This window comes from Paralichthys olivaceus, chromosome 8 (genome assembly GCF_024713975.1).
Source record: "Paralichthys olivaceus isolate ysfri-2021 chromosome 8, ASM2471397v2, whole genome shotgun sequence".
NCBI classification, from domain to species: domain Eukaryota; kingdom Metazoa; phylum Chordata; class Actinopteri; order Pleuronectiformes; family Paralichthyidae; genus Paralichthys; species Paralichthys olivaceus.
This window is the reverse complement of record NC_091100.1, coordinates 20,541,659-20,594,319: the sequence shown is the minus strand read 5'-3', so window position 1 is coordinate 20,594,319 and position 52,661 is coordinate 20,541,659. Positions and strand designations below refer to the sequence as shown.

Sequence of the window (52,661 nt, the reverse complement as noted above, 5' to 3'; positions counted from 1 at the left end):
TTATTTTAGATGCTCTCAGGATTTTCTTAAGAAACGTATTAGTATTTCATGACATTTTAAATTATTCATTACTTTACCGGCAAACGTACACATGACACTTTCATTGCTCAATGTGGGGCAGAGTGCCAGCCAACAGAGTTATTTAAGGTTAAAGGAAGTCTCTCCTAATTTGTCTTTCACTGGATGTTAAAAAAAGAATGTTATTGATTTTTGGTTTTTGATTTTCTTTTCTATCGTTTATTTTTTGTGTACCGAAAAGTTGCTATAGTGTCCATTTGAGCTGAGTGGAGCACCACAGAAAATAGCAGACCAGCCATTTCTCCATTGACAGCTGTGGCATATCATGAAATGTATGTATGTATTTTCAGACAGTAGAAACACATGGATATTTTCCCCCTATGATTACATTCTTTATAAACGTTTTATTATTTAATACAGCAGCACATTCAGCATGTAAAATATGTACAATTATCATAGTGAGATCTCTCTCAATGCAGCATTGTAATAATGTTATGTTATTATTGTATTGTTCCCCTGAGGGTTGGTATGAATTTGCCCACAGCCCTCAGTAGAAGTAAGTACTTAAGTAAATGTACTTTGTTATAGTCCACCACTGATGGTGCAAACGTGGTGTACTATTTTATAATACATATTTTATGATAAAATGTTCAGATTACAACCAGGTTCTTTACAAACACACGCTCAACACATTCCATTGAAGCTGCAGCCAAACACACGCTTTTGTTACACTATGGCGCAGCGTGATTGGCTGGGGCAGCTGTCATTCACTTGACTCTGCTCTCTGATTGGCTGTGTCTTCTTTCCGTTATCCAGGAATGCTCCGTGCCTATCTCTCTCTCTCTCTCTCTCTCTCTCTCTCTCTCTCTCTCTCTCTCTCTCTCTCTCTCTCTCTCTCTCTCTCTCTCTCTCTCTCTCTCTCCCTCGCTCTCTCCCTCTCCCCCACTCTCTCCCTCTGTCCCTCGGTCTGATCTCTTACTGATGGTCTGTCCCTCCACATTTCCATGGTAACTGTCCTGTCTGAGGTGTGAACAGGGACAATGGAGCTGGACGAGAAGAAGCCTGACGGTAAATACGGTAAGACGACTCCTCATGTCTCCGCGTTCGTCCCCGATCTTTGATTTGAAGCAATGGAAACAATGACTGCAATGGATGGATGGGTGTGGACCTCATGGCTCCTGTGCAGATCCGGAGGCATCCTCAGCCACCACAGGCGACTTGTTTTTCACAGGAGGCCACACCTAGTATCTCAGAAAACGTCTATTAAACTAATATTATTACATTCAACAGTAACCATTGAATTGAGGCATGTTGTTAAAGGGAAGCTGTATTTGACTAGTTTGCCTCATTTTAACAGCCTGTATTTTAAACTATAAAGCTCAGAAAAGTGGATTGTCAATTATCCTACTGAAATATGTGGGTTTAAAGTATATATTATACTACGTATACTATGCACTGCAGAAAAACAACAAATAACACAGAGGAGGAGGAGGAAAACAGATGCACTGATGCTATCTTTTATTTTACCATTATTTCCTGTGGGCTCAAAAACTGTTCTGTGTTTAATAATTGGACATATGGCTGTTTCCTTCACAGACACACAGACACAAACAGAGAGGCACATGCACTTCACATATTTGAACTGCTTTTGTTCATATATTATGGAGCAGCCATTCTCCGTCCCAGCAAAACACATGACTCACCGACGATTGTAATGTGTATCACACACATGCACATTTCCACCACCAGCACCAAGATCTTATCTCTGGGCTGGGTTGTGGTCCATATCCATTGCTTAGTCATGAAGTCTGTAACCAGTGTTATTTTAGGCTTTAATTCTCCCTGTCAGTGTTGTTACATGCAAAGACAGCCATAGGCAGTCTCAATGAGATGCTAGCCACAGTCCTCACACTGGTGTGTCATTACGAATACAACATTAATTCTGGCTGACTGTGGAGTTATTCCCTCTTTCACAATGTGAGATGCTCCCTTCAGCCCACACCCACAATGTTAAGAACATATCCTCTTCAGTCCACCCATAGAGCTCCCACTGAGGACCGTTTCCTTGTTGCTTTCCTGTTACCATTTAAACAGCACTTGTCCCATTACTTCCCCTCCCCCATTACAGCTAAAAGGTCAAAAAACATAGCCCCTTTAAACTGGAGTCACCAATAGGAACACGGAATAGAGATTCCAGCTCACCAGTAGTCTTAAACAGTAGTTTTTTATCAGCAGACTCTGACCTGTGAGCCGAGAGTTTTCCTACAACTGTTGCTGCTTCATTTCCCTCTGTCTCGGCCCATGTGCATGCAGGCAGGCAGGCTGCAGCCTGCACTGTCTGAACTGTGTTCAGCCTTGCCTGCTCTGCCCACCCAGTAGACACAGTCAGAAGGCTTCCAGTCAATATTAAGCTGGCAATCGCTCAGATGCATTACTACACACAATCCACAAGTGCACGAACAAAGACACCACTGCTAAGTGTTTCACAATGACCGCTTGTCATCTGGATCGTGGCTGTTGCTTTGGGAGAATAAGACACAACTGTTGCTGTTTCATCAAAGCAGAGAATGTGATCTGAGCTAGTGGTTCTCAGTTTCTATATATTTAGCTCTTCAGACGAGACTTTAATATCAGCCCTGTTTGTCTTTTAACAGTATCTACGCCAATGACCTCATTAGTAGCAGTCAAGCAGGAGTTGTTGAAGCAGCTGGCAGCCACTTGATACAGAAGGAGACCAGTAGCTTATACAATATTTTCGGAGATTCTAGCGATACCATATTCATTGTTTTTATCTACATTTCCTATATAGAAAGTTAGACTTTTCAGGAATAAGAGCACAGGAGACTTAATGTGCTCCATGCATGGAAAACTTGTGCACGCACGCAGGCCCACACACACACACACACACACACACACACGCACACACACGCACAACCATAGTGGCCACTAACCCATTAAGGTAGTCGGGGAAGGGCTCATCTGATAACCCCTCTGGGCCCATTAGGGAATCACATCAGCCATGACATCATCACTCCCTGTAACACACAACATACACACACACACATTTGTACTTCTGCTTTTGTGAGGAGACTCATTGACTTAATGCGCAATGCCTTACATTTTCCATCACAACTAAATGTCTAAACCCAACCCCTACCTGAAACCTACTGTGTAACCATGAGTCAACACCCAAGTCTAAAAAACAAATCTGGCTATGCAAGGCCCCTGTAGGGTGTAGGTAGGGTGTGTAAACCCAGGGAGCCCAGGTTACCCAATTGCGGGAAAAAGCCTAAAACGTGAACACCTTTTTAAAGATGCTCCTTAGTTCTTTATGTACTGTAGCAAACTGATGTCACTAAAGCACTAAAACATAAATTTTGCACAAACACAATCATGAACAGGACATTTGTTAGCCTGTACGCAGAAACAACAGATCTGCTTGAATGCTTCTCAGCACAGTCAAAGATTGTTTCATGGCACAAAACGGTAAAAAGAGAAATGAGTACGTGAGAGAACTGTGTCTCTCACGTACACAGATGGTCCTACAAATCAAAGGCTGGTGGAAAAATCACTTTCACTGTTCCTGTCAGTGTCAAGACAAATAAAATGTACTCACACGAAGTGATGGCAGAGAGGGGGAGTAAGGACAAGCACTTAACAATTGTTTATGGGTTTCGTTTTTCAGCATAGATTTGAGAGTTGAGTGCAACTTTCCAGATTCCCACTCACAAGCTATAGACGGTGAGGTGGGGCCGCCCACCTTTGATTTGAGAGTGTTATATAAAGAACATAAATGTCATGACGTAGAGCCATCCCACACGGTTGACGTAAGCAACTAGGTGGCTTTATGAGCCTAGTTCAACACATAAATATAGATTTTTTTCATAAATAAAATCCGTATTATGGTCGTATTATTTAGTTTATAGCTTAAAAAATCACATAAATGTGCTGTATCTCTTTAAACAAATAGGATAAAGCTTTTTAATTAGTGAGCCTAAGACAGCAAATCTTGTTCCCCCTACTGCAGCTTTATTATATCGAGTGATATTTAGCTCCTCATACTCTCAGCAAGAAAGCCAATACGTACATTTCTCAATTCGATGTTTATATCAGCGTCACATTTTCAGTATCTGACAGGCGGCAGGTTTAAGAATCTGGTTGGAAGTGCCACTGCTCATGTATGTGGTCAGTAGTTGGTATTTCATGCATGCTGTTGGTCTATCACACGGCAGTGGAGGTGGGCTGAGCAGAGAACTTGTAGGACGATCTTATCTCTGATGTACAGTTCAGCTTGTGTCCGCCAACAAACAAAATGCATTATAATCAAATGCTTGTTTTAGCAATGAATGAAACCAATTCAAGAAAACTCTGTTTGGGAGGTAAGAGAAATTAAGTTTGGATTTGAAGGACTTTTTCGGAGACATCTTGTCCAAGTGCAGTGTTTTGTAGTGTGTGTTTTTTGTTTACAGTGGCCATGTCAAGATGAGTTGGGTTAAGTTAACATAAGATACAAGAATCCCTTATTAGTCTTCAGTGCTGTGTTGGTGGTGTGAGCTATGTTTTGGTCACATGACAAGAGTGAGGCGAGAGTGCAGCTGCTCTACATGCTGCAAACTGCAAAACTGCAGAAACAAGGAAACATACAACACAATTTAGTCAAGTGTATGTGTGTCAACATTTCTGAATTTTGGCTGCAGGATTTTCTCAGGCACCATAAGTCTCTGTTGCATTTGAGCTCCACCCTATCAATACTGCAATTCCCCTGACACACAACGGGCCACGACAGGGACCAATGAGAGGGGGAGTTACTGACCGAGCAGCAGAGTACACTGAAAGAAGGAAGTGAGGAGTTAGAGGTTGGAGGAAGAAGACATTATACAGGAAGGAAGGAGACATAACAACGAGGCACACTGAGAGAGGAATCTATAAAAGTGTCCATGAGACAGAATGGCTAGATACAATAGACAAGGTACTGTAACAGATTTCTTATTAGCAGGAAAATACAGTGACACCTTTCATCCGTGTTTGAAATGTGTGAAGCTCTACATCCTGTGTGTGTGTGTGTGAGTGATGGTTGATGGGCGTAGTGTGTGAGGTAGTGAATATATAGGCAGCAACAACAAACAAGAGAACTTGGCTTTAACTGTAGCATTTAAATAACCGTTTCCTGCTACATCATCATGTGAGCTGTCGTGACGTCTGTAACAGGCAGTTACTGAAATGTGACAGGATGTGTAGTCTGGGTTATTTTACTGGAGCTGGTTAGTTGAGGAGATTATGTTATTGTTTCACTGTTTAAAATTTACTTCTATTAATTGTAATTCAGAAGCCAGTAAATGCGACGCTCCTTGTTGACTCATACATTTAGGTCATGATGATCTCACCTCAGGCAGAGCAGCCACCCTCAGTTGATGTTTCCTCCTCTGCTGCTTCTGAGGTGTTTCCATGGCTGCTAGTGATGTCGACAGGGAGTTCACCATCGCTGGGGAGCAATTTTGTCAGTTGCCATGCAGTTAGGCGAAAAAATCCTTTTGTGCAGGAGATTGTCTTGTCTTTGTCAATACGGGGCCCTACACTTATGTATTGTACTCATGTGTGTCTCAAATACACACAGTATCTGTGTACTCTAGTGCATTCAACATAAGAAATATTTACCTACAATTGTGTTTTCTCCCATGTCTATTTGTTTAATTTTCACACACAAAAAGCACTGCAGTAATTTGCACCAGACTGGGTGGAGGAATGGGCCAGGGAAGAAGTCATTCGTTTTTGGAGCAGATCCAGAATTTGTTCAAATAATACCATTCAATACAATACAGTACAACTTTATTAATCCAGAAAGCAATTTGGTTCAGGAAAATTAAAAGAATAAACAAGATAGAGCATGCACGAACAAACACCCACTAAAGTGATAACACAATAAAACACCTTAAAAGAGTTTAGATACAAGTGCAATGTCTTTAAAAATACTAAATGTCTTTTAAAATTAGATAAGATAAACCTTTGTTATAATAAATACATAAATGACTTAAATTGTTCAGATAGGCATTATCAAGATCCATCTTGATAAAAAAATATTAAAATATCATATGAAAAAATATGTTTGTGATGTTCAGAGTTTGGTGTGTAGGATATTTGGCCTCACCACAGGTTGTGTGTCTGTGTATTGGAGTCGGTCAAACATGTGCACAAACTAATTGACTTACTGACAGTGTTGATTTTATTGAAGCAATTAGGTTGTGCAGCTCATTTAATTTAACGACATTTAGTAGAGCTCATTCCTCCAAAGTCAAACATCCTACACACATCTGTCTAGCTCTTACTATAGAAACATAAAGGGAAAATGGAAGTAGCCTGATAATCTGAACCATCTTGCTGTTGATGACAGTGTTAACCCCTAACCACTGCACCACTGTGCAATTCTAGTCCCTCAAGTGACGCCATAGGATTTTTCTCAACTAGCCTTAATGTTGCATGTGCTCTGTTCATGTTCTGTTCATCTGTTCATGCTCTGTTCAAGAGAGACGTTTATATTAATATCTATAATTGGAGTTTATGGAAATCAAGATTAACAAGTCTGTCGTTTCGTTTCATCCCAAGGTGAGTCCAGGAAGTTTGATCCAAACTTCAAGGGACCGATCCACAACAGGTGAGACATTTGTTTTAATCTCTTCATCATTATTTTCTCTCTCCAGTATAAGACGTGAGTAACAGTGTTGTGCCTCTTCTCTGCTCAGGGGCTGCACAGATGTCCTCTGCTGCATCCTCTTCATCCTCGCCCTGTTGGGCTACTTTGCTGTGGGTATCCTCGGTAAGACGGAGCCTTTATTACTTTAATATTATTTCTCCACTGTGGTGAAAAGCACAGAATCCAGGTTTTTATAATTGTATTCAGAATTTATCATTGTACAATTAAAAGAGCAGTCACTATTAAACTGTGGAACACAACTTGAATACAACAAGGTTTATTCACCAATCATTTTGCCTGTCTTGTCAACAAGGTTGTTTCCAGTTTCTTTATTTGCTGTCCACTTTTATGTACACTGTTTACTTTTATTAGAGTCATAATTCCCAAGATAAACAGAAGAGAAAATGAATATTGTATATGCAGCATAAATCAATTAGGAGTAAATCATTAAAGCACTGTGGTCTGCAGATTGATATGTGTGTGTAACAGAAATTGTTTACATATTTAAGACATAATGCTTTGCTATGAGCTTTCCAAGAAACCAAATGTTATTCCATGTCCTGTGCTGGACTTCGATTTAAATCTTATTTATTGGTAGCAGAAAAAATATTTATATCTACAAATTTGCTTATTCGTCAATAAGAAAGAATATATATTGTCATTTAATTCAATGTTCACATTTGTTCTGTGTGATTTTTCCTCTTCTTTGTGCAGCCTGGTCTCAGGGTGACCCCAGGAAAGTGATCTATCCCACAGACAGCAGGGGGCAGTTTTGTGGACAAGCTGGGACCCCTCTGGAGTGAGTTACATGGCAACATGAATTGAACATTTAGACCCCATTCAGACCTGGTATCCACATCCATCCTGAGTGATTTAATCATGGAAGTTCAGGTCTGAATGCACCCAAATGCGCCCTGAATGCATCTTTATATCTGATCACTCATCCACATTTAGAGGCGGTCTGGGATGCATGTGTCTACATTCTTTTCGCTGTGTAAACACAAATGTATCCTGGGTAACATATGAAAGACCACCTACTCAGCTGACGTCCTCTAACGCGCTACAGTTTAAACATATTTTTACACTTCTACATCAACACTGATCACCACATAATGATTGATACTTTTCTTAAATTGGTGAAATCTTTTTTCATAGCAGAGGTGCGCATTCATTCATTCAGTCCCTCCTGACTCTGCTCGCTCTCTCGCTGGCGCTGACACACACACAACATGACACATACGCGACAGACAAATTAACATAATTTGGTCTCCACAAACACAAAGGATTTACGTCATTATTTGCATACTGGTGATACATTCAGGACACATTTTAGTACAGATTAACTTTACGCTGTCACTTGTGATGGGATCTTTCTGTACTGATTTTAATCCCAGGTCTGAACAAGACCTTATTTCTGATGTTGGTGCAGTAACAGCTTTGTTTCCCTGTTCTTAAACAACAGGAAGAAGCCTCTTCTGTTCTACTTCAACATATTGAAATGTGCCAGTCCTCTGGTGCTGCTGGAGTTCCAGTGTCCCACCACACAGGTCAGAAACAAGAAGCTAATCTTTTTATATTCTGTGCAACTGTCGTCCTGTTTCTAACAGTCATGCAAACTGTCATGACTGTGTGTTGTTATTTGTGTCCAGTTATGTGTGGAGAGCTGTCCTGACAGGCATCTCACCTTGGTGAAAGCCAAGTTAGGCAGCAACGAAGACCATGAATACTACAAACAATTCTGCAAGGAAGGAGTCAACTTTGCTAAATTGGTAAATAATTTGAGTATTCACATTTTTCACATACGATATGACAAAAATATACAAAATTACATGAAAGGCTGTTTTACATTCTACAGAGTCCTCCTGAGATCCTGAGGGATGGCTTGTGTCCAGCCCTGTTGATGCCCAGTAAAGCTTGTAAGTGAGAATTTTCTCTGTGCTTATTCTTCACCCACACATCAAGCTGCTGTGTTCGCAGGTTTCTATTGAAGAAGAACAAATTGAACTTTGTAAACCATGATCATCTCCTCCTCCCTCCACAGTCACCCGTCGCTGCCTTCCTGCTCTGGGAACAATGAAAGGTGGGGTGGTGGTGGTGGGCAATGAAACCTCTTTTGATTCTGGACAAGGCGTCAATATCAATGCCACTGATGTGCTGGAGGCATCAAAGTGAGTATTTTTAACTGTGTGGCAACATATAAAGTATATTCACACGAAAATGTTACAATTTTAGATTCTCAGAATCCTGAAGGGCATAAATGGTTTCTGAAATTAAACAGCACATAATCGTTAGATGTGTGCATGTAGCTTGATGAAATGAGAGAGCATTAGTTGAAAGAAACTAATTAATGACTGTTTTGATCAAGGATCATTCTATCAGACTAATGGTCCGACTAAAAAGCTGTTTAAAGACACCATTCTGTACTCTGAAATCTAAAGGCGGGCATTCATAATCACAGAAATGCATTTAGTTGGTCAAAAAGAGTAGTTCGAGCTCTAGAGTAAAGCTGTTTGCAGGGTTTCCATGAAGTCTTAAGTCTAAAATGTAATAATCTGAATGTTTTACCTTAATATGTGTCAAATATGTTAGAAATGAATGATTCACTCTTAAAAATGTGTTGTATTTTTGAGAGATGATTTTTGGCTGCATGCATAGTTTGTAAGGTTTCCATGTGTTACGATAATGACAAACACACTGTAAAAAAACTACTAACAAGACCAACCTGGAATTAAGACAACATGGAACAACAAACACCCTGGTCAGATGTATCTCAGTTCACTCAGCTTGGTTGTGGGAAAGCATATGGGTAATTAATGTCTGCCTGTAGTTTGAGAGATAACGTTATGTATTTTAGTGTTTTCTCCATCATATCTTTCATACTTGATATATAAACTATCTCCAAAAGTCTTATATAACTTGTTGAGACCTGTGATATCCCTGTGTTCAGATTGGTGGATAAACTGGTTCTTCCTGAACATTCTTGTCCCACATCATACTGTACTGTCAGCTGACAGATAACACATAACATTGTCCTGATAACTCACTGCTCTGATTTGCCATGATATTTAAAAGTCTTTGTGCTCTTAGTTACGCTCCACACAGCTTGTTACAGCTCGTACCTCCTTAGTCCTGCTTTGTTAGTAGCAGCCTGCAGGGTCTTGATGTCAGTGTTTTCTCACTGGGGAATACTCCCTGAATGGTATTCATCAAGATGACGAGTATGTCTGCATGACAATGTTCAAAGGTGTAGATTAAAAGTATGTATCACCAAGTGAAATTACATTTGTGATATGACCAGTCTAATAATAAATTATGAATAATAATAATAATAACCCTATATTGTATAGCACTTTTCATTACAAGTTACAAAGTGCTTTGCATCAAACATTGTGAAACTCTCAAACAAGTAAATGAAAGCCATAGACATCATATTTTTAGAAAGATGTGGGTTAAGAAGAGAGATAAAAGAGTCTGCTGGTCTAATCTCTTCTGGCACATTGATCCAAAGTGTAGGGGCCCGCCCAGCAAATATAACATCATCACTTTTTTTTAATTAATATTTTTTGAAGGGAATGAATTGTAAAACTATATCCCTTATTCAAGCAAATGAAAAGTTTCAAATGAAAGTCATTTTTACTAGACTGCACTGAAGACAGGATTTGTCTCCTCAAAGTACATTTAACATTAATTATTTCAGATGGACAAAATTATCCTTAATTTTCTTAGTTTAAAGTTATAATTTTGTGACACTGACAAAGTAGAAGCTGGGTGTCAGACAAGGAGCTCACTCTGTTAGCATTAGTTTGCTTTTTAAAATGTTTTTGCTGCTGTTACAGTGATGCAACACCAGCATTTATGTGATTAACTATATATGCGCTAGCTTTAGTAGTTTTCTGATAAATGTACCTAACAATGTTTTCACTTAATCTAGCTAGTCATACAGTCCTTTATACATTTCTGCTGATATTACACATACACACTAATTATTATTTAGTATTATTTGTGTTATTTGTGTTTGTGTGTTCAGTTAAAGGCCTGTTTTTGTCTGATGATCTGTTCCAACATGTTTACAGTTTAGGGCTCCACACATGGCTGCAAAGTTAGTTTTGGACACTGATGGTTGTTTTTTTATCTTTATTTCCCTTTTTTTTTTTACAGGAAGTCGAATATGGTGGTTGAAGCTCGCCAAGTGGCCATGAGGATCTTTGAAGACTACACTCAGTCTTGGCACTGGATATTGCTGTAAGTCTGCTCTCTTGCTTATTACAGTTACAGAACAAGTTGTAATATAACATCACAGTCATGGCTGAAATATTTTCAAAAATATTTGTGAAAAAGCATCTCAATGTGTGAGACTGACCTTTATACACAATCCACTAAATATGCATGATTTACCCGGGCTAAAAGGGTTAGAGGTTTTCTGCTACGCTCATCGGCAGCAAATCCTAGAGAAAACACTGGACTGTTGAAACTTGCAGCTCAGAGATTGTCTTAACTACAGTAACATGTGAAAACATCTGATGTGTGCACCCTCTCCAGTGGTCTGGTGATAGCCATGGTCGTCAGCTTGATTTTCATCGTCCTGCTGAGATTCTTGGCTGGTGTCATGGTCTGGATCATGATTGTTTTGGTTATTCTTGTCATTGGATATGGTAAGTCTTCAGTCTGTGAAAATAATAAAGTTTCTATTTAAGATTGCTCTGTGTTTACTGTTATTAAAACAAACCACTAAATAGTTTAACAATGTTTTCAGGAATTTTCCACTGTTACATGGAATTTGCCAGTCTAAAGGGAGAGCCTGGTGCTGACGTCACCATCCGTGACCTGGGCCTGCAGACAGACTTCTCAGTTTACCTGCAGATCCGACAGACTTGGCTGGCCTTCAGTAAGAACAAACATGCTTCCACTACGTAATAAAACTCTTTATTAACTGCTTACAAATCCTTTTAATGTGTTTAATTCTGTGTTTTGCAGTGATCATCTTGGCTATTGTGGAATTCATCATCATCCTGCTACTCATCTTCCTCAGGAAGAGAATCCTGATCGCCATCGCTCTCATCAAAGAGGCCAGCAGGTCAGTTGGTCATTTATTCAAGTTTTGCATGTGCGGCATCTTTCTCTTCTGTTTACTCAGATTAGGTGAAAAAATGACAGGACCAGCTTACTCATTTCAATGCTTCACCAATCTATATTCGTATTGTTTAGTATCACAGCTCTCATCAGTCTTGCATCCTGCCACAGAGGGGAGCTAGTTCCAGCAGCTGGTGGGTGAACACAGTAAATCACTTAACAGCTAAAGAACCAGATATGTCCCTCCACAGACAATGGAGAGCAAAACAGAGCTAAAAAAAGAGAGAGAATATTCAGAAGCTGGCCAGAAACACAACTTCAAAAAAATGATGCTTTGTGTTCTTTCATACAGGACACAGAAGTCATGTACCCCCACTGTCATCAGCTGACAGCCAGCTAATTGTAGTCCAATCCATCACATACCAATCAGTCAATTCCTTGCTTTGGACTCACTCTTGTATAACTGCATTGCTCTTCCCATTTATCTTAGCAAGCTGCGTTGCTTATCCAGGGAGCATTTTACAAGTGGAGCCATCGGTGCCAAGCCTAACTTTATTTCCATTTGTTGCAATAAATGGTTTAATTATGATGAGAAGGTTCCAGTCTGAAATTTAAATGTTGCTCAGTGACTGCTGGATTTGTAAACAGGCAGCTATTTAACACATTTAACATTAAAAATGTTTAATCTCAATGTTTAAAGATTGTTCTGCTGACGCCAAACAACACTTTGATTTGTGTTCTTACATTGGAGAACCTCACCTTCACTGTGAGAGAGAGAGCTAAGCTTCACTTCTTCATTACTATAACACTTGGACCGTTGTTTTCTTTTTCAGAGCTGTTGGGCATGTGATGTCATCGCTGTTCTACCCACTGCTGACCTTTACCCTCCTGGCCGTGGTGATCGCCTACTGGGCCATCACTGCTGTGTATCCATTCAGTTTTCAGAAGATGATTTAAAGATGCTCAAAATAGTTTTATTCTCTAATTTCCCTTTATGCATGCTGCAAGTGTCAGGTATCATTATAAAAAGGAGCAGCTCAGTGATTGAATTGAATGCACTGAATCAGGGATGTCCTCCCCTTGTTGTCTCCTTAACAACTCTTGACAGTTTCTTGTCCACCTCCAATGAGCAGGTGTACAAAGTGTTCAACAACACTGAGTGTGAGTACTCACGAGAGACCTGTGACCCCAAGGTATGTCTCTTTTTTATGTACTTAATAGTAGGAGTGCCAGAGTTTTATATTTGCTTGTATAACATTAGTCATACTTGTAGTCTTACAATATTTATGTATTTTATGGTGAATAAAAGGGATATTGCAGAAATGTATATGCACAATGATGACAACTCAAATAAAAAAAGAATTCAATTAATAAGATGGCACTCGTACATACATTTACATGTTCATCTGTCTGCAGCTACACCCCAAACATATTTAAGAAAAACAACAATAGCATAACTCTTTAGGTTTGAATGATCCATATATTTAATCCAGTAATTCCATCATTTCAAATATTCTAGTTCTTGGTTTTCTGAATATATAGTTTATTCTTTCCAGTCCTTGAATGCCTTTTACATTTGTCTTCCAGTTGTTAAATGAACAGTTGTCCTCATTATCTGCTTAATAGCTGCAGTTCTCAGTGTCCTGTATCTGTCTATTTCTTGTGTGAGTTCAGATGGAGATAAACAATACTACATTTTGCTTCAGGTGCTTGTTTATTATTGTTTACTAGTATTTTCATGGTAGAGGTTATGATTATTTGTGAGTAGGTTTTTATTAATGGGCAGATTTATGGTGTTGCAGCTCCTCCAGAAATCTTGAAAGTAAATTTACATTGTATTTTTGTTGTGATAAAGACCCTTGTGCCTGTCTTCCAATAATCCTGTGGTGCGCTCCTTCTCTCTTTCTCCAGACATTCAACATCTCCAACGTCTCGGCCCAGTGTCCAGATGCAGAGTGTCTGTTTGCCTTCTACGGTGGAGAGACCCTCTACCACAAATACCTTATCCTGTTCCAGTTCTATAACGTCTTCCTGTTCTTCTGGTGCGCCAACTTTGTGACGGCCCTGGGCCAGGTCACACTGTCTGGGGCCTTTGCCTCATACTACTGGGCCTTCAAGAAGCCTGACGATATTCCTGCCTTCCCCATCTTCTCCTCACTAGGACGCGCCCTCAGGTTTGAAGATGGATTTGTACATACATGTACAAACTAGAATGGCACTTAGAGAAAGATCTGTAATTTTGCTTAAACGGTGAAAAGATAAATAATCATACATGTACAGTAGAATATATGTAGTTGAGCATTTAGCCAGTGACTTTCTTATAATATGAAAATAGCAAGTGCTATTACATGAAGGGAGCGATCTGTGTTGCTATGTGGTTTAGTAATTGTTAGTCAGGTTGTTTCAAGGTGACATTCTATGGCCTGCCCTGTATCACAGAGAAAGAGTGTTTGATGCCACTAAACCTCTGTCCCTGTTTCATCCTCATGTATAGATACCACACAGGCTCCCTGGCTTTTGGCTCTCTGATCCTGTCTGTGGTTCAGGTCATCAGGGTCCTTCTGGAGTATCTGGACCAAAAGTTGAAAGGTCAGATGATTTTACATCACAAGGCTGACTTGTACATGGCTGTTGACTTACATATCCCTATCATTATCCAACATTCAATAGATTCAAGAGATCTTAATTGTTACTGTACAGGAATGCTTATTCAGGTAACACACTCTACTTAGAGACATTAAAGTAAAGGATTAAGTGGGAAATAGAAGTTATATATCAGAATAAGAAAATGGTGATAAATCTTAATAGAAGGGAAATTGCGGAGATGTTTTTTTATTGATAATAATACATATTGCCTATATTCATCAGTAAATATTTTTTTTCATCATTTCGATTTTCTTGTTAATCCCATTATTCTTAAATTGTGCTATCTGATGCTTGCAAATATAAAACCATTACTTGGATTAATGCAGGTTTCTTTCATGCATGGATTGTAAAATACCAGGACACACTCTTTATGTAACAATGACTATTACTATTATTGTTGGTGTCAATTGCAGCTTTTTTAAACGTATATACTTATATGTGACTTCTGATGTATTTATAGTAACAGAGAAACAACAGGTTATCAAAGGTGCATGTAACCTGGTTTTTCACAAGTAGGACCTGATAGATCGTCTGTTATTCTGAAGTTGTAAACACATTCCTGCTTTCTGTCATAATGTCTCTTATCCTTCAGGTGCTCAGAACAAATGTGCTAAATTCCTGTTGAGCTGCATGAAGTGCTGCTTCTGGTGTCTGGAGAAATGCATCAAGTTCCTCAACAGAAACGCTTACATCATGGTGAGTTCTAATCTCTGGATACAGCTGCAGGAAAGATGCTGCATCTGGATAGATTTTGATTTTTGGAATTTGTTTTGAAAGATCGCCATCTATGGAAAAAGTTTCTGTCCTTCAGCTCGAGATGCCTTTTTCCTTCTCATGAGGAACATCATCAGGTGGGATTACGTTACGTGTACATCTGTGCACTATTGAAGCTATTCTTAGCCTGGTTCATTTGATGTAATCTCATATTCTGTGCTTGTTTCATCTCAGAGTCGCTGTTCTCGACAAAGTGACTGACTTCCTACTGTTTCTTGGGAAGCTCCTCATTGTTGGCATTGTTGGTAAGGGACTGTGTGTTTTTTAGACCAAAGGTATTTATTTCTAAACAAGTGGAGAGAGATAGCTGTCTGGCTTTCTACATCTCATTATTATTTTCTCTGTGCAGGGATCTTCTCTTTCTTCTTCTTCTCTGGGAGAATCAAAGCAGTAGAGGACGCTGCTCCATCTCTGAACTACTACTGGGTGCCAATACTGGTAAAAAAAAACCTGTTTATTATATATTTTTGTCTTTGTTTGTGTCTTATACGTGTGTTGAACCAATTTTCCGTCCTGAGATGTTCGTATTCTTTGTTTTTTGAATTTGAATCTGTCACATATTCCAAAACGCCATCAACACATCCACTAGCTCACTGTGAATCCTGTGGAGCATCTCCTGCTGTGTTCTCACATGGGCTCAATCGGGCTCAATCGAGCATTATCTGGAGTTTTTACTCGGGACCTGGCAGGAGAAACAGTGAGAGTCCAGAGCCTCTCTCTCAGACATTTGTGTTCTCACATACAGCCCCTCTAGGAGTTCCGTGCATGTCTGAAAGCATTTTATGATTTAAACATACAGCTCATGTCTTGATTGTGTTTGATTTCTTTCACCCAGACAGTGGTAGTGGGATCCTATCTCATCGCCCATGGTTTCTTCAGTGTGTACGCCATGTGTGTGGACACACTCTTCCTCTGCTTCTGTGAGTAACTTTACATTCAGTTGATAGCAAAAACTCTTGCAGATCTTTCTACTCTTCATGATTTCAAACACTGGAACAACTGTCTCAAACTGAGCTGCTGGTTCTGCTTCTTCTTCCTGCCATGTTTCTGACTCGTCTTCTCTTTGTCTCGTTTCCCCCTGTTAATTTCACTTTACTTTTATTTCTACACATTCCCTTTATTCCATGTTTTCATTTCCCCCCCTAATTTCCATTAACCCAATCAAACACACTACAAATGCATCCCCACACGCTGAAAAGGTGAGGACCTGGAAAGAAACGATGGCTCATCTGAGAGGCCTTACTTCATGTCCCCCGAGCTGCATGAGATCCTCTCCAAAACAAAGAGGCTAGAGGAAGATCACGATGGCGTTGAGCAGGCAGATGCCACGAAGCCTGCAGATGAGGTGAAACTGGAGGAGGAGACGCCTCTTCAGCAACTGAAGGATGGAGAGATCCAACTGAAACAGCAGACAGTGCTGAAGCAGGACAACGAAGAGGAGCAACCGCTGCAGTCCAAGACTGACGAAGAGGAGCCGAGAGAGGAGAAAAGCGAAGAACTGACGGTTGATCAACCAGAAGAGGCTGAGAAGAAAGAAGTCGTGGAGGTGAAGGAAGAAGCAGAAAAGCAGGAGGTAAAACCGGAAGACAAGACGGAGGAGGTGACCCCACCAGCTGTGGAGGCTGAGAAAGAGGAGACTGGTGGAAAGGAAGAGGAAAAGGTGGAATCTAAGGAGGAAAATGCTCCCTCTGCACCACAGGAATAGAAGTCAGCAGTAATGTAAGAGAGGCTTGGTAAACCTCAAAAAGAATGAAAGAGCTCTATTCAACTTTGTGACATGGACCTGATAAATGTGCGGCATACACCGAGCTAAAATGTCAAATGTCCTTGCTGTGTGAGCAGGTTGACGCCCGGCCGGAGGAGGTTTGTGTTGGTCGTGTGAAAGCAGGTGAAAAAAGCCCAGTGCATCTCTGTAGCTTGAAAAAAAAAAACGCTCTGTTGTGTTGGTTTTAGAACAGTGTTGGTTTTTATATAGTGAAGATCTGTAGAACATTGTGAGTGCTGAACCTGTGCCTGATTACTGTCACTGATGTCTGTCGTCCTAACCCTGTTATAATGAATGCAATACAGAGCCACACGAGTACAGTCACAACACACACATCTCCACTGTTTACAATAATACCAGCTGACGCCAAAACCTTACAGACATATTTGATATACTGTATGAATATTGGATCTTTTTTTTCTTATAGAACTTGTGTATATACACAGTAGCGTATGCCTATGATGTATTTTTTTGGCTTCAGTCTTGTAAAGATCCTCGCCAAGACGGGATCCCATGTATTGTATTGCCACCTACTTGCCTTGGTATTTCTTGGACTGGCGTTAAGTGCTGTGGCTGCGTTACCATGATGACGCAGCTGTCACAACCTCTCAGACTCCGTGGAACCCAGCGCCCCCTGTTGTTTACTGACCATAACTACCTGGCTCTGTCCCTGTCCTCTGCCTCTCTCTCTTTCTCTCTCTTTAAGTGCTGCATGGTGTTGACTTGACCTCCCGAATGCTCTTAACTAACATCTTAAGTCTCTGGATGCTTTTGTACCTTTTTCTCTTGATTGTCACCTTGTGAAAGATGTAAGTTGATTTTCCACTGAAATGAATGATGACATTCCATATTTATTGGCTGTGAATCTTGATTAAAGGTGATTGTATTATTATCATAGTGGTTCTGTTATGGTGTGTGTGTGTCAAGGTGAGTTGGTGTTTGGAAGCAGTTGAGTTCAGACCTGGCATTAACACATTTTAGTGTCAGGTGTGAACGGAGGAACTTAACATTGTCCACTTTGGATCTCTCAGGACATATGTCAATAGCAGGTCTGAACAGGGCCTATGTGTCCAACATAATCAGACAGGGCTGACTTTGTCTTAATGGGGCACTACAAGAATCGTGATATCAGAAGTACAACTGTGTAAAACAGTTTCTGAGTGTTATAAATAAACTTTATCTTATCTTTGTAACAGAAATAATCTAAGCCTCTGGGAACCACTAACTTGGAGCTTTATTTCATTTTATTTAAAGACTAACTTAAAACCACATGATTAGTTGTTTTTTCCTTAACTGCTTGAAGACAAAGCTGATTTTTATATAGACAATACATATGTGCAAGCATGGGTAAATGGTAGTCTTTGCATGCTATTGGGAAAATGTTCCTCATCTTCCTCTGTCCGCATGTCACAGTGGAGGACATGGAGCGCAATGATGGATCAACAGAGAGGCCATATTTCATGTCGCAGAACCTGCTCACCATCCTGAAGAAGTCCAACGAAGAGTACAAGACTGTAGATTAAGTCACAGCTGTGTGTGTGTGTGTGTGTGTGTGTGGTGTCTGACTGAAAAGACGAATGATAGGAGGAAGTGCCATTTTCTGTGCTACATAAAGGTACAGACGTTTTGCTGTCAAATGAGATTGATTTTTTAATTCTGTAAATTTCTGTTCCTTTGTTGTTCTTGCGAAGCTTTGAACCCATTGTCTCCTTGTACCTGAGAAACAATTGTGATTTTATCACAGAAGGAATTTGGGAGTTTGCGTTTCAGATGATAACTGTCAAAATAAGTTTGCCTATAAAAAGGTTTCGGTATTTTTTGTTTCTTTTTGTGTGTGTATTCTAGATTATATATGTTTCAGTGACGTCTCCAGTTTGTTGCTGATTCAACCTGCTGATGCCAGAGTAAAGTTTTGCTTTATCAGTTTTACTAAGCATATTGCACTGTACAAAATTAACTCACCAAGGCACAGTTGCTAAACAGCCGGCAATTTAAATCTTAGTATCATGCCGAAAGAGATTATAGATGACGCAAGGTGATTTATAGTTCTTATTTTTAAAGCTTGCGTTCTATTTTGTTCATTATCTCCACTGAACATAAACATATCCATGGTTATCATGCAAATGTTACATTGATAAATGTTTTGCACTGCCTCTCGTATTGTTGTCATCTAATAAAAGTCTGTGTTGCCATGCCAGTGTTCAAAGAAAAGGAGTTCATTGCTTCTAAGTTAAAACTCACAGTATAATAAGTCATGCAGTTTGTTTTGAACATCATGCCTAACCCTAACCCTGGGAGAAATCATTTGATAATACTGGAAAATAACATTGGAATAGAATTTAAAAAAGAAAAGGTTGTGTGCATGAAGTAGAGTTTGAAATATAAGAGCATTTAGAACACTTTATGCCTCCGCTCCAGGGACAGCAGTGCCCAGAGGCATTTTATTAAATTCCTACTTCTGGTCAGGCCTTTATGTTTTTATATTGTTAGTATGAATATAATATTTTACAGTGAAGTAGCATGCCTGGTTTGACATTAAATTATATGATATAAAAAGTTTAGTGCTGAGATTAAATTATAAAAAAAAGTATAAACATAGTCCTACGATAATGTTTTCTATTTATCACACACAGTAAAAACATAGTCAGTGAATGAAAAGTGATTAAAGCCAGTGTGGGGACAGTAAATGAGATTAAAGGTCCAGTTTTTATTTTTCATGAATGGCTCCACTTTCCAACGCTGAGCCTCTCTTGTGTGTTGACAGGTTGCTAGGCAACACTGTGTCCAGGTCAGGCTAACGCTGGACATGCTGGTGTAGTGAGGGAATGAGCAGCAAGAGACATCATGTCTTTCAGCGGGGACACTCTGAAACCTCCGCTGCATGAGCAGATAGCGGAGATGCAGCGTAAAATACAACTGCTGGGTGAGTTTGTGTTTCTAAGTCTGAGCGTCGATCTTAGCTGATGCTAAAGCGCGTGCCAGCTAGCAGCCGTGGTTAGCTTGATTCAGCCATATGATGAACACGTGACTGTGTGGGGAGCCACTGTAAACATGTAGCTAAACCAGAGAGACTGAGATCAGAGCTGGAAATGAATAACAATGAGAAGTCCATGTCTGTGTGCTGCTGGAGTAATGACTCACTGTGTCCACTAGAGCGCGACAGAAGCGCTTTCTATGAGAGCTCTCAGTCCAGCATGAAGGAGAACTCGGAGAACATCCGGGTGCTGAGGCAGGACAACAAGAGGCTGTACAGGAAGCTGGCAGAAGTTCACACAGTGAGTGGACTGACTCAGGTTCATCTGTCAGCGCTGATTTATCTGCGTTGTCCTCTTTGATCACAATCAAACCCCCATAAAGATGATACCTCACGTGGCAGTAACACTTCGGTGGTTTACTTCCTGCAGGGAGATGATCATGTCATTAAAGAGGCCTTTCACAACAGAGGCATGGAGAAGAGCGCCTACCGCAACATGTCAGGCAAGGTGAGAGGAAGCCCGGGGTGCTCACACATCCTGCCAAACCTGTTACAGCCATTGGAAGTGTGTGGATTGTGTTTCATCCCCTTCTGTAAGTCGCCCTAGTGAACTTCAGTGTGTGTTTTATTTGAGATGAAGCTCACTGTCGGTCAGAAGCTGTGCAGAATGAAAGCTATGCTCTCTCCTACTGAGAGTGCATACAATATTATAACAAAGCTTGAAATAACTTGCCACTTACAGTTTACCTTATATTGTGATTTCCTTCATTTTGAAAATGTTATAGAGTTTATAGAAGTCATTTTTTTGTCCAAGTTTGAAGTTCAGGGACAGTGCACTGCAGTGTTTTTAGAGCACCTGCCACATTCAAGTATTCAAGAAATTCAAGTAACACAAACATGTTTAGAATTCAACGAAAGAGGTCATGGTCAAGACGTCATTGTACACTCAATCATGAACCCTGCGTCATTGTAGAAGAATAGAAATGGGGTGAAATGTGTCAGTATTGGGCCCACCATTACATTTTAGCTTTGTTCCAACACAATTTAAAATCCATTATATCCTCAGACAAGATCTCTCTTCCTCTCCCTGTCTGTTTCCCTGCCTCTGTCTGCTCACTAACACTTTTCTCTTTACTGCCTCTCCTCAGGCCGCTGTGACAACAGTAGATCAGAGGGTGTTAACTAAGAAGAAGCGTCTCAATGCCCTCAAACACACCACCCAGACCTACCAGCAGCGCCTTGAAGAGCTGAGGGTGGATCACCAGAGACTGAAACCTGAGGGCAGCCGTGGAGCTCAGTCCTCTGACGCTCGCACCCGGAAGAAAGAGGAAGATGCCATGGTACCTAGCCCTCAATCTCATGTGGAGATTCTTATTCTAATATTATTTCTTCCTGGTGACAGATGAGTCCAATCAGAGATAATTAAAAATGTTGTGTGTGTGTCTTCAGAACCTGCGGGCACTCGAGAACAATCTGGAGAAGACAAAGTTTAAGTGCAAGGAGGCTGAGAACATCACGACTAACTATCTGAAACTCAAAGGTCACCTGCAGGTTTGCCAAACATTCACATTTTGAGCTTTAAAATAATGTTTTGCACCTCAAACTCACACTTACCTGCTGGAAATGTTGCTGTAGTTTTGTTGACACCACTTTGTGGCTCAGGAGGGAGATATGGTTGTACACTAATCAGAAGGCCGGCACCTCCACTCTGCACTCTAAAGTGTCCTTGGGCGAGATAATGAACCCCAAATTGCCCCTTGATCACAAAGTCAACAGTGTCAGAGGCACTGTGTATAGAATCACTTTATGAATGTGTGCGTGAATGCAACTTGTAACACTTTGATTAGTTGGACATTTACCAGTGTTTTCCCCAGTGATTTGTGTCTGTTACCTATTGGAGAGATTATTTTGCAGTTTATGAAGCCATTTTAACTGTAGGCGCAATATGTTAATTGTACAAATATGGTAACAGTGCATTAACTGTCAGAGGATGAGAGTGACAGTGTTTACCACACAGTCTGCTAATGAACTCATTCAGGTATTATTCACAGAAGCCAGTGGTTGCTTGGTGTTGTGCTGCAGTGCTCTGCACGGTAATGGCCTGTGCTATGTGTCTGTGATATCGTGAGAGAAGTGAGACTTTCACAGTGGAACAGTGCGTCTTGGCCCAAACTCACTTTACAGAAACTTGTTTCTTGGATACTTTCACTCCTGCTCCATATTCACACTTCAATGTCTCATGTGCATTTTCAATTTTAACCATGTGGCTTTCAGTTTAATATGTATATAGATAAGGCTTTATTTCCTAGATCATGTAACAATAAGCCAGTAATGGAGCAAACTGGAGCATTTGACTTTCCTCATATAATGGCCTCCTCTCGTTCCCTTTTCGCATATTCCCTGTCTAAATGTTCTGTCCCTCACTTCTGTCCCCACTCTCACCAACTCAGGATGAGAGTCTGACTTTCCAGGGCCAGCTGGACAGTCTGGAGGCAGAAATCCTGAAGCACAGGAAGGAGCTTCACAGCCTGCAGGTCATGAACAACGACACCCAGCTCTCTAAAGAAGCTGCTAAGGTGACCTGTGACCCCCTCACAGAGGGACCACTCCCTCACCACTACTGTCATAACACATAACACATGAAGTTATATGAGTGTGGTTGCTACAAGGGCTTTTTCAGTTTTTATTGCCTCCACCAAGGAGGAGGCTTTCATTGCTGTTGGTTTGCGAGGCAGCAGGATTATTGACTTACTCAAAATCTGACGGAAATTTTGTTGAGGGATGGGATGTGACCCCATAAAGAAATTTGGAGTAGATCCGGATGAATATCCTCTCTTTAACATGGCGAGATAGGGCGTATAGGTGTGTGCTCTCCAAGCACCCTTCCATTCACCTGTGACCTTTTTATTTTGTTCAAAACAACTTAAGACTTCACATGTAGTTCACATCACTACACATTCTGCAAACCCCAAAACGACGACTTCTCTGTCTCCTCCTTTCTTCACTGTCAGTGCACAGCTCAAGCTCATGGTGGGTGAAGGTGCAGTGTTTGTTCACGCAGCCTCCTACATCCTCATCACTAATGCACTGCTGTCCCAACGTGTTTGTTTCCTTTTCTCCTTCCCTTCCTTTTCTGTGCTAGGCTGAGTTACAGCAGCTGGAGGAACTGCTCTACAAGGAGCGCAAAGAGAGAGAGTGTATTATCGCCGGCTACAGGAAAAAAGTTGAGGAGCGCAAAGCCCAGGCTGAAAAAGTCGATAGAAGGGTAAGATACACACGGTGGAACATACTGTACAGAAATATTATTCTAGTGTCTGTTTTTATTTAGATTTTGTTCCCTTCTTCCCTCTTTTGATCAAAGACTTTATCACTGACCATGTAATTAAACATGTAACACTCTATCTCTGCTAAAAAATATGATTTGCTTCATAACAGAGACATTGTTGTTGGTGAAGATGAGTAATTTACATTTACACTGGTGGTAAACTTTGCTCCCTGCACACCCAGAGAACAACTATGCAGCCAGATGAACTGAGCAGTGAGGCCCCGCGCAGCACCACCAGGATGGCAGGTGATGAAGAGGAGAAGGTCATGTCCACTTTTGAGGAGGCCTTCCAACGCATCAAGGAGGCCACTGGAGTCACAGACATACGGGTGTGGACGTGAACAGAAAAAGAATCATTATTTCTGCTCTGAAATAATTCATAACTTCATACTGGTTTTCTCTGTGTGTAGGAGATAGTGGAGCGCTTTACCTCGCAAAAGGAGACACAGCAACATCTGGAGAACCTGATGGGAGAGAATAAGAAAGTCCTGCAGCAGCTGAAGGAGCAAACGGAGCTGCTGAACCAACAGTTTCAGGATATGAAATATTCGGGAGAGGCTAAACTCTCCGGGTGAGACAACGAAACAGTGATAGAGGAGACAAAGGTGTTAGTGTATGTGGCTGTGTGATGCATAATGTCTCCATCTGCTGCTTTCATAGTGACCAACAGATGCTGGAGGAGTGCGAGCAGCGGCTGCAGGCTCAGCAGCAGAGGTGCCGGGCAGCTAAAGAGAGACTGGATTGGCTTGTTAAAACGCTCAGCACCATTCGAGCCGGAGTGGAGCACCTGACAGACAAACTTCAACACATCACACTGGTGAATATGATCTTAATAAAACATGAGGGCACAGAGAGACTTTCAGGGATGTGCTCTCTTTTCTCTTTAACACTGGAAAGATGAGCTGTCCTGTCACGGTCACACATACACAGATGTGTCGGTGGAGAACCTTCGCCTCTCGTTCATTTGCTTCCTGTAGCGAGGCAAATCACAGCATGGAGTTCAGCTGTGGTGAACCTCAACCCGTGATGTTCGCTTTGCTGTCATGTGTGACCATGCCCACACAGAGGAAAAAGGAAATGACTACATTCATTTCTTGACTAGACTTCTCCCCCTGGGTTGTGCCTTGACGTTTCAGATCCAGGATCCCGGCTTCAGCCGCATTCTGGATTGTTGAGGCAGCTGCTTATGTGATAATTGCAACTAGCTTGTTGAGATATACGTTGTGTCTGTCCACATATTCTACTATTACTGACCATAGACCATACACTGCTCTATCTTTACAACTGTCATTGATGTTCTGCCTTCCATGTCCTCTCTCTCTCTCTCCCTTCATCTCTATCAGACATTTCCCTTTGTATAAATGCTTGAAACATTTAGACACCTCTCCATTTGTCTTAGACACTTGATTTTCTCATAAATGTTATAAAAAAATGTGTGGGTGTTCTCTGTTACACTCAACGTCTATTGCACTTGTGGACATCCTGGGAGAGGGATCCCTCACTTGTGACTCTCTTTGAGGATTCTTGAATGTTTTCCCTGATAAAAGTGTTTTTTTTAATAGTTTTTTTTCACTCTAGTCAAGAGTTTAAGACAAAGGATATTACACCTTGGACAGATTGTTCTGCCCTCTGAAGAATTTGGATGTATTGACTCCCATATGTTGACGTTATGATACGTGTGATTTTACGTATTTTCTCTTTCCGGTGACAATCAAACTTATGTTGGTTCTTTCGTTTCTCTCCAGGGCGAGGACCAAGTGGCGGAGGTGTCCCCAGACTCGGATGAGTATGTGTTGTTGCTGATGACCCAGTGCGATCGGAAGCTGATGGTACTCCAGGACGAACTCCAAGGAAAAGATCTCGCTGGTATTATGAAGGAGATGGAGGAAGAGGAGGTGAGACAACAAACTGTCAGGCTGTTTAATGTCCAGCTTCTCAGAGTGGTTGGTTCACTTTTCACAGGTAGTTGTTGAAAACACAGATTCAATAACAGGTGTGCAGGAAATACACGGGCAGGTCCACAGATGAATCACACTGAACATACTGTTCTCATTAACACACACTGTTGGCACACATTACACATAGCGCTGAACTGAAAGCCCATGTGATCAACATGTCACCTGTCACTAATACATGGCTTTACAACCAATGATACTGAAACCTTTGAGAATGCTAGTTGGTGTAAAACATTTATTTAGTAAAGGACCTGATGTTAGAGGGAGGGGTTCTCTGGGAGGACGTTGAAAAGAATGATTAAATTAATAAACGTCTAAATATTGTCTGTTATAGGAATGTTGGTTCTCTAAGGTCTGAATGTGACGGCATGAGGCTGTTTAATCAATTCCTCAGTCAGCTCCATCACACCTATGTCAAACTGCTGCTACTATAACTACAGCAGCTTGGAGGATGTTCATCTCCTGGTGGACAAGTGACAAATTTTGAAAAACTGCATTAAGTCAAATCTGGGTTATTTTTAAATGGTTTATTCATCCAGCCTTTTCTGTCTCTTAATGAAGTAGAGATTTATTTTGACCAATTAAATAATTAGAATGACGCTCAGAGCAAATAGCTTCACCAAAGCCTAACAGTCAAAATTCAAACGGCCCCAGGTTGCACACACTCATAGGTGTTAGTCCCCTAAATGTTCCTGGTGTTAAAGAAAATGGAAAAGATAGTGACCCTAAAGAAAGCCCACGCAGTGCAACATATGAACACAGCATGGCTGAGCATGTATGCAGACATGCTGCTGTTCTTTCACATCTTATCTGAATGGAAAGGCAACCTGAAGTGTTTGTTCTTGATTGCTAACACTCGGCAGCACCTTCACTGTTTGAGAACAGGGGATATCAGCGTGTACCATAGGAAAACATGCAACAGTCCCCTGACATTGACTGTTTTAATCTCAGGTCCGTTTTTAAGAAGGTGTAATCTTTAGAACTGACGCAAACTCTGAGCTGATAATTTGAAAATCACTCCAGCTCTGTTTGCTTGACTGCTACTGTTGAGCTGCAGGTTTGAACGTTAGATCTAGAAAAGTTTGGCCCGTTGGTCGTCTTAGCTTTTACATGATGAGAACACAGTAACCAAAATCACACCAGCACTCATGCTAATACTGGTTGAATGCAATTAGGGCCATGTAAATTAACTTGCATTGATAACCGAGAGATAGATAATGATGAGATGAGAATATGATAAATCTGAAATTAAGTCCTTAAAGGTCTAAAGATAAATCTATTTGCAAAAAAAATTAATTTTTGCACCATGTGTCTGTGTGTTGCTCTGAGCAGTTCCACGTCAGGATTGAGGGGAAACTACCAGATTACAACACGCGAGTCAAGCTCCCTGAGGACCAAATACTGGACCTCTTCAATGATGGTGAGTCAAGAACCATAGACAAACACACACACACACGCGTACACACCCACACACACACACAAACTTTTCGCTTTTTAAAAAACAGTCGCTGTTTGTGTCTCAGAGGAGGAGAGTGAAGAGGACGACACTGACATCATCTCACGTGAGGCGCTGAAGCGTCAGTCTCAGCTGATCATCGACGCCAAGTCCAAGAAGAAGCCCTGGAAGAAGAAGGGAAAGTTCTGATCCAACAGCACAACCTCGAGACTCAAGAAAAACAAAACCAAAAGAACATTAAAGTGAATAAAGAGCTAGAGTTGAGAAAATGTCCAATTACTATTTGAATCATTTAATGTTCCAGTCGTTTGTTGCAACAAGGATTCTTGCATTTCAAATAAATTTTGAAAACACAAATTTATTTTTAGGCTTCTTTGAAAGATGAGCCCAATTTAACAGCTTTTAGACATTAGATTTTTATAGAATGAGCCATTGAAGCTGGCTACTTGCTGTATAAGTGGATTTATTGTGACAACAGTAATGTTCTCTGTCAGGTGTCACTGTTGTACCAACACCATCACGCCACCTTTTTTTTTTTTTTTTCCAAGGCTCAGATTTCCACCCTGCAGCCTCACAGAAGTAAAACCAATCACAGTACGCTTCCACTTATTTTGAATAACTCCTGTTTTAGGTGACCTGTGCCAAAAGGTTTTCTCTCTTATTGTCTTGATTGAAACCTTCCCATTGTGAGCTTAGGTTTTATTTTCATACATGATGCCCCGTGGTCCTCAGTGTGCAGAAAACCAACACCTGTGACGAATGCAGCCTTTGTTCATGGGTGAATCACTGCAAAACTAAAGACGCTCGTGCTTTGTTTTGTTGCAAGACATGACACAAAGCTGCTGAACTCTCCTGTGTGTGTGACGCACACGTGCAGTGTCAACACCTGAACTATGTCTGCCATGTCAGGAATGGGTTCTGCCTCTCTGCACCAATGCTCTGTGGTTGTTAAGATGATCGTCCTGTTCTGAGACTGAGCTACTGGCATAACATATCGTCATACCTGCAAATTAGAGGTTAAGCACTGTGGTGTTCTCTCTCCCTCTAATTGTGACATCACACAGATTGTATTGTCAGGAGCAGCTGTGGGTGTAGCTTCATAAGCAGCTGGATTCAGGTCAGATTCCTAAATGGATTTTTCCATGTGATACACAATTGGGTCTTTACTTTCCACTTCACCATCTACATTTAACACGTTTAACCTGTAAAAGGTCCAGGTTCATAGTAACCACCTGGATTTGACCTATATGAGGTTTTGAGTATCATCAAGGACAGAGATTTGTGATTTGTGTTTATGGTATGATACACACACACTCTGATGCTGACCCCCCGAACCCACCAGTCTCCCATTACCCATCAGGTCTTTTCCCACCATCAAACATCCTACTATTTTATTCTTGATTTAAATTCTGTGAGTGTCTATTTTTATTCTATTCATTTCTAATTGTCATTTCCCCTCAAACAAATAAATCTATGAGCTGTTAATGTATTTGCATATATTTTACTTCTACAGGCTCATTTTACTGTATTATTACACTCATCTTTATTCCTCTTTGTTGTTTCACTTATGTCTGCTTGTATATATGCCTGAACTATTGAACTCTCTTTGTCATGTGTATTTTTAACCCAAATTATCACACCATGTGCTCTGATTTGTAGCCGCGGACATATTTTCTGTCACGTTTGAGACGAAAGACGACGCAAATGCAGAGACAGAATCAGGCTCAAAGTCTTGTTCTTTGATATAAAAAGTACAATTACACACATTACATAACATACACTGAGCACAAAGGTAACAAAACGGAGGCAGAGACACATGAGGAGGGGTGAAGATTAAACAGAATACAAATCTTTGCACTTCTTTTCTTTTTCCAGGCTCAGGTGAAAAATGTCTTTATTTGCAGACAAAGTATGAGGCTAAGATACTTAAAACAAAATGGGGTCCAAAGAAATCAAGACCAAAATAATCAATATCTGCAGAAATGTGAGGGGAACTAAAAGCACAGGCACACAGCAGACATGGAAGGAGAGAAACAGGATGAACAAGACAAAGACAAAAGGAAGCACAGAGACTTACACAGAAGGAGACAGGGATGATTGAACACAAAAACACAGTAGGAATAGGAACAGATGAGAAAACAGGACAAAGGGAAGAAATGGAGTATAATTTGTAAATAAAACAGGAAAGAGAGAACTCAGGGACAACAACTAAACACAAGGAAACCAAGGTAAAAGTATGAATCTCAAAGCTGAGTGACAAATAGTGAAGGGTTTTAGCTGAAGCGTGTGCAAAATGTCAGAAGGAAGCATGTTTGTCTCTGTAGAAGGAACTGATTTTCAGATTCCAAGGTGCGACTCTGTAACTGTTTCAATGTTTGCTCTCTTCCTGGTAGAGATGATGAGATCGTTATAATCAACATCTCTGGCTCCAGTGAAGAACATGAGTTTAGTTTTGTCGGCACTGAGAACTACAGCTTCTAATTATTAAGTGCAACTTGTAAATCAGAGAGGCGGTGTCGAAGGGATTTGACACAGCATGTGCAGTACAGAACAAACTGTCATCAGCATTCAAATATTGAATACATTAACATCACTGCTCACCAAGAGAGTGAATGTTTTCACCTCTGTCCTTTAGTTTGATGGTTTGTTTATTCATAAGCAATATTGTGCAAAAACTACTGGACGTGTTTCCAGGAACACTTGGTGGAAGGATGTGTCATGAGTCAGGGAAGAACCAAATTCAAATTTGGAGCAGATCCAGGAATGCTGTTTCTTTTTTCATTGATTTCTCAGAGAATAATTCATGGATCTAGATTCAAATTAAATCAGACATGTCTAGGGGACTGATATGAGTGTTTGCAATTTTGTGCAGATCAACAAAAAAATCCAGATCCAGTGTTAAATGTTTAGTATTTTACAAGGAGACTGTTTACTGGTATTTTAGTGTTAATTAAAGAACCTCCATAATGGCAGACACTGTCTGACCTACATACACACTGGTGCCTATACATTGAAGTAAACAAACCTGTAATTGGTGTTTTTTTTAAGCTCATCGACCAATCAGAGAGAGGGGGCGGAGCTGCGCTTCCTGGTGCTGAGTTTGAATGAGAGCCAGCAGCGTGACTGCGTGTTTGTCATCTGCGGCCAACAGTGAGTCAGTCCAACGTGTCTGTGTGATCCCTGCGATCACATCGTCCAACTGTCATGGCGTCATGCGATCAGCTGGTCAGGGGCTGTTCATCCCAACACATAACACAGGTAAGAAACATTTAGCACCAGCTGACCACCAACACACTGAGCATCAACCAGTCACTCACGTTCACATCAGTATGAAGTGTAACATGGATGATCCTGGGTGATCATGCTTTTAATCCACGTGTGTTAGAGAATGAAGCAGCAGGTTGATTCTAATGAGGAGGAGGAGGAGGAGGAGGGCAGCCACCTGGAACAATGGAAGTTCAATACAACAGAGTTGAGATAATTGTCTATGCCTGAGTACTTCTAATCAACGAGGACATTCCAACACACATGCATTCACGCGCACACACTGCCCTGCGCTGCGTTAACACACATGCCCACAGAGGAGCATCATCATCATCATCATCATCATCATCCACCCACAAACTAAGCACAGGCAGCTCTCAGTGTTAAATGTTTCAGACTCGATCCTTCAGTTTCACTTTAGTCTCTGCATCAATAACTGTGTAGTGTTGTGGACGAATCCAGCTCTGACTGTGCTCTTCATCAGGATTCAACATGCTGCTTCAACTGAGGAACCATTACAGTTAAGTGACTGTTCTATGTGCTTTCTGACTTTGTACAAAGTGTAGTTTCCATAGTAAAATATACAGATATATAGTTCTATTTTTATTATTTTTATTGTGTTTAATTTGCTGTGCTGCTGTGATATAAGAATTATCCTCCTCAATAAAGGGTTATCTTATTATTCTCAGGATTGATTTGAAAGTAGTGGTTCTCTAAAGACTTATGTGCTTCGTATAGCTAATTGGATAGTATGGAATATACTGTATTATAAGAAATATTTTTTAATCACTTTCTGGTCACGTTCTATATATATATATATATATATATATATATATATATATATAGTATGTATGTATATCAGCTCAAGAGACAAGTTGTGAATTCATGACAGATTTGGTCTTTATGTTGATTGTATGTTTAGCTTTACTTGACCTTTTCTTTATGAAGGGTCACTGTATTAAAATCACTTAACTCATTGTGGGTTTCTGCTGCTGCTGCCGTTAATAAATTGAATTAGTCTGAGGCATTAACCTTATTTCTGTGCTACAATGGTAAATGTGATCATGAGATTTCAATTCTTATTGAACGACCACTGACCCTGTTTTTAGAGCTGGTATTTTGTCTCATGGACTTCACACGGCTGGAAACAGGAGATTTCGACTAGTGTGATGTTTGAGAGGATTGCAGTAAAATGATGGTATGAGGAAACTGTACTCACGCTCTCCTCCGTGGCACAGATGAGACGGCAGGTGTGGGAGAGATCTGACGAAGTGCGTGGGCCCGTGGTGTGACACAGAGCCGGGGAGATGAGGATCATTCTTCCGGTGTTTGGAGGCGGCGATGGAGGAGAGCCTCGCAGCCTCCGCAGCAAAATGGGGGGGATGAGCAGGATGAGGAAGCTGCTGTGGCTCAGGACGAATCCCTGCGTGGACGTGCACATGGACTCTGAGCCTGGTGTGTGGCTGAGGAGCTTCCAGTTGATAGACACTGATGCACAGTATGAGGTGAGTTATTATTTACTGCAACAGCTTCGACTGTCATTTTATTGTATTTACAGCTTAATCTCAATATTGTGACTAAGCTCAGGAGTCATGAAGTTTTTTTATAAATCCAAATATTGTGCATGGAAAAGAAGTCACTACACACAACTCCACTGTAAACACTCAAATGTGTTCTAACATATATAAGCTGCTCATTGTGGGAACATGGATATATTAATATATCTTAGGTAATCACCACATTATGATTATATTATTGACTCTTATATGACATTAAACATCATAAGGACATTTGATTAGTACATTTTAAAACTTAAATTATGATTAACAGATTTATTTTCTCACTTAACTTAACATTTGGTCTATATTATTTGGGGGAAATAGTGAAAAATGAATATTGATAATGACAAACAATCCAAAACCCACACGATATTGTTCCTATTTGATTTTCTGCGTCCATCAGTGAAGTCTCAGAATGTGGGCCTACCACCATGGGAAAGGAGACAAACGCCTTTTTAGTGGGTTTTCCCACATTTAAAAAGGCAATTGACTCTTTTCCTATTGCCATTAGGGGATTTTCCTTTCTGTTTTTTTGTCACCAGTGCCTCATGTTCGATGCCATCATTGTCGACCCGAGCTGATAAAAACCCTTGTTCACTGCAGAGTCATTTGACCTGGGAGTGAATGCTGATTGAATCCATTCACACTGCAGACAAAAGCCAAATGTGAGCAAGTGTTAGTGGGTTTTAGGCATGGTGGGTGTTCCACTACCTCTTAAATGAACTCTTACCACGTTCTGTGCAATTTACTAGTCATGAGGCTGATTTGACTGCTGATGCATCAGTATCACATCGATCTGTATCTGTGACAGAACAGCTGCGTCACATGTTCCGTGTCGGAGGAACTTCCACTATCGCTCCCACTCAGCTGAGCAGTTTTTTCACTCGAGATGTCATCGATAACAGCGACTGTTAAGTGACACCAGGAAGGAATCAGAACAGACTCTCCAGGAAATTTGCAGCGTTTATTGTATTTCCATGATTCAAAAAACCTTTTTGGCCATTTGATGTTTTGGGGTAATAACTCCAACCATCACGTATCGACATCGTCTAAAATGACTAATCCACGGGGTTTAGTCCTGCTCTTGTTTGTGCCCTGCCTGCCACCACATCACCCATTCATGTGTCTAATCAGAAGTAATTGAGGTCTCTGCTGCATGGCACTCTCTCTCGGCTCTTTTGTTCAGCCTCCGAGAGACTGGGTGGTACGGGCATACGTGGGAGAGTGATGGTGGATGTTCAGTTCAGAGAGAGACAGAAACTCATTAGAGGAACAAAAAGCTCATTCTTCTCCTGGAGCTAACACGTCCCATCTGCTCTGCTTCTCAGTGTTACGATAATATTTAGCTTCTCGTCATTTAAACTCTGAGTCTGTTTGGGAAATGTGTTTTCATCTCTAGAATTGAATCATTTTCCCAGATTTCTGCTTTCTTGGAGTCAAAAGTTGAGCTGACTTATTTCGGAGCGCAGGCAGCAGACCTGTTTTGTGTGGTATGTGGTATGAGCAGGCACAAACGCCCATGAGGCAAAAACCGTCCCGACTGGATTTTTGTTCAAGGAAGAGGCACTGAAACAAATATTCCTCGCATGTGGATGTTGGCCTTAAGTCAGCTTCCAGTTGCACGAGTCTTTTCTTTGGTATCTAACATTTGATCTCTTCCTGTAAAATTACCGTTGGTGCTCTAATAGAGCTGAAAATAAACATCACCTGTTAGAATGTGGAGTTTGTATAAAGGTTGCCGAGCCTGTTCTTCATCCAGAGAGAGATGGATGAAGAAATGTCATCCATCTCTCTGAGAAATTCATTTCTAAGTTCATCTCCTTAAAATCTATATCATCTCTGCAATGTTTTAATATCATGAGAAAAGATACTGTTTATACAACTAGAAGAAGTTTTAGAGAGTGCATACCTCTGCCTCTTCATCACCATATTGTATATACACATATGGAGAACAGATACATCTGATTTATTATTCAGATCTGCACCAAATGTCACCTGTTCATAGATATCACCACTCCACAGATGGCTGATTTTTTTTTTCTTGAGGGATTCACAAAAAATGTGGAAAAACACATTATATTTATGTGAAAACATTACTGGATCCACCCTATTTTGAAAAGGTTGTTCCTTCATCTTTACCAGATCCTTCCACCAAGTTTCAATGATATGGTATATTTTGTGTAATCCTGCTTACTAACAAACAACAGAAAGGGCTCAGTCTTTACTTTTCTTTAAATAGTTATTTTCAATAAAATGTATCCATCTGTGTCTGTACCGCTTATCCTTTGAGGGTTGCGGAATCCCAGCTGACATTGTGAAAGAGGTGGGGTACACCCTGGACAGTTTGCCAGTGTATCAAAGGATCAGCATACAGAGACAAACAACCATTCATGCTCTCATTCACACCTACGAACAATTTAAAGTCTCCCATTAACCTCACCCCAACCTGCATGTGTGAGAGGAAGTTGGAGCACCCAGAGAAAATCCACACAGACATGGAGAGAACATGCAAACTCCACACAGACAAACTCCAGCTGAACCGGGATTCAAACAGAACCTTGCTGTGAGGGGACTGCGTTAACTACAGCACGTCTTCACTTTGTATTTCAGTCATTCACAACTCACAATGTCATAAAAAATATTATAACATGTATGTATGCATATATGTGTGTATGCATATGGACAAATAAGTATTTACCCGCATCCTGATTTCTTCTATTTTTGCTTATTTGTCACATTTAAACATTTCTAATTCATCCAATCAATATAATTTTAATACAAGATTTAATACAAGGTAAAGGCAACATGAGTCAAAACAAAATGGAGCTTTTAAATCTTTATTCCTTGTATCGAAGGTAAAGATTAATTTAAAACAGTAACTGGTTGTGCCAACCTTGGGGGCAACAACTGCAGTTATATATTTGTGAGTACTTTTACTTCACTGTGGGGGAATTCAGTCCCATTGATCTTCTAGCATGAACATCCAGTTTATGGTCTTGTCACAGCGTCTCAATTCCGTCAACTCCAAAAGCTTAATTGTATCTCTTTTAAGCCATCAGATTGCTCAGTGCTTCCCATCATCCTCCTACTTACCCCACTCTGCTAGAGCTTGAGGTCACACTTTGATGGACGGACATTCTTTTTTTTCACAAGAGCTGAATTAATGGTTCCATCAATGATGACAAGTCGTGGACCATCACACTACCACTACTATATTTGACTGCTGGCAGGGACAGACTGGGATAAAAGATACTGCCCTCGACTTTCTCCCCCAGACAAACATCAGTACCCCTCCCTCCATTATCTGGCACTGAGAGATGTGATCATATCCTCATGTTGGAGGAGGGAGGTGAAGATGAAGACGTGGGCGGCATTGATGATGAGCAAGCTACAAAGTAGTCACACGTGTCTACTCAATGTGCAGACACTCACAGTAAAGTGTAGACAGCAGCACTATACACAGCACAATGAACTTGGAAACAAAATTACAGATTTCAGAATGTCAACTAAGCGAGATGAGGTCTGACCTCATCATGTTTATCTTGTCTGAGTTGTGCCCTCACCCTGGGTCTCCCTAGCGATGTTGTTGACCTTGCTGCTGCAGCTGCTGGATGTGCTGGCATGAAAGATGTAATTCACCTTCATATATGTTGCAGCATCAGCTTGACGTGATCACTTCAAGGTGACCATAATTACTTGAAAGGCAGAACTTTTTACAGCTTTTACTGAAGCACCACAATTCAGATTTGCTTTCACAGGACATCACACAGAATGAGAAGCACTACATGACAGCACGTAGAGGTGTGGTAGTGCTGCCACAGTTATGATCGATAACTGTTACATCAATTAATGTTATTGATTATTAAGTTAACATAGACTTTTAAGTTTGGAAAACCTGATCGAATATAGTAACCTTTGTCTAGTTTATAAGATATTACACAACACTGCTCCACCTCCACTGAAGACGTTTGTTGTGCAAAGAGCAGGCACTCAGGTTACCATGCAGAGGAATCACGAGAGTATCCTTCCCGCTGGAAGAAGTGCTTTTAGTCTAGTGACTGCATCTAAAGAATTGAATATGTTGCCATTGAAAATAAGAGAAGTAAATACTTATCGTTATTTTAGTGGTCGGCTGAAGAAATGGCTTACTGATGATCAGCCATGTGCGACAGTCTACTACTGACTTTCTACTGGCTGCAGTTTGTCTTTGTTAGATTTTAAAATGAGCCACACGCGAACACTGCTCCAGAGGAACTGATCTGAGGACATTTAGGTTTAAAACATGTCGGGGCTCCTGGACACCACACGACCAGTATGAAGGAATTTTATGTTTTTATTCTGTTGTTTTTTTACAAGTGGTCACCATTTACTATTTGATTTGGCTGCAATGCTGTTTACCCCTGAAACTCTGAAAGAGTTTTGTGGACTCAGACACTTCACCCACCCCTCCATCTGCACAGTGGTGGGTAGATAATGAGTTGTTTTTTTATTTTGGGGTGAACTATCCCTTTAATGAGCATAGTCACTGTCAGATAAATAGAGAAATGAAATGAAATCAATTGAAACAGTTGAATAATCTTATCAGCAGTGACATTACCAATTATTTTCCAGTTATACCCTCTGTATATATATTACCTATGCATAATTAAAACGATAATTCCCATTGGCTCATACTGTTATCCCCGCCCACACCTGGCTGGTCTTCCCCGCCCCGCCACATACCGCCTCCCCTCCCTCGTCAGCTCGTCCAGCTGCCGGACACGAGTCCAGACAGGAGGAGCGAGGGACGGAGGAGCGTGTGGGGAGGTGTGAGGGATGGAGGAGTGTGCGGTGAGGTGTGTGAGGACGGAGCCCACCTCCTGACCACGGTCTGCCCTGCACATCTGTCCGTGTCACACAGCTGCGGGACCGCACACACGTCGCTCACGAGCTAAACATGGGGAAATGGCACTTATCTATGGTAGGCTTCTTTATATTCTCCTTTATGCGGCTCTGTCCTCAACCAGAAACCTCGTCACAAGAGGTTAACGTCTGTTTTATTTCCCAGTTCCAGTCTCTGAACATTATGATGGTGTGATGGTGTGTGACAGTCAGCCCACTGGTTCGAGGCTGGAGTTTCTGTCATGTGATTTCAGGTGTTTTCACACAGGCTCATTCTTTTGTTAGATCTGGGTCAAAGAACACTTGTCTGCACGGTCGCATTGTTTCCTATGGCAGTCCAGCGCTAGAGCCTCATTCCTGGGCTGTGACTACTTGCTGGATGTGCGGTGACAAGCAGATATTATGACCAGCAGCGTGTTGCATTTTGACAACAACTCGTGTTTCTCTGGCTCCCGGGACATTCACTGACACTGTCCATGTATTATTATTATTAGTCTCACCTTGATTGAAACTTCCTGCAGCCTGATCCAACAGTGCTACAATAAATCCTACCCCATGATGGTTAGAATTTAAAGTTTTGATTCAAATATTTGTATAAGTTATTTAGCCTACTGATATGAATTAGATGTACAAAATAAAACACACCATTCAAGACTTACATTTAAATGTTACTCATTTCTTATATAATTTATTCTGTTTTATTGTCACTTGTCTCTTTAATCTTAGTAATTTCTGCAGATGCACAGTACAGGCTTAACTTGTTAATAATAATCATAATAATTTTATATTTTTATATTAAAAAATTGTCCTCTTCAGTTAGATGTCCTGCAGGATTTGCATTTATTCTCTTGTGTCTTGTGTGTATCGTCCAATCACTTGTCACGTGGTGTTTCGGTATGAATCAATCTCGCAGTTCTTGCTCATAACTGAATATAAGTGCTCATAATCAATTGAATGAATATGAAAGAAACAACTGGAGGTATTTGTTTCTCATTGTTTGCTGCTAAATAATAAGTGAAAAATGATCAATATGAATATGACTGTAAGATATGAAATACTAAAGATTATGTTTTGAAAATGGCAGGGGTGTGGTCCATTAATGGACAATTTTTTTTGTTATAGTTGTTTACAAAATTTCAGTTGTTCGACAAATCATCATCTACAGAGACATGCAATGACACGATCAGTGTGTCAGCTCGACAGAGCTGGTAAACCAACCAGATGTGCCTGCCGGTTTCTAGTTGTTAGACCAGCTTGTAACAACAAAGCTCAGATTTGGCCTAAATAAAGATTCACTGTAAACAGCAGCATCAGGCTTCAGTGTTGTATCAGAGGTTTCCCACGTACATTTATGCTTCCCCTTATGAACCCAACTCCCTGAAGGCAGCTAAAACATACACACACCACTGTGGTACTGTAGTGATGATTGTTAAGTGAAAGCAGTTGCTGTTGTAGAGCCGAAGCTCTAATAAACATCGTGACGTTATAGTTTTCCAAAAGGATGAATGCTACATGGTAAACTGTGATACATTTCCAGATGATTAACCATTTCAAAAATTCTGTGGTGATTTGGTTGTTTTTTCCCAGCATCAACAATGGTTCAGAAAACACTGCTGATTCAACCTGTTTATTTCCTCCTTCTGTTGGGTTTCCCGTGTAACTATGTGACACCATTGTCTGTGTTTGTCTGAAGTTCAGGAAGTGGTAGAACACTAGTCTTTAGTCAGTCAGGGGAACTGAAAACACAGATTTTTAATTTACTGTTTACCATCTAATAATATTTTCCAGAGGTAGGAAAAACATGATCAGATCTACCAAAGACACTAACACATAGAGGGGACATGTATTGCTGTACAAAGATGGAAGTGAATTAAGATTTTTTAAAAACTGGATCATGGTTCAATAAATTCTCCCTGTGTTTGATCACATAAACACATAAAGCAGTGAATGACTCTTTGTCAACTCATGGGTCCAGGTGACACGTCTACGTCAGAAACTGGGACACAAGCAGAAGCTGAGAATGACGTTAATTGATGCTGAGTTTGACCCTTTTAAAATGAAATTTCTCATTTTGAAGGCTTATTGCATTTGTCATGAGGTCTTTGTTGCTGATATTCAAGATTGTGGCAGTTAAGTAGATAATTCAGGGAGCTCTGTGGCTGTTTACAAAGATATAGTTGTAGTTATTAAGTACAGGGAAAAAACATACTGAGTTTAGCCTTCGCATATCTGCACAAAAGTACACTTCTACAGGTTTCCCCTATAAAGTTAAGGGACATTCTGTTTTTCCTTTAAGTATTTGTGACAAGCTCTTAAGTGTGTGATGAAGTTGTCTGTTTTACTTACATTATCATAAAAAAAAGAGAAGAAAATAGGCAATATCAAGTATTTGCATGTGACGTTTGCCAGATCTTGATGACCTTGCATTCTCCCCTGCAGGACCCGGTGCAGGAGTGGGGGGAGGAGGAGGAGGACGGGGCCTTGTTTGGCATCACGCTCCGCAGGGAGCCCGTCCTGCCGAATTCCGACACGGGGGAGCTGGCCACGGCTTTCGCCCAGTATCACACGGTGAAGGTGCGACGGCTGAAGGCCGCCACCCTGGAGCGTCTGGTTACCCACCTGCTGGACCCTGACAACCAGGAGCCCGACTTCACCCGTGTCTTCCTCTCCACCTACAGGGCCTTCACCTCCACCAGCACCCTCATCGAGCTGCTGTTTCAGAGGTGAGAAACTGTCCACACGGAGGCGCTATACAGAAAAAAAACCACGTGGGAGCAGTCAGCTGCTCAGAAAGCCCACACATTACGCCATTGTTTACATTTGACTCTGACAGATCTGCTTAGTTTATCTCAAATGAGAAGAGAGAGAAACATTACTAACCCTAATATTCATTCTATAAGCCAAATATGTTAGCTAAACTTGGAAACACTGGATGCAACACTGCATAAACACTGGAAACAGGGAAACTGATATCCTGGCTCTTTAATAACATGACAAAATCCACTTATAAACACATTATAGGTGTAAGTAAGGAACAAAGAATTAAGTTTTATGGAGGATTTTAGTATCTTCAAACAGAACCAGCTAACTGTTACCAGAAGTTTAGTCTTTATTCTTAGTCAAGCTAACCAGTTTGTGGTATAGCTACATATTTATTGTACAAACAAGTGGTGTCAGATTTCTTGTCTATATCTTGATAAAACCGCAAAAAAGTGAAGTTAAGTTTTTTTTACAGTTTGTGCTCAGGAAAATCTTTACAGAAGGCTTACCCATATGAAATTATGATAAATATTAAAAAGGAAAAAGGTAATAAAACAGTAAAATTGTTTTTACAATTTGACTGATTTAAATTAAGTACTTGAGATTGTAATCTGGTCTATTTCCAATCCACTAACATGGAGGAGATACAAAATAAAAAAAATAATCAAATGGTCTGATGATGCCAAGCTTGGCAAAACTGAAAATCACAAAAGTAGAAACTTTTGTAAATAATATATTTTTTTAATCTTTATATTAATCTGTCTCAAGAACATGAAGGACTCACCAGAAACACAGACGACACAACAAGGAATTCATTGAAAAAATTACAAGAATCATCACAGCATGTTCTCAGTCTGTGTTCTCTGCCGCAGACATGCCTGCTCTGGTGTGTGTTACTGTTTTAACAAGGTTCAGACATAAGTAGAGCACATATATGCAAAACCAAGTTCTACATGCCACATGGACACATCAATCCCCAAAGACAGAAATGTAACACCCTCCTTTACGTTGCCTCGGCTGTTCTCAAAGTGAGTCTCTATTGGCGCTCTGCAAGTCTGACAGGTATTATTGTCATGAGCTAAACAAAGCACCCTGGGAGATTTGTTCCATTCCTCAGTGGCCATGGATACGCCCACCACACCCTGCAGAGAAGTTTTTAAATCTCTGTCATTAAAGATTTGATTTTATTGAGAACTTACCTGCAGGAATGTCCCGTCTGAAACTAATACATGTTGGAGTTAGACATATTAAGACTCCTCTGTCATTAATCCAGCTGTGGAGTTTATTTCCCACAGAACTCAGTTCTTTGTCAGTTCTTTAAAGCTCATCTTTGCTCATTGTGCTGCTAATTGCTTCTCATTTGAAACTGTCCATCTGTTCTGTAGAGTTGTTGTATTATGTGTGAAACAGTCGCCCTCATATCTGTGGTGCTGGTGACATCAGGTTTCCTGTGAGGTCAGCCTATGCACAACTTGGGAAGTCTGTTTTTCATCCTTTGACTTGCAGGATTTTGTACAGGAAATCTTTTTTGAAACCACCTGTACTGTAACTTGATAGGTGCTATTTAATTAAATTCAAACACGCTCAATTATTTGCTCCGATTGTGCACATTGCAAAAAGACAGAGAAGTGAAAAGAATATTTGGTCTATACGTGAACATGTTGCAGAGGAGAATATTTAGTCACCCATCTTTAGGTTTTACACACTGGTCTGTGGATGCAGTGCTCCCTGTGTGTGCACCCAATGAACCCGATTAGCTTTCAAAGTGTTTTCTCTGAACCCGTCCCGGCATGTCAGGTCCCGATGGTCCCGTCAGGCTCAGGTCAAGTGTCCACGGATGCTCAGCTGAGGGTTCACTTGCAGTTCTTTGTTTCCAATGATGCACTGCTCCAGCTCTGATAAATCTGTGCACCTTCCTTTCCTGTCCTCTTCCCCCTCTCGCTTCTGAGTTTGAAATTATAAATTTTTAATTCAGATCGGAGATCAAACTATTTTTTAACTTCAGTTATTCAACTTTCTCCGGATACAGCTTTTACTGAACATGTAACTACTGCACATTCCATGTATATTTTTTGTGGTATTTAATGTGCACTGCTAATGCTTTTGTTACGCTTTGAGTCCAGTGTGTTGCCGTCTTTAGATTTTCGTTCAATCATTCCTGAATTCTTAAATGTTCTTTTCAGTGTCTGTGATTTCTCTGTGTGCACACGGCACTGCAGTCTCATGCCATTTTTTTTACGGACATTGGCAGTTTACCTAAAAATTCATGCTCTTTCAACATACGAGGACTTGGCACTCATCAGTATAAGATCACAGATGCAAACAATTCTGCAGTTTAAGAATGCGTCATGAATCTGACGTCTTCTTAGAAACTTCTCAAGAACAAATGTAAGAAAACTCTAAAGAACATATTGGTGAATGAGGCCCTGATGACTGTGTTTTCCTTTCCCACAGAGACGACTCAATCGCCAACCTGGATAACACTGTCTGCCCTCGCAGGTGAGATTCATCTAGTTTTGCCTTCAATCCAAATTGAGTTTGCATAGTTTTGTCTGGTAAAAGCTTCAGCTTATTTATTTTACCTCCTATAAACCTATAAATATGTTTATGAAAGCATCAACTGGTGTGTTGACATTTAGGTCTTCTGATTTTTGTCACCTTTATCCAGCACCTAGTGTGGATCAAGTTTTTAGTGCAGGCTTTTGTATACTTTCTGTGGAATCAACTAACGTCCCCTTCCTCCCTTCAGTACCTTACCCCCAGTGATTCGGCTGTGGCTGATGGACTACAGTGAAGACTTCCATGAACCCCCCCAGTACCCGGCCCTCAGGCTGATTTGTGCACACTTGCACCATCGCATCTGCTTCAGACGTCTTGCTAAGACTGCTGAGACCCTGCTCAAGAGGCTACAGGAACAAGGTACATAGGTGCAGTTACGTATTATCTGTTTATGTCCTGCCACCACAGTGCATGTCCTGCTGGTGATGGTGGTGGCTGTGCATGTGTACTGTAGATACATGATGTGTGGAATATGTATAAGAGAGAGTATGGAGAGAAAAAACTTGAGCTGAACAGTTGACTGCCCTCGGCTGTAAACAAGGATCAGGGCTGTACATAAACATAAACATATATAATAAATATATATAATAAACATTTAGGTTGATAGTTTTATAGCACAGGCACCAAAGTTTAAGCACGAGTTTTTAGTTAAACTTTGTCTTTATTGCAGGAACAATATAACTGTATAAACATGTTAATATATTTAAATTTGCAGTTCACCAACCTTTAAATCATACATATATATACCGACAAATTTTACAAAAGTCTATTTGTCTTTGAGAACCATCTAATCGGCTTTACACTTTGCATGTGTATTTTAAATTGCCCAAGAAAGTGCAGTGCTGAGTTTGGAACGCTTTGGGAACTCAATACAATACATATTTTAAAAGGTTTAATAAAACAGGCGACCAGAGCTCTGTAGCAGGCAATGTGCCTTTAGAGTTAAGAGTCATATCTTCTTCTACATTCCTCTTATAAACTACAGCAGCTGCTAGACATTTTGATGATTTGATTATTTTTATTTCACATATCAACTGAGACACAGACACAAACAGTCTGACCTGTTACTGGTGCAGATCTTCGTCATGGCAACAACATTGACAGATTCACTTCCTGTTTTACAAGTTGTCTTTAATGTTTATTTGGTTGCTGTGTTTTATATCAGGCGGAATCTCAGAGCTTTGAATAAGAAAATCTGTAAACTTGGGTCAGAAGTTTGTGTCATTTGATAAAAACCAATTAACATAAAATTGTCACTGCAGATAAACAAGTTAGGATGAACGCAGAGTTTTCTAACTATACTCTTCACCATATACTTTAAATAGCTGTGCACACAACGTTCAGCACACAAACAATAAAAAATGACAGTTTATTGTAGAACTGTTTGAGGAGGACTCACTAATGACAAGGAAAAATTCTGAAGTGGCTCCAGAGCTTGAACAGAGGAAAAGAGAACAAACAGATTTAGAATTGGCACTGCACTATGCTCACTGTGCTGAAATGATTCATTTAAAGGTCCGGTGTGTAAGATTTGGGTGAAAGGGATCTATCCAGAAATATTATGTAAAATGTGTTTCATCTAAATCGTATGAATTTTTGTTTTCTTTAACCTAGAATGGATCTTTCATATTGAAAAACTTTATATTTACATCGGAGGGGGTCCCCTCCATGGAGGCCGCCATTTTTTTTACATTAGTCCAAACTGGACAAACTAAAAACCTTTAGAGTTTTTATGACAACTGAAGCTGCCACAGGTTCTGTATCATGTTTGGAAGGAGAGGGTGAGGTGAGGGGTGTTCAGCTGCATCATGCAACTTCACTGCTACATGTCACTAAATTCTGCACACTGTAGCTTTAAGTGAAATGATACTTGTTGTTTAACATATGGTCATAAAATATTCTGGCACCATTTTTCTCTCCTGTATAAGTGATGCATTATTGAGTGTTTGTCAATGTTTTGTTTGACTTTCCATGGAGCAGCCTGTTTGATTGTCATTTATGATTCTGTGTGTGTGACAGATTGTAGCCGGTCTGCGTCACAGGACAGTGGTAAATCATTGCAGCAGGATCCCAGGGATGAGGAGGACGGAAGTGACACGTCTGCTAAGGAGGACAAACACAGCTTTATGGACCTCCCTGTGAGAGAAATAGCGGAGCAGCTGACCAGACTGGACGCTGTAGGTTTTATAAACAAACATCTGAGAGCTCATTACTGCGTCACAGCAGGTCACCAACTCACACTGTGTGTCTTGTCATGGTCTGTCCCTCAGGATCTGTTTGCCAGAGTGGTGCCCTTCCACTGCCTGGGCTGCGTCTGGTCCCAGCGTGACAAGAAAGATAACAGAAACTTGGCGCCCACCGTCCGTGCCACCATCTTCCAGTTCAACGCCGTCACTAACCGTGTCATCACCTCACTCCTCTGTCCGTCCTCACCCAGCCCTCCCACTTCCTCTCCCATCTCATCGCCCGTCTCCTCCTCTAACTTCCTGTACCCCTCCACGGCCCCGAGCTCACCTCGCTGCTCGCACGCCAGCCCCGCCCACAGAGCACGCATCATTGAGAGGTGGATCGCTGTTGCACAGGTCAGGGTGGAAAGTAACTTCAAGTTACTGACATAAATGAGTTTACGTTTAAATAAAAAGCATAACAAACCCTTATTTTGTGTCTGTGTAGGAGTGTAGAGAGTTGAAGAATTTCTCGTCTTTGAGAGCGATCCTGTCAGCGCTGCAGTCCAACGCTGTGTATCGCCTCAAGAAGACCTGGGCGGCTGTCAGCAGGTCAGCAAACAGTTTCAAGACTCTGCAGGGTTGTTTTACTGAGAACATAAAGAACAGAGTTGTTTTAAATAAACCTGTGTTCAGACTGGTTGATGTACGAGTGGTCCGTTATAAGAATGAAGCAGGACATTCTCGGGAGGTTTCAAGTGAATGGGTGCGTTGATTATGTTTAACACAAGACAGCTGCATTCAGAATAAAGAAGCCTGCGTGTTATGTGACCAACTGAACTCCAAACCAGGATTGTATTATTATCCTTGAGAAAAAGAACGCACCTTGTTTTATTTACTCCACCAATAAAGTTTTGTTTACATCAGTGCTTTTTTTTGTCGGTTAGAAAGATGAATTACTCATTAAGGTGAATTTTGACTCTATATTTAAGAAAACTGTTTTAACTGAATGAACTTGGTTTCAGGGAGAGCACGGCCGCATTCGACCACCTGTGTGACACTTTTCCTGATGAAAACTGTGTGTTAACCACAAGAGAGATCCTCGTGGAGGTACGTTAATGTCTAATACATGAGGGAAAGATCTATTGAAATTGATTAAATTGCTCCATTGAATGAAGTGCAGTAGGAAAATGTGAGCTTACTTCATGCTTCACCAGTAGCTTTATTTATTTTCACCTTTTTATGCAACAAAATTGAATGCTCTTCTCTGACCTATACCACATCCTTCCACCAAGTTCTGTGTCAGTCTGTCCAAAGGTTTTTTGTGTAATCCTGCTAAATAACACACAAACCAACGGCAATGAAAACATAACCTCTTGGTGAAGGTAATCAATCCACTTGCTGACTGTATTCTGCACAAATGGCCTCTGATAGGTAGTTAACTGCTTGCCCTTAATGGTCTAATGTCATCTCTTGTTTAGTGTGCTTTTGTCACCTGATCTTATAAGAGTGGATGTGTGTTTGGTGTCCAGGCCACTTGCTGCTCTGTGTCCTTTGTCCACAGTGAAAAGCTGTAGATATGAATGTGTGTTTAGTGATATTTCTGTTATCCGCAGCCCAGTCTCTAAAGAATTATCAAAATCCCATTCTTCATGCCCAACACTAATAGAAATAGCTAGCTGGACACGAGCAGAGTTTATAAGCAGTTATTAATTTCATTGAGAACAATGTGTCTGATACAGTGCACACAGGGCATAAGTAACACAACAGGCTGAAACCTTGTGGACGGCTCTGAACAATAGTTGTCACACTGCTCGTCACATTTGTGTCGCCGCACACCAAGCTCTCTCATACTGACACTGAATTTGTATTATCTTGTTCTATAAAAACTAATATTACTGTCGTCCATTTCCTTCAGGATGACAGTCCCTCAGATAGCAGCACCACCACAGGCTCTAAACCGCGGCTCTGCTCAACGTCCAAACAGATGGTACGAAAATAACCTTTTGGTTTGGAAATAACCTTGTGGTTCCTCAATTTTAGGTTTGACAACCAAAGCGAAGTGACTGTTTCAGCTGTGCCAGTCAGTAAAAATTGAAAGGAAGAGGTATATTCGTTACACTTGTGCTTCTCTAAAAGGCACATGTTCTCAAGCTGGTTTACTTTACTAAAATAGACGTCAGTTGATTCCGAGCTTCCTCTTCATTTCCAATCTGTTCTATAGAAAAACACAACAGGGTTGGGTTATCAGTGTCAGATGTTTGTGAATCTGTTACACACCCATGTACCCCACCCTTGCCCCATGCCAACGTTCATCATAGTGATTCATTGTACTTGTCGTCATATGCCAAATCAAACCGCCCAACCCTCATTTGGAACTCGTATCACTGTTGGTATTCTCATTTACATAACATCCTTTGCATTGTTTCCCACAGCTTGCCAGTTTACTCAGTCTGGGTGGGGCTGTGTAACTGTGAAAGTGTTTTAGAATTTTCACCCTGTTTAAATTGTGATTTTTGTGTGTTTTAACTAGTCTGTCTCTCTCTGTCAGTTTTATTTGTGTATTCCTATCATTATGACTTATGACTATGAGGAATAAAATATGGAATTTCTTATTTGTTATTTCAATCTTAACTCTTCAAGTATCTGGCTCAATCTCAGTGGTTTAACTTGACGTAGCCAGGGCTACGGCCATAGGCAGTGGTGATGCACGGGTTGACTCATAATCCTCAGGTCGGGCGTGTCTCAGTTATCATGTGTTATCAGAGATCTAGTACACAAGTCACCAATGCTGTGCAGTTATAAGAGAAAAGTAATGAGGTATCATGTGTGTGATATTCCATGATGACTCAGACCCTGGTTTAAGGGGCCAGATTCAATTTAGCTCTAGATGATTTGTTTTTGGTGATAGATCAGTCAATCTTCATGGCAGGAGACAAACACATCAGAAACTACATTGTTACTCAGTTAAGCGAATAGCTCAAGGCCCAACAGTGAAATTACATACACTCATAAATATCAGTCCTCTAAATATGTCTAATTTACAATTCATTCAGTGCTTTATAATCTCTTTGACTCTAAATGGGACCTTAATTTACAAAATGAACATCAGGCTGGAATGAGAAAGACGAGAGAGAGAACAACAATTAGGAGTTCACTACTCTCATATCTGCATCATCTTTATTAAATTAAACAAAAAAATCTATATTCTATTATTTTTCAGTGGTAAACACATAGTTTGATTATTGTCCACAGAACCTGAGCAGTGGAGTTGTGCCGTACCTGGGCACGTATCTGACCGTCCTCACCATGCTGGACACAGCACTGACTGACACAGTGGAGGTGAGAACACATCCCACCCACAGACCAAGCATTTGAGGTTTTTATCACACTTGACACCATATTAAACTGGTTGTTCATCTCTTTTCACAGGGCGGACTCATCAACTTTGAGAAACGCAGACGAGTAGGTGTCGCCTCCTGGTGGTGTCTTATATAAAAGACTACCAACACGCACCATTTTTGTTTTTTATGTTCTGTTATTCTTCTCTTTTCCAGGAGTTTGAGATTCTCTCCCAGATTCGACAACTTCAGGCTTCCTGTTCCCACTATAACCTCCCGGTGAACCCTCACATCACAGCCTGGCTGCAGGCGCACACTCTGCTCACAGACCAGGAGAGGTGGGACACACACACCGACACCCCTGCAAGACAATAGAAATACAATCATTGCTATTGTGTCATATCTAAAAGTAATTTTTTTGCCTTTTTGAAGCTATGAGCTGTCCCGTGACCTGGAGCCTCCAGTTGACCCGTGTCCCAGCTCCCCCAACTCCTGGAGCAGTCGTCTGCTCACAAAGAAGCTTGCCTCGTAAGACTGAGGGATCAACTTTATCTAAAGCTGTCAAAACTAGATGTCTTTACATTTATTCAGAATAATGTAGTGATATATAATGTCTGTATGCAAAAACACAATTGTGGGCCAGAATTGTTTTAGATTTTAAACACAGATAGATGTACTTTATTGATGACTATTTTCGTGGCACTTGTGGTTCTTTATGGTTATTTTTACTATTCAGTGAATAAAATCGTGTGTGCAGGTTGCGAACAGCCAGTGACAGCTCCATCAGGAAGACCCATGCTGATCAGATCAGTGTGTCGTCCTCTGGCTCCAGCAGTTCAGAAATGGAGGACCTCTCCGCCCCTCAGCCTTCCCCCCTCAGACTCAAACTCAAGGTACAAACACAACAGCTTTCACTCTCGTATGTTTGAGATCAGCAGGGATGTTGGTTGGTTTACACATTTGGAAAACTGCCTTAAAATTGGAACAAAATATGCATATTTTCTCCTCTGTCTTCCCATCAGTCCCTGTCAGGTTCTCTTCTCGACGTAGCCGAGGACTTCTCCTCCTCCTCTCCCAGCCTCTCCACCTCCTCCTGCAGCTCCTCTCAGCCGGACCTCAGCTCCTCCTCTCTGGCGCTGAGCCCTGAGTCATCATCGTCCAGCTGCTCACCTCAGGCCTCACTGCCCGTCTACAACAAACAGGTTGCAGACTCATGCATCATCAGGGTCAGTGTGGAGTCTGTCAGCAATGGAAACGTCTACAAGAGCATACTGGTGAGGACAGCAGTTGTATAATCGTGTTTTTTCTGTCTGTTGTTGGCTGATTTAGTTTGATACATCCTAAAAGAAGAAAAGCAGAAGAAACAAAAAAGAAAGCAGAAGTGGGAGGAGTAGTGTTGCTTAATGAACTGTCTTCCAAAAGCATTTAAAGCAGGGTTACTTTTGAACAACCTTTGTACAGCGTTTTGTCCAAGAAAAAATCTGAACGGATTTGAAATTTTTACTGGCATTTGTAAACACTATAAAAGCCAGTAAATTGCATTCTATAACACTACAACACTATAAACTGATATGCTGTTAGTCCCCCAGGATTTATTAATGAATCCTGCTTGTTTCAGCATAATCTATTTACCCAGATCTCTTATTTTCACTGACTAATAAATCAATTGACTTTTTTCTGTGACTCAATATTTTAAAAATGTAATGATATTCAGTGCAGGTAGATGGTGCTAAATATCCATTGTTATGAAACAAATGATATGTAACCAGCAAATGATTGGATTACATAAGTTGTCTACTGTTACCACCCTATGTGTATTGGCCTTCGCAGCCACATCTAGCAATTCAAAAACCCCAGTTTGTAAAATGCGAGCCATCCATTATTAGTTGAAAGCAACAGTTACAACCTGAATGTTTCTGCTCCGTGCTGCAGCACAGCAGAGTCACTTCACAGGAATCTTATCACATGATTGACCCATGTCTTCTCTTGTATAATGTCTGTTTTGGGTAATCAGTAACACTGGTGTGGTTCATTACAAAATCGGAAACTTTCCACATCGGGTTATCTCTATTAAATATTCAATAAAATTACAATAATACAAAGAGGGTATATAACCAAATGATTATATAAGCAAATAGAATGTCACTCAGTAGAGTACACACTTCTGCCAAGGCCCAACAGTCCTCTTATGAAACCACTGAACATTCACTAGATTCAGATCTTTATTTGGACCAAATTGCAGGCACTCATATGTCAGTCCCATAAACATACCTTTACTTGAAACCAAGGACTGTCCTGCAATGTTAAACAAGGTGGGTAAAATAAATTCCTGGATTTGCCCCCTGATTGAGATTTGCACCAAATTGTAATATGTTGTTCTTTGGTTTCAAGTTTCATGGGAGAAGGTTGAGTTTTTGAGAAATCCTTGCAGAGGAAAACATAACCTCCTTAGCTGGATGTTACCAAGGTGAGGAGCACCGCCTCACATCACACTGAATGAAAGGTAGTGACAGTCAGTGTGCTGTGTCCTCTCCAGCTGACCAGTCAGGACCACACCCCTCAGGTGATTCAGAGAGCGATTGAAAAACACAACATGGAGGACGTCAGCTGCCACGACTTCAGCCTCTGCCAGATGCTTAGCAACGGAAAAGGTGAATATCTGCTCTTGGTAGATATGAGGTAGACGTATGAACTGCTCACAATATGATTGACTCTAACACATGTTTCTCTGGAGTAGGACTCTCCAATGACTATTAACTTGTTTAATTAATTCCAGTATTTGATTCAAAAGCAGGGAAGGGTTTGGCCATTGATTTAATGTGTTAATAACAAAAAGCAAGAGATCCACTGTAGAGGAGGCCATGATACGTTCCTTCACGTCACTACCTGTTAAATACTTTCTTCCGAATCAACTGCAACACATGATAATGATTTTAGAAAGGGTAAAAACTGTCAGCTAGAACAAATGCTCCTCCCTGCCTTCAGTTATGCTATCCTTCTTTCTAAGCAGAGTTAAAGTGGAGATATTTTGGAAAATTCTCATGATAAACCTTAGAAATGTAGGAAGGGAAGTAGAAGTAGACTAAGAGGAGATAAACTGCATCACCTCATCGCCTCATCTCTCTTTCTGCCTCAGAGCTCCAGATCCCAGACAAAGCCAATGTGTTCTATGCCATGTGCACCAATGCCAACTATGACTTTGTCCTGCGCCAGCACTGGAGGAGCCACGGGAGACATCTTGGCTCTTCTCTCAGCCCCGGAGCTCCAGCCAAGGGTCGCTACGCCAAGTGATAAGCTACTGCGGGTTCAGGGTACAACTAGGAGACGGACGAGCTGCTCATCTGCAACAACAAAATGTAGGTGGTTGTGTGTGTCCACTCATCACTGTGTGGTCGTCAGTGGAGAGCAGATGGTGTATGAGCTGCTCCGCCACAGAGAATCCCAAGAAACCTGAGAGCTCCGACTCAAAATACTGACCTGAGGGAGTATTTTCAGCGTGAAGTCGTCTGTACTGGAAGCGGCATTGAAATGTTTTACATCACACAATGTTCACCACCGTGAAGAGTTTGGGGAATATGTGAAAAAGAGACACCAAGAAGAACCTGAGATGATATTTTTGTATTCTCAGATTTTTATCTTGACAGTGAGACACATTCACCCATGAACACACTTTTATCACATTGTGACTTGTAACTCCCACTCGACCCTGGGAGAACACATCCATGTCAGCCAGTTATAGACCTGAGGAGCAGCTGGTCTGAGGAAACATTGTTGTCCACATGACAGTGGAACGTGATGAATGTGGCCGTGTGGCTGCAGAGTCAGGTCGTCACGCTGGGACGCTGCTTCTCCCGTTTTCTTCCAGCATGTATTTTGTTGGATGAGTAACAGGAGTTGCTGAGAAGGACTTATTATGGGATGTTCACAGTTACCTAATCGGTCAAAGTTTCTGAACAGATCTGGGTCAAAACTGACCCCCCACCTCTGTTGTTCTTCTGAGAATTTAGATGTTTTAATGTAACTTAATGTTATTTTATCAACTAAAATTATTTAATGCATTTCAGTATTCAGTCTTTAGAAGAAAAGTGGTAATGATAAAGTTGTTTCCGTTTTTTATGTTTTAGTATATTTTAATTATTCTGATCCACGCTATTCTTAGATGTACACTTCTTAAACTGGGCTATAGCTAACTCCACCTGTCTACGTGAAAACGAGATTTTCCCTGAAGAACGGTTCCTGTACGTGAATAAGAAGCGTCTGAGTACGTGAACTGATGTGACTTATGCATGATCATCTCAGTGATGTGAAATCCTCCTCCAAACTTTCCCGGGAGCTTTCTGCGAGTTCTAATATAGAGTATCGATGATATAGTCACAAAAAATATAATTAAAAGTCAATGCTTTCCTGTAATTTAAAGATGTGCACATGATGGTGAAACCCTGTTGAGTTTTGAGAAGAGTTTTGCACCACTGAGTTTTAAATCTACTGTGGGTGTGGAATGTGAGGTTAAAGTTTGGTAATGAGGTGTGGCAGCTGCAATATAAGAAGGAAGAGTCTGTCTGTCTGTCTGTCTCTCTGTCTGTCTGTAATCTCTTGTTAGTTCTCCTGTATTATGTGTCTGAAGTGAAGTCATCAGCATTATGCACACAATAATTTTGTTTGATGTGTCTTTGTTCTTTTTACTCCAACAGATTCTTTATTTTAAAGTTTATTCTAAGCACTTGTTGTGTATAATTAGTATTAAATGTCCATTAATAAAGTCACTTTACAATTTACCACTGTGTTCGCAATCTGGTATCAACATGAAATCAACTGTAGTGGTTAATATCTAAGCTAGTAATTATTTACCTGATATGAGCTGGGGTTTTGTAACTCAGTGTGGGTGTGTCATGTCATAACTGAAACTGAGTGGATAAACATAGCATAGTTTGACCTCTAGAGGGAGCCAGACACAAGTACATTGAATGTTATGTCCTTCTCAGTGCCTCCTTGTTCCATTCAAAAACAAACTGGTTCATTCCAGAGTCAAGTCTTTATAGAGGTAATCTGTATTTTGTCCAATGTGAAGCAGATTCAGATAAAATCGTTTGTGGGGAAACAATGTAGTTGAAAGAGATAAAAGCCAAACCCACGTCCTATCATCAGATTGAAGAAGAGCTAGAACTGCAGTTAGAGCAGAATGAGCAGAGGCGGGTTCGGGTCAGCGAGGTCGCTTCCCTGCCTCTGCACCATGATGAAGCCTTGAGCAATGTGGGAGGTCAAAGTTCATGGCGACAGATGTGTTTGTGTGCTTGGTGGTGGTGGGAAGTTGTGACCAGTGTCTAATTTCCATAGTTTTGAACACACTTCTCACACTTTAACGTTTCTCCCAGAGTGTGGTGAGATTTCTAAGAATTCAGTGTAAAGTGGTTCAGAGGCAAAGCATAGCATACTTTATTATTTCCTCCTCTCTGCTTGTCTT

The 52,661-nt window shown here is 40.8% G+C and overlaps 3 protein-coding genes across 10 annotated transcripts; all 3 read left to right on the top strand.

Annotated features, from left to right (window-relative positions):
- The first annotated feature begins 919 nt into the window (after positions 1-919).
- slc44a2 (solute carrier family 44 member 2 (CTL2 blood group)) lies at positions 920-19,153 on the top strand. Of its 4 annotated transcripts, none has more exons than XM_020084281.2 (22): positions 920-1,095; positions 6,619-6,667; positions 6,756-6,829; positions 7,421-7,505; positions 8,169-8,253; positions 8,356-8,475; positions 8,562-8,622; positions 8,748-8,874; positions 10,865-10,948; positions 11,246-11,358; positions 11,460-11,591; positions 11,681-11,780; positions 12,610-12,702; positions 12,885-12,969; positions 13,688-13,950; positions 14,271-14,365; positions 15,015-15,118; positions 15,200-15,273; positions 15,371-15,441; positions 15,546-15,634; positions 16,032-16,116; positions 18,375-19,153. In XM_020084281.2, exons 1-22 carry the CDS (start codon positions 1,059-1,061, stop codon positions 18,482-18,484), a joined length of 2,136 nt encoding a protein of 711 aa, XP_019939840.1. In that variant the 5' UTR covers positions 920-1,058; the 3' UTR covers positions 18,485-19,153. The 4 variants fall into 4 exon arrangements, with proteins under 4 accessions (XP_019939840.1, XP_019939838.2, XP_069387010.1 ...); XM_020084279.2 differs by lacking the exon at positions 18,375-19,153 and adding an exon at positions 16,396-17,854; XM_069530909.1 differs by lacking the exon at positions 920-1,095 and adding an exon at positions 4,817-4,987.
- Positions 19,154-19,717: 564 nt separating this feature from the next.
- On the top strand, positions 19,718-27,028 carry odad3 (outer dynein arm docking complex subunit 3). 2 transcript variants are annotated; one of them, XM_020084282.2, is made up of 13 exons: positions 19,718-19,884; positions 20,115-20,236; positions 20,366-20,443; positions 21,084-21,275; positions 21,385-21,486; positions 22,386-22,511; positions 23,078-23,200; positions 23,443-23,589; positions 23,671-23,831; positions 23,921-24,077; positions 25,006-25,155; positions 26,548-26,635; positions 26,721-27,028. In XM_020084282.2, exons 1-13 carry the CDS (start codon positions 19,806-19,808, stop codon positions 26,858-26,860), a joined length of 1,665 nt encoding a protein of 554 aa, XP_019939841.2. In that variant the 5' UTR covers positions 19,718-19,805; the 3' UTR covers positions 26,861-27,028. The 2 variants fall into 2 exon arrangements, with proteins under 2 accessions (XP_019939841.2, XP_019939842.2); XM_020084283.2 differs by having other exon boundaries at positions 19,720-19,884; positions 26,739-27,028.
- A 2,760-nt stretch (positions 27,029-29,788) lies between these two features.
- On the top strand, positions 29,789-51,975 carry rgl3a (ral guanine nucleotide dissociation stimulator-like 3a). 4 transcript variants are annotated; one of them, XM_020084425.2, is made up of 19 exons: positions 29,789-29,929; positions 30,380-30,455; positions 31,174-31,440; positions 38,815-39,098; positions 41,590-41,634; positions 41,885-42,054; positions 43,714-43,871; positions 43,965-44,276; positions 44,368-44,471; positions 44,885-44,969; positions 45,778-45,849; positions 47,115-47,201; positions 47,292-47,324; positions 47,417-47,538; positions 47,633-47,728; positions 47,958-48,093; positions 48,223-48,474; positions 49,737-49,851; positions 50,337-51,975. In XM_020084425.2, the coding sequence occupies exons 3-19, from the start codon at positions 31,243-31,245 to the stop codon at positions 50,489-50,491; spliced, it is 2,424 nt and encodes an 807-aa protein (XP_019939984.2). In that variant the 5' UTR covers positions 29,789-29,929; positions 30,380-30,455; positions 31,174-31,242; the 3' UTR covers positions 50,492-51,975. The 4 variants fall into 4 exon arrangements, with proteins under 4 accessions (XP_019939984.2, XP_019939987.2, XP_019939985.2 ...); XM_020084426.2 differs by having other exon boundaries at positions 29,791-29,929; positions 30,420-30,455; XM_020084428.2 differs by lacking the exon at positions 30,380-30,455 and having other exon boundaries at positions 29,790-29,929.
- Positions 51,976-52,661: the final 686 nt, after the last annotated feature.

Excerpts from the sequence above, each read along its gene's own strand:
- rgl3a (XM_020084425.2), top strand. The coding sequence starts at position 31,243 with ATGAGGATCATTCTTCCGGTGTTTGGAGGCGGCGATGGAGGAGAGCCT. Across the intron at positions 47,202-47,291 it reads CACTGACTGACACAGTGGAG|GGCGGACTCATCAACTTTGA; the intron begins GTGAGAACACAT and ends CTCTTTTCACAG. Across the intron at positions 49,852-50,336 it reads GATGCTTAGCAACGGAAAAG|AGCTCCAGATCCCAGACAAA; the intron begins GTGAATATCTGC and ends TTTCTGCCTCAG.
- odad3 (XM_020084282.2), top strand. The coding sequence starts at position 19,806 with ATGTCTTTCAGCGGGGACACTCTGAAACCTCCGCTGCATGAGCAGATA. Across the intron at positions 19,885-20,114 it reads GCGTAAAATACAACTGCTGG|AGCGCGACAGAAGCGCTTTC; the intron begins GTGAGTTTGTGT and ends TGTGTCCACTAG. Across the intron at positions 21,276-21,384 it reads AGAAAGAGGAAGATGCCATG|AACCTGCGGGCACTCGAGAA; the intron begins GTACCTAGCCCT and ends GTGTGTCTTCAG.
- slc44a2 (XM_020084279.2), top strand. The coding sequence starts at position 1,059 with ATGGAGCTGGACGAGAAGAAGCCTGACGGTAAATACG. Across the intron at positions 11,359-11,459 it reads TATTCTTGTCATTGGATATG|GAATTTTCCACTGTTACATG; the intron begins GTAAGTCTTCAG and ends CAATGTTTTCAG. Across the intron at positions 15,274-15,370 it reads CTCATGAGGAACATCATCAG|AGTCGCTGTTCTCGACAAAG; the intron begins GTGGGATTACGT and ends GTTTCATCTCAG.